General features: G+C 35.5%; 1 protein-coding gene across 1 annotated transcript; it reads right to left on the minus strand.

The window, feature by feature from the left end:
* Positions 1-23847: 23847 nt before the first annotated feature.
* Positions 23848-53033, minus strand: LOC131428801 (uncharacterized). The gene is made up of 3 exons (XM_058592842.1): positions 52850-53033; positions 38190-40965; positions 23848-24034 (listed from the first exon to the last, which is right to left on the minus strand). The coding sequence occupies exons 1-3, from the start codon at positions 53031-53033 to the stop codon at positions 23848-23850; spliced, it is 3147 nt and encodes a 1048-aa protein (XP_058448825.1).
* Positions 53034-72089: the final 19056 nt, after the last annotated feature.

The raw sequence follows: 72089 nt of genomic DNA on the forward strand, positions 1-72089 counted from the left end.
AGTTTCAGTGATCAAGTTTATTTTTCAACTCTTCATTCTGTACAACAGATCGGAAATCTTTCAATATTTTCCCGTGTAAGGTTCGCTTAACGTTGTAGCTTGGTCTGGTCTATACAGGTTCGCCACCGCCACTCTACTGTTTATTATTCAGGACTTCAAGCAAGAAAAGTTCAACAGTTTTTTTTACGATTCACAAGTCGTTTTGCAGTAAGTTCACGGATGTGAAGGAACTGTAGAGAATATAGAACAGCTGAAATGGGCTGATTTAATTTGTGGGCAGTTTCGTTGCGTGTTGAATGCGGTTCGGGATAGCAAAAAGTGCACGTGTCATTGAAACACAATCCAGGACGTACGGTCTATTACGTCTGAACGAAAACAGACGTGTAAATAGTAGGTAGAGTTTCCGTTTTTTTTTTTGCACGAGATCTACAGGAGCACGGCTCAAAGAAGAGGAAAAATTATCACTCCCTAGGTCGAGCTAGTTTTTCCGGAATAATACCGGCGCAGCGCTAGAGTAAAAAGAAAATACTGTTAGCTTATCCGTGGAAGTTTAATAATATTTCCAATTCAGAACAAGTGAACAATGTTGCTATATTCAAAACCAGAAAACTTTATATTAAATAACAATCTTGAAAAGTTTTGGGCTTATGTGAATCAAAAAATTTTATATGGCGAATTGCTTATCAACCATCCTTTAAACTAAGAATTTTAAAAATTTGAACTATTGTTTATGAGATAGTATAATATATGTCCGAAATAAAATTTCCGAAATCGAAAAATTTTGTTTGATGCCAAACGTTGGGATTAAGTAACACCTCGAAAAATATTTTTTGAAAAAATCAACTTGTGATATCTTAGTCCCAGAAAGTCAATATTTTCAAAAAATATTTTTTGAGATAACACTAAATATCGACGTTTCATTGAATTCTAAGATCGAAAATTTTCAATCCTTAACCGCCGGGCAGCATCCCTTACCCATATCCGATATAGCTCAAATTTTACCGCTACCACTTTACGAAATTAGAAAGAGGTGATCCCAAAATATTGGGACCCTTAAATATATTAGAACGGTAAAAAACAACGTGTTTTATCGGTTACGCCACTCATACCATCATATCTCCGGAATCAGAAGTCGCAGTCATTTGATCTTCGATCTTGACCAATGGACCAATAGTAATTTTCAAACGAGCCTAAGCTTGTTAAATTTAGTTAAGCTATCACTGAGAAAAATTGCGCAGTAACCGTATACCAATCGATTCAGCTCGACGAACTGAGTAAATGTCCGTGTGTGTGTGTGTCTGTATGTGTGTTGTCAACAACGAGGTCGAGATCTCAGAGATGGCTGCACCGCCCAAACCAGTCTCAAATGAAGGTCTCCCTGTCACCCTGAACGCTATTGAATAGTTTTAAGATAGGATGTTTACTTTTTGAGTTATACAAAGTTTTATGTCAAAATTTTCAGTTTTTTGACAATATCTGCCACAATTGACCTTGAAAACAGAATATGATTTTGGACATAGATTCCGCAGGGTAATAGCTATCCAACAAGCCATAGATTGTTAAAATCCGTTCTTTTTTAACGGAAATATCGACATTTTGGTGTAAGCAACTTTTCTCCCTATTCCAGCATTAGTAGTTTTGAGCTTTGTATGACAAAGCAATGCTTGGGAGCAACGTGAAACACGATTTTTTATACTGTAACATACAATTGTTTCTAAGTACTAAAAATACTGTGTACAGAATCTTTTTTCATAACTTTTTGCCTCGGACCGATTTTAGCATGGTTTATTTTTTGAAAACATAATCTTTCTAATATGACATGTAAACCAGATAATGGCAGAATTTTCAAGTTGAAAGTAATTCCATATTTATATTTATTTAAACTACTTACAGCAATGAATGCTGGAAGAAAATAACACCCATAAAACATCTTGATTTTTAGTCAGATCCAACTTCTGGTTAAAGGAATACAGGGTGAGTAGTATAAAAATGTCTATTTCACATAAATCAATCAGGTTTATCAGGTTTGCAGATTTTAGATAGTCGACCAAATAAACTTATTTCAATTTTAGTGGTTCAGTTTTCGATTCGGAAGGTATTCAAAAATTTAATTCACGCTACGATTTCTCAAAGATGTCCACAGTGATTTTTAAACATTTTTCGGCGACACCTATTTTCGAATTCCGGTTCAAGTATCGAATCGTTTCTCATCGAATTTCGAAAACAAAAATTCAAATTAAAGAATTTATGGTCCCATACAAAATTAATGAATTTTATCCAATTCTGACTTCCGATTCTGGAATTGCAGGGTGATGAGTTTTTAAAATTCAAATGGATATAGAATATTACGATCCAAAAAAAAACTTCAAAGTTGGACTCAAAAATATTGCAATTCATTCGTCATAATAATTTTTGGCTATACGAATCTTTTTAGGTTATGCTTGTTCCTGAATACCGGCTCCAGAAGTACCGTAAATAACTTTAAACTCTAAAGTGGAACTTACTTCGACATTTCATGGAATGTTTAATCGATTGTCACACGTTCAAATTCAAATTAGATCCGATTTGCATTTTCGACATGGTAATGTCGGAATGACTGAAATCTCTAACTACGTCTTAAAACGACGATCAACAAAATAATGTCATGAGAACTACAACACTGAAAAATATTCATACAAAAAACACATGCGGATTGATAAAAAATGGTGTCATCTCACTGCTAGCTGGATTAAGCACATTTTTTTGTTTCTTTTTATTTGTATTGCATATATGTCAATCTGATATACAAACCATGCCTTTCAGTTCATTGGCGTTTGACGAAAAACCAACCAAAGTCGATACCAAATATGTTTGGTTTCATCAAGCATGATAAACAAAAATTTGCTAATTATTCTGAACATGGAACGATATTTAAAAGATATGTTAGTTTTCAATTATTAGCGTTATATGCAGAATCAAATTTGATCAAACTTTAACACCCTACCTATTGGCTATCAGATGGGATAATACAAATCATTGAACTGCATCTGATTGTACCTATTCTCTCGATTCAAAAGTAAAAGGTCACAAATATAGCTGTCATAAATACGAATGTGATGAAGTAAATCCAGAAATAACAGCAGAAAAGTAAGCAATACCTGGAGTAACTTGCTCCGATTTAGATGTAACTATGCACACTACCTCGGCATGGCAAACCCTACCTTTTGCACAAATGGAAAGACCGATTCGATTCAAGAATGCATTTTCAAAAAGAGTGAATGCGTGTTTGCATGCAATTTCTTCAAATCGTTGTAGCTCTAAACCAGTAATTTGTTCAAAACAGGTGACCAAGAAAAAATTATAGGATATCGTTCAATGCTTTTCCAAGTAAAAAAAAATTATCTGTAGAAATAAAATTAAAAAAAAAACGCATTTCCAGTTTTTTCGAAATATCTTTATTTTAAAATTGTTATTAAAACCAATACCTGACGCTTAGCTTCTTTCTATTGAGCATGCAAAAATACATCCGCCCTTTTCAAGAATTGCCCTTTTCAAGAATTAGTCATGAGTAGACACGATTTCTACAGTCGTGCAAAATACAGTCTGTCAAGTTTAAGTTTAGCGGAATTTTTCGCATCCAGTAAGACATAGGCATTTGTAGACATCAGAGCTGATATAATTGATAATGCATTTGAATCTGAATGATACATGAACAATCAAAAACTATATATATAACGAAACGGAACATGATTCAATCTAGGTAGGCATGAAAATTTGAAAATTTTCTAAACGACGTCTGCGAAGTTGGTATTTCATCGTGTTATTCAATTCGTAAAATGGAAGATTCCGACAGCATTTACCTACCTTTTGTTTTCCGATGTAGGTAATGGTTCTGACATTTACACTGCAATTAGTAAAATTTTCAGTCTCAACTAGCATCGAGAATCACTTGACACTTCGGAGGAGTACTTTTAACTAGATTTTTGAGTAAAATACCTCCAAACTTTCCGAATACTTCGGCTGAACTGATCCAAATTACATGATCGAATATTGCGAAACTTCAGCTTGATGATAGCCCAAACATGTTCGATGAAACTCACATCGGGAGACTGTTATGGTCAATTAAAAAAGACATCGCTTTTTGCTCTTTCCTTTTTCACGACGTGTTTTTCACTCATCAATGGTTCCAACAATGTGCTCCTAATAACCTAGTATTATTTTTGTGAAAATATACGAATAACTTCGTAAGATTGTTTTACACCTTTCATACATTATTTTTCAACCCCTTCATGCAGAGTCAAGGTAGCATTTTTGAAAAAAACAGCGCAAGTGTCATTTAATTTTTAAATATATCGGACACGCGTTACCGTTTGGCGTAAATATAAAACATGTGTTCTTTTTCTGGCTTTTTCATATACAGACGCTTCGAAATCACTGTGAAAACCGACTTTTGAACCGAGTGCCATATACCATTCGATTCAGTTCGTCGAGTACGTAAAATATCTCTCTGTGTGTGAAAGAGATAGAGAGAGAGAGAGAGAGAGAGAGAGAGAGAGAAAATATCACTTACTTCTCTCCGAGATGGCTGAACCGATTTTCACAAACTTAGACTCAAAAGAAAGGTACTATTGTCGCATAGACATTTATAAAGGGTGTAGCCGGGTTTCCATATAAAAACTGCCTCTAAACAGAACGAAAATTGATATACGCTGTTTGAAAGGGTTTATATTGGAGATGATTTTCCCAAAATTTTAACACTTTAACTGCCATTTGGTGGAGTTAGGGTGGTTCTTCTGATTTTCATTTTATTAAAATTTTTCAAAAACCTCTTTAGCAAAAAAATTGAAAAAAATCAGGAATATTGTAGGAGTTTTGGGAAATCTTTCTAAATTTTTTTCAGAACTTTTCAAAATGTATTTCATGTGAAAAAAAAATGCTCAAAATTTTCGAATTGTTTTAATCGCGCTTACAATTTTGGTACTCTAGATTTTACATCAAAAATAAATCATTTATGAGTACATTACGCTGTAATTTTTTAAAAATGTGGGCGGGTATAATATCAGACTTTAAGAAAATAAATCATTCGGATAGGCATGCGTCTCCATCAAATAGTCATCATCCGATGGAGACGCATGGTATTTAGTTCTAAAATCATATATCACATGCCCTTAGAACTAAATACCATGCGTTTACATCTACAACTTGAGCTCAGGGCTTGAGTATTGACCTAATTAATAATGATAAAAGAATTTTATTTCTTATGTTACTTAACACGCCGGCACGCCTGGGTCGATTTACCAAGCAATGAATACATTAGTGAACATGTGGGCCAGCGGACGGTTGTAATTTTTTTTCTAAGTTTCCTTCCATTAGATCGATCCACCTTGCTCGCTATGCTTCTCTTTTTCTTGAGCCTTCCAAATCACATTCAAGAATCAAATGTTTACCGTCTGTTATGCTGATGACATACCCTGCCGATCGTAGCTGTCCAATTTCAACTGTACGTATGATAGGTGCATCTCCAACCAGCTGTGCAAACCTTGGTTTATACGTCATTGATTAATTTATTATGGTGACGTATTACTTTTCTTGTATCCTTATCCACGGTCATAAATGAATGAATACACGAATTCATGAACCACCACGATATCGTCGCCACGCACCATTACTCGAGTGGGAAGATGTTATATTTTAAAGCCTTTCCCTCTCATACATTTTGTTTCGACGGATTTACTGTCAGTCCGATCTCAGGTTGATTAATCCGTCCTTATGAGCTTAAGCCATTTGACTTTAGCTGTGTTGTTGAGCAGTTTCAGGCAACTTGGCTATTCATACCATGTGATACAAAACGTCGACGAACATTTTACCTTAAAACTGATAGTATTTTAAATTTCGTTTGGTTTCGAATTTGTCCCGGGTTGGCGGTTAATGCATAGGGCACTGGTCTTACAAACCAGTTGTCGTATGTTCGAGCCCCGACCTGGAAGGATTCGCAGTGTCAGTAGAAACGTAACACCAGCCATGCAATGGTTCTGCACACTTTGAATCGGCTGCGAAATCTGTTGAAACAGAAGGTCAAATTCCGCTACAGGAATGTAATAATAAAGCTTTGCTTTGCTTTGATTTGGTTTCGAATTTTCCTTGATATTGCGCTTGGTATCTAGGAATACTTTTTTTCGCAAAAGAACTATAATTTAATTGCCCTTTTGAATTTTTACTAAATATAGTTATTATTTGATTTGAATGTAAAATGACTTATCAGTTCATGAATAAAAACTTTAAACCATATATTAAAACCTAAATATTTGTCACTTCATTAGTTCTGATTCATGTTTCTCTCACCGATCCTTTCTTATGAAAATTCTTTCTTAAGCCCTGAACTCAACTTGTAGGTGGAAACGCATGGTTTTTAGTTCTAAGGGAATGTGATATATGATTTTAGAACTAAATACCGTGCGTCTCCATCGGATGATGACAATTTGATGGAGCCACATGTGTTTCCGAATGATTTATTTTTTTAAAGTCTGATATTATATCCGTCTACATTTTTTTAAAAACTTGAAAAAATACAGCGTAATGTACTCATAAATGATTTATTTTTGATGAAAAATCTAGAATGGTACCAAAATTGTAAGTGCGATTAAAAAAAATCGAAAATTTTGAGCATTTTTTTTTTCACATGAAATACATTTTGAAAAATCAGAAAGATTTCCCATAACTCCTAAAATATTCCTGATTTTTTTCTATTTTTTTTTTTTGCTAAAGAGGTTTTTGAACATTTTTAATAAAATGAAAATCAGAAGAACCACCCTAATTCCACCAATATGGCAGTTAAAGGGTTAAAATTTTGGGAAAATCATCTCCAATATAAACCCTGTCAAACAGCGAATATCAATTTTTATTCTGTTTGGGGATAGTTTTTATATGAAAACCCGGCTACACCCTTTCGTATGGATCAGACTTCCGGTTCTGTAATTACAAAGAAAAACATTGCCCGGACATAATTCCGATTCTAGAAATGAGCAGAACGGGTTATGATTTGAGGGAAAATAGTATATGTTCATGTTATGATAATACACCATGATCAAAAGTTCTCGGATCATGATCCATTTGAACTGATTTCACTTAAATTTAAGCGTAACGCACTTGACATAACTTCAGGTGTGTTTCTGCTACGATGGTAATCTTTGCAACATAAATTCAGGCGTTATGTTTTAAAATATGAAGATCTCAAATATGAATTTAATGTAATGGTGTGATAAACGTATTTTGCACGTTATTTTAACTAACACATTTGAATAATAAAACAGTTAAAAGCACGACGAATTTGTTTCAATCTGAATCATTAACAATCAAAATATTATGTTTTTGACAAACGATGACACCTAAAATAAAGTGTTTACTTGCGTTCATTGCACCAGTTTGGATGTTGTGTTTCAGAATTTAAACACTCAAATGAACTGTACGTAAAAACACGTGTGAATCAAACCTCCAAAAAAAACTCTATGTCGAATTCTTGCAAATACCGCGGATTGATTTTTCTTTTTATATTTTCAAACCATCGTTTTCAAAATCTTTTTATTTAAAATAGTTAGGTGAATCAATACAGTTTGTGTTGTTTTATATATGAAACAAATAAATCAGAGTGGTCGAACAAGAAAATTTCTAATTTTCGTTAGTTGGTGTTCCAAATTCATAGTATGTTATAATTTATTTTTCGGTATATGCTAGTTCTTGGAACATATCTAACAACAACAGTAATAGTAATAGTTATGAGGAAATACATTCAGATATACTCATACAAAATGTAACATTTATGTTTGCCAAATAAGAAGCGTAGCCGTGCTTAGTCAATTTTCGGTTCATTATCTCTATATGGTCGATTCTCGGCCAGCCATTGAATGAAACAACACAATTTTGAAATAAATATGCCTCAGGCTAAAGTAAACATTTGCAGTAGTTCTTGTTTTTCAATGTCTGCTTTGTGTCTTACCATTAATCTATTAAGCAATCCATCTCATCACAAATTCAAAATGATATCCGGATAGAAAATTGGAGTTACGAGTTTTGAAAGAAACACATTCCTCACTAATGCATTTCCGGACCATGATTAATTTTCATGGGAGAAGACTTTTTGTTCATGGTTTCATGAGAAGTTAAAATTATTGGTTTAATGTTTTTTTAATCATGACAGCAGTAACGAATTTCTTTCCGTGTGCATAAAATATGCACTCACATTTTTCCGAATTTTAACAAATTTAAGATTTCAACCATTTCAAATGAACTGTACTACTGCCCTATAGACATTTTTCAAATCTCATTTTACTCTGACTTCCAGTTCCGGAATGACAGGATAATGAATCAAATGAAAGGGCTTACGGTCTTTTACAGAATTCCTGAATTCGATCCAGATCTGACTTTTAATTTGATTTCTGGTAAATCTAGTTTTGATAGGTGATAAGAAGTATAATTGGAATATAAAGATATCAATATTCAGATATGTTTCGCCATTTCATTAAGAATTTCAGGTAAAATATTGTATCCGATTGAGCCCCACTTTTTTCTCCGGTTTAGGCTCGAACAGATAATTCATTTTCGAGACACAATAACAATTTTATTTTCCACGTTATCGAAAGCATATCACTGAATCACTGAATTCAGTACGAAATAAACATATCAAAGAACTAACCAGACCGTCACTACAATGCACAAAAATCATATATACCCAAAAAATTTAAATATTTAGCCCCGTGTCTGGACTAACCCCGATATACCCTAAAACAAAATTTTACACCTGTTTTGATGTTGAAATCAACTCAATAAAATTGATACTTAGATAGTAGAATTTTAGCAATACATATATTTTGACAAACCTTACTCAAACAAACCCTAATATAAGTTTGCTATATGCCTTCATGCATTGAATCATATCGAAAAATTGAAACCACACTATAAACATAAATGAAGAGATACAACACAATTTAGGTATCTTCAGATACATCTTTTTTTTTTTTTTTTTCGATTATAGAGGTTTTAACCTTAAGGTCATTCGCCTCTTCGGGCCAGAAAATTTTTCTGACCCTATGTGCGGGGATGGGAATCGAACCCAGGCAGGCTGCGTGAAAGGCATCGACTTACCCATCACGCTGTACCCGTCCCCCAGATACATCTGTAGACTTCATTAAATGACAAACTTGTTCTTCAAAATTCAATCATTTCATTTCTAACGTCACTCCATTGAATAATAATCGTCACATATTTCAACTGTATCTTGAAAAAGCTATCCTACGCACTCGATAGCACTTTGCATATTTGCATTGCTCGGCTCAGATAGCTTATGCCCGTGTTGACCGGATCGGAATCAATTGACCTACATTCAGTGGAAATATTTTAACACCCAGTGGAGCGAGGGTCTTGTGGATAGAGAATCACTCTTACAGGAACGGTTGTTCTGTATTTAATGGAAAATCAATAGCCTATGGATATTGTAACATTCTATTTGCTTCTTAATTCGGATTCGTATCTCTCTACGGTTGAACCAGGCGAACCAAATGGAGGCGCTCTGAAACATTCTGCTCCTCGAATGGTTCGTTTGTTTGCTTTAATATTAATATTTGTGTTGCGGTTTGTTCTTTCGAAGAATATGAGCCACGTTCGCCGTCTTTCCCCAGGAGAAAAGATAGAGAATAGGTCAAACTTATTATTATTTCTTAATAACTTCCTTTGCTTTGAAGCCTTCGTGGGCTTGGGAACACAATTTCATTCGATAAAATCCGATTATGATATCTCTTTACTTTTTGTTTTCGCTAGGAAACAGATTAATGTACGATTTATCTAAAAAATCATTTAGCTTATTATGGTAATGAGTACATAATAGGTTTATAAACAAAAATTGTATGGTTCACAAAAGCAAAAGATTAGAAAGCTATAATACGCCATCACTGTAAAAATTAACCTTACAACCAAGGTACCATTCGATTCAGTTCGTCAAGATCAGAAAATGTTTGTGTGTAAGTATGAACACAGTTGACTTGAGGATTCAACTGACATTGAACTTTGTCCATATCAAATATCCGGCTCGAAAATTACAGCGTGTTGAGTGTTCAAATAATCAATTTGTACATCTACAAGTGTGTGTAAAGAAGGGACTTTCTTTTAAACTGATCAAAAAAACTCTTCTAGTTTGCAAATCTGATTGAAGACCCAACGAGCTCATTTCAACTAAATTGGTTCCTGGTTTCGGATTCCGAAAGTGATGGTCAAAAGTCACCAGTTTACAGCTCTTGTTAGTTGATGATCAAACAAACTTCTTTCGCTATACTGATCCTTGATTTTCAACTCCAGAAGCACCGGTAGTAGTGGTTGAAAGACTCTGGAATGAACCTCATATCGATTTCTCATCTAACCGTTAATGAGAAAGGCATCATTAAACCACTGAGTATATCAAAAGAGGGTTTTCTGTGCATAATATGAACGGTTGAGGTTCACGTTTCATCCCGATAAGAGAAAAACAGTAAATGCATATACGCCCATATTATACCCTGAATTTAATGTGGTATTCTATAGTTAAACTACGAACCAAAATAATTATACTCAATACTAACAATTATTACCCGCATTAGCTACTTGCTCTACCAATACAATAGCACAAACAAATTGAAATATAGGATATAGTGACTAAATTTGAAATATATTTCAATTATCTTTGAGTAAACACGACTGATAATATTGAAAAATATATTTCTTCGGTTGATATATTCCAAACAATTGACACAATTCAATTTTTCCTTGAATTTCTCCAAATGAATCATTGAAATTTTTTAAACTTCTTTAGGAGTTAGCCGTTATGTATGTATGTGCGAAGCCACCATCAGTTCAAGGCATTACCAGTGTAAGTTTACCCTTACAGTAGATCCGAATTAGATTAACAGATAGCTTTCATATAACTGCTGTTAAGAAGACCAAAATGGGTTTTGAGGACCCGGCGCCTTCCAGCAATTTCGCTACACAAGCTTAAATCCTTCTCATGGTTTGTTTGTTAGAAGTGTGCGTCTTACTCATTTCAGACCATCAGGGAAAAACAAAAAGCTTCCCCCACGTGACTCAGGTGGGCAATCCACTCCATGTAAGATACCCTGATGCACTTCATGCCTCTCCCCATTGTCGATATAATTGAGCATAATAACAATATAACATAATATAATCCAATATAACAGAAAATATTATACTATAAAACGATGCAATATAATATCAAATAATATAATATAATACAATAAAATATATTAAAATACAACATAATATAATACAATATGATATCATATAATATAATGCAATACAGTATAATACCATACAACATAATACAACATAACATACAATAATTTAAGATGATTTTTTTTCCATAAATACGTTTATTTCATAGGCAATATACATAAGTTTTTCTTCGCCGCGGCATCCACAATACATAGTACTTTAAACCTAATACATTTCGAATATCATATTAGTATTTTGGTATTCATTAGTTAATCTAAACACTGTTTTTATCAAGCGATTTGCTATTATAAATTACATTAAATAAAATACATACACTCTGTACACGATCTTATAACTATTTCAAGTTTGTTTGTATCAGTTCATCACTTTTATTCAATATCAGCTAGCTGGCTATTGGTTGAACTCATGAAAGAGAAAACAGTGTAACATAAAATAAAATTTAAATTGGAACTCCAATGGACTTAATGAAATGATAAAGAAGTTTCATGAAAGGAAGGTCACGACAAGCAAGAAACCCCGGTGAACGACCAAAATGGTTAAAGCCGGGGTAAATTAAATGATATAAAAAACAAGTAAGAATATCGCGAACTGGGACATTGGATAGTCTACCTTGGGTACGCAGGGTATTTATTAGTTGAGATCTGACATCACGATACTCCCCGCATGTCCAAACGATATCATCAATATCGCAATAACCTTCACCACAAGCACAATGATTAGACTCGGAAAGTCCAATTCGAAGGAGATGTGCATCTAACGTGTAGTGATTGGACATGAGTCTGGACATCACACGAATGAAGTCCCTACTAATATCCAGTCCCCTGAACCATGCCTTGGTCGATATTTTAGGAATAAATGAGTGCATCCACCGACCCAGATCATCTATATCCCAAGAAACTTGCCAGCTGGCAAGTGTTCTTTGTCGAGACGTGCTATAGAATTCGTTGAAAGCAATCGGTCTCTCATAAATTTCACCCTCAATAGCACCACGTTTGGCTAAAATATCGGCTCTTTCATTGCCTGGAATGGAGCAATGATCCGGGACCCAAACTATTGTGATTTGTGATGTCGTTCAGGTTCTGCCTTATTTTGCCCAAGAAAAACGGTTCATTTTTGCCAGAATCGTTTGAGCGAATGGCTTCAATTGCCCTGAGACTACCTGTCCGTGTAAAATATTTTCTCAGAGTCCATATGCCTGAACTTACTTGTAAATATTTTTTGGATTTCCATAGAGCGTAGGTGTTCCGGGATTCCACGCACTTCACGCTGCATGGATGTGTCGAAAAATAGAGTTGTATGTGTCGAATGCATGCAGTCTAAAGCAATTCGCAAACAACGATACTGAATTCGCTCCAGTTTGATCGTATGACAGTTTGCAGCGGAACGAAAGCAATCGCATCCATATTCCATCACTGAAAATATCGTTGTCTGATTCAATTTTATTAGATCTTCCGGATCGCTGGAAGTCCATGTTAATGGAGCTTGTCTGAAAGAACATCAATGGAAACTGAATCAAATGCTCCTTTCATGTCGAAAAATACAGATGCCATTTGTTATTTTTGTGCGAAGACAATTTGGATGTCAGACGAAAGTAATGCAAGGCAATCATTCGTCTCTTTAATTCTACGGAAGCCAAACTGAGTATCTGATAACAAACCGTTCGTCTCGACCCAAGTGTCGAGACGTTGTAGAATAATTGTTTCGAACAATTTTCTGATGCAGGAGAACATTGCAATGGGTCTATATGAGTTGTGATTGGAAGCTGGTTCCCCCGGCTTTTGAATGGCGATAACTTTCAGGTGGAACAATATTTTTCTCAATAAACTTGTTTAACAATTCCAACAAACGTCTTTTTGCAAGGTCGGGCACATTTTTTACCAAGTTGAATTTAATTCTGTCCAACCCAGGATCGTTATTGTTACTAGACATGAGTGCTATAGAAAATGGAAAGAGACTATCAATGGAACCATTATTTGGAGAAGACTACCTAATAATGCTGTAGTGTAGGAACAGAATCTGGACAATCTTTCCTCGCAAAATCAAATATCCATCGGTTCGAGTATTCCTCACTTTCATTTTCTACGTTACGATTCTTCATTAGTCTGGCCGTATTCCAAAGAGTGCTCATTGAGGTTTCTCTTGACAAACCTTTGACAAAATGTCTACATGGCTACATTTCTTGGCCCGAAGTATGATATTGTACTTGGTTTGTAAAATCAAAAATTTTTCAATATTCTGAGGAGTTCCTCCTCCTCGTTTCAAAAACGTCTTGAAAGCATTTTGTTTCGCGTGTTTAGCATCTGAGCACTTTTTGTCCCACCAAGGGTTTAAGGGCTTCTGTTAGACGATGGAATTTTTAAGATACAAGTGGTCTGCAACCAGTTAACAGAAAAAGCTATCTGTCTAGCACGATTATGAAGTTCTGCGTTTGGACATATTCGTCATGGTTATTTCATACGATTTGGAAACCTCAACTAAAAAATAATGTATGAGAAGACGTGCTGGTTGTTTGTATTCGAGGGTATTTGGATTTACAATAGTAAAAGATCGATTGACAATTATAGAATGTGCTTTAAAAGTGAGTTGTTTACTTGGGGAGTAAAGGATGGTTAGTTTGAGGCATGCTACTACTAGAAACCAAGCAATCCTCAGCATATTAGGAAAGGGTAGTTATTATGTACGTTTTACTCTGGGTAGCCGGGCACCGAGACTGCTTTGAAATTTTATCTTGTTATGTTTTAATATACACTCATGGAAGCAGACACCCGGTGGATCTATTCTTATCTATAATTTTTGCTGCCGGAAGTCACACGATTTCTAGGCTGTATGTGTCCAGAGAACTATTAAGATAAAACTTTTAATGATGCTCGAGAAGATAGAAATATACTGAAGCAGCATCAAAAATATGTTATATAAACAGGAATACCAACTTGTTATCGTCACTATATAGACATATTTGTTTTCGAGAGGAGTGGTGTCTCATCTTTAGAGCGAACGATCAAATTCTTCCTCTCATACATTTTGTAATTCGTATTGCTTTTACAGCAGTATTCCATTATATAACAATTCCTTGATTTGAAGTCGAGTTATCCGCAAAATAACATGGTGGCTCTACTAATCAGATAACTATTAATTTAATTAGCCTACTTATTGCCAGTCCAACTATTGCCTAGCATTAATCTTCTGTCCGATGAATATTTATATCATCATCACCAATTATGAGAAACAATTTTCAGCAACTTTGGTAAAATCAAAAACCAGTTTAATTCTCGCTCTTCTAATCACAATCTGCACTGGCTCGAATGCCAGATTTACGAATTCCTCAGTTATTGATTATCGACAACGATTACATAGGATTCGGTAATTCGGATGGGAAGAAAATGGAATATTTTCATCCATCACCCAAATGTATAGGGTATGAACGATTTGTATCTGATCATGTCCTTTCATTCGATATCTCACCGTGCAATTTATGTTAATTTTATCGATTACATGCTACCAAATCCGTTTTATATTCCAGATTATTTGAAAAAAAAATTAATACTTTCAATATATGTGTTTGGTGATAGTAACATTACATACATGTTGCATCACTACCTTAAGTTCTCAAAGTGTGTGTGTGTGTGTGTGTGTGTGTTTTTACGTCTAAAAATATTAATCTTCAAGCAGCCTTATCAATTTACAACAGGACAAACCTAATAGCTCACACAAGTAACGCACACCTTGAAAAAATTGCATGACGTCGGATCCAACGAAAGGTTGTAGCAAAATAACCGTAAAATTGCCCCTTAAAATCTAATTTACCTTTTAATGAGAAATATTTTCTGTGATTTTTTTCGTTCTGAAGTTAGAGGGGATTATAGAGACGGGCTAGACTAGATAGCGACTCTAATTGGATATTTGAAATGAAGGTGGAAAGGTAGCTGAGTTGAAGGTACCTCATCGGATTATTGTTCGCTTTGGACGGCAGTTGTTGATTTTTGCGCGAAATACTTGATAATGCTTCTTCAACTTAAGTATTTTAACGAGATATTTCCGAAACGTGACTGTTAGAATCGACATTAAACTTAGGTTTAATGATTACAGCACTAGAATGTTATGCGACAAATATTCGAGCGAGAAAAATTTATTGAAAAAAGCGGAAATCAATCATTTAGAAAACATCAATAACTTATGCCAAATGTTAATCGAGCTAGACGGAACGCATTTGGGCTGTATTCAGATTAAATTGTCTACTGTAATCGATTGAGAAATGTGCACAATCCAGTTTTTATACCAATTGATTTACTAAAAGCTAATGCTAAGAAGTAAGCAAAAAAATCAAATTAAGTTTCTATTTTGAAACAATGCTACAGTGATGATTAACATGCTATGATCCATGTACCGGTAATATTAGAAAAAATTACTGCTTCATATTTCACATTAAATATTTTCCATTTTCATTCTCTATTGCTCAGCGATAATCGTTTCTTCGTTGATGGTAATCTGTGTAGTATCTCAAGAGGCACTTTTGTTTCTCGTTAGAAACCTTTTACGGGTTAGGTGTTTTACTGTCATTGCTTTCTTGCTTCTGCCTGAAAATGTGCCAAGGGGGACAGGTATTGAAGGCATTACATTACCATTACAATCCGGGCGCTGATGACTTTCTTCCGATTTACCATCAGTAGAACACGGCAAATGGTGTGTGTAAGTGAAATAGCTGTTCCTAATTTTTCTTTAAAATTGGTTTTCCGTTTTTCGAATCTGTATTTATGTATACAGACACGGTAGGTAACAATACAATATATAGGTTCCAATCTCTATTTAAATCTTTTACTCCTTTTTAGTGCTCACTGATAAAGGTATGCGTCTAGTATTCAGTATGTTTCCCAAAATATAACTAAGCAGTGCAGTAGTGGCAGAAAAAAACGTCACATTACTTTTTCGAGAAAATCTGCAACAAATTGCTTGTTGGCTTAATTTTCACAAATTGCACCAAAAACTTCTGTATGAATGCTTCCAACACACCATTATGAAAAAATGAACACTTGGAACTTGGACTTGGAACGCGAAGAAGTGCCGAAAATTTGAAAAAATCGACGACGAAGAGAAAAAAAAATTAAAAAGTTTTGGCATTACATTTCTTTTGTAGAATTGCCTTTCTTTTTCAACTGCCTTCCCGAGTAAAGTCTAACATCAAAATGAGAACAAATTGAAATCTGATTATGATAACAACATCAGATTGAAATCCTAATATGATATCGACTCATCAAACTTTCAATTGATATCACATTATGTTATCACTTTGCTATTCGCTTTAAAAAAAACTTTCAAGGCAAAGATTTGCGATACTCAAAAAACGAAAATATTATAATCAACAACTTAAAGAATCCATTCAAATTGGGCAATTTCAAATGGCGACACAAAAATACAAAGCTAAGTTTCAATGGAAGAATTATTCCTTCAATCCTATGTTGCCTTTAACAAAAATACTTTGACATCCTGCCGAGTAGCCTTGTGGCAGTTGACCGCAACCATAACCGTGAAGCAATTATTTTTTTCAGCTTTTACGCCAATAATGCTCCTTCCTTTTAGCCACGAAAATATTGGTGTAGAACCACACATCTGGGAGGCATTGTATAAATTGGCGATCATCGGTACCATGTTTGTTTGAAGCTAGTCAATCTGAATAGTGGCTTTGGCATTCCCATCTTGCAGATCGTCAGCCGTAGAAGGAGCTTATTTAAAAATTTGTTATGAGAAATATATTTGACGTCTTCGATTTTCTTATAGATACGTTAAGTATTCGGTCCTGTAACAATAGTTCAGCGTTCAGTTTAAAAAATGTTTCGACATTTGTAGTCATACGACGTCGTGAAGTTCAATTCCAAAGTCTTTTGACCATTATTTTCAGTGCATCCAGAAATCGGGGATTTGTATGGCCAAAATAATTTTTGTGCACCAACTAACACTTTAAATTAGATCAATTCACTTTTAAAGAACTCGCTCTTCATTACATCGTAAATTTTAAAATCAAAATTCAATTCATGGAATAATGGATTTTTCAATACGCAAATCATACGTAATTCGGAATTTAAAGTGATTGCATAGTAGTGATGAATTGAATTGAATATCGTTTATTTTAAACCAGCATAGTAGGGTATTGCAATAGACATCTCATCAGTAGAGCCGTCATGTTAATTTACGGACTAGTCGAGTCTCAATCAACGAATTGTGGTAAAATTGAATTCAATGTCTATGCTTCAACTGTAAGAAACAATACCGAAGAAAAATTAGTTCGACAATTGTGCGCTACTGCTGTTATAGCCACGAAAAAACTCGAAGCAAATTTTTATCTACTCGTATGTAGCTCTCGAACAGAGACATCAGATCTCACTCTAACTTATGGTTTTAGTATATGAGATGACTACTGAAGCTGAGATGAGTGGTGGTACCGTCATCGAATTTCTACATGCGGAAAACAAAAATACAAAACACCTACTCGCCAAACCCATTCTGAAAATATCTATAACTATATATCCCACAGTATGGAAAAAAATATTATCTACGAAATTCGAACTATTACTATATTGAATATCTCAGATTTCAGAACCTAGAGCTAATTCTTAATAATATTTTATTTGCTTATAGGTGCCACCAAGAAAATATATGTCTAATTTGTCTATTCCTAAGCAGTCCACAAACTCACTCTTCAAAACAATTCCCATTCCTTATAACTAGGAACTTCATATACTCACTAACGCTAGATACTAAGAGAAGTATTTTATCAATCATTTAATAGATCTATAATACACTTTTCTAAAGAAACCGTCTTCACAATTTTGAGTCACAGGACTAATTGTGCATCAAATGATTGTAAATTATTAGTCTACACAAGAACTAAAAATTTACTGAAGAGATTCTGGTTCTATCTGTGGTCAGAAGCGGACAAAGAGAACATTTTTAAACTGTGCTGAAATAGCCACACTGCTATTCACGATGGATGCGAGATGTCAGTAGAATCCATAGTACTAGCCATGCAATGATTCTGTACACTAAGAATCGGCTGCGAAGTCTGTTGAAACAGAAAAGCCAAATTCCACAAAAGGACTTTGCTTTTTTTTGCGAGATGGAAGCGACGCAACGAGTGTGAATTGACAGAAACTACCTGCATACAACTTTTTTTTTTAAAACTATTTATTGGTGTATGAGTTAAAATTAAATTATTGGGATTTAAATTGGGTGTTCAGCCACAAGTGGTGACTTTGCAGCCCTATTCTATATATATATATATATATATATATATATATATATATATATATATATATATATATATATATATATATATATATATATATATATATATATATATATATATATATATATATATATATATATATATATATATATATATATATGATTTGTTTGTTACCATGAGGACATCATTTGCGGAAGCTTTTTGAGATTTTTGTGTAGGGAAAATTCTAAACCTACAGGGTGATTTTTTAAGAGCTTGAGAACTTTTTTAAACAATAAAACGCATAAAATTTGCAAAATCTCATCGGTTCTTTATTTTAAACGTTAGATTGGTTCATGACATTTACTTTTTGAAGATAATTTCATTTAAATGTTGACCGCGGCTGCGTCTTAGGTGGTCCATTCGGAAAGTCCGCTTTTTTATCGACAAATTTTGTTCAGCGATGAGGCTCATTTCTGGTTGAATGGCTACGTAAATAAGCAAAATTGCCGCATTTGGAGTGAAGAGCAACCAGAAGCCGTTCAAGAACTGCCCATGCATCCCGAAAAATGCACTGTTTGGTGTGGTTTGTACGCTGGTGGAATCATTGGACCGTATTTTTTCAAAGATGCTGTTGGACGCAACGTTACAGTGAATGGCGATCGCTATCGTTCGATGCTAACAAACTTTTTGTTGCCAAAAATGGAAGAACTGAACTTGGTTGACATGTGGTTTCAACAAGATGGCGCTACATGCCACACAGCTCGCGATTCTATGGCCATTTTGAGGGAAAACTTCGGAGAACAATTCATCTCAAGAAATGGACCGGTAAGTTGGCCACCAAGATCATGCGATTTGACGCCTTTAGACTATTTTTTGTGGGGCTACGTCAAGTCTAAAGTCTACAGAAATAAGCCAGTAACTATTCCAGCTTTGGAAGACAACATTTCCGAAGAAATTCGGGCTATTCCGGCCGAAATGCTCGAAAAAGTTGCCCAAAATTGGAATTTCCGAATGGACCACCTAAGACGCAGCCGCGGTCAACATTTAAATGAAATTATCTTCAAAAAGTAAATGTCATGAACCAATCTAACGTTTAAAATAAAGAACCGATGAGATTTTGCAAATTTTATGCGTTTTATTGTTTAAAAAAGTTCTCAAGCTCTTAAAAAATCACCCTGTACTAGTATTGTCTGCATACAACTTTGTGAAACAACACTGCTTGTCATATAACCGAACATTTTCCGTCTCCTTACAGTGCATAGTAATCGCTAAAAGTTCGCAATCCAAATCACCTAAATTCGAAGCCGGATTCTCTCCGTGGTGTGGTGGTAGTGGGTTCATAGTCATTTCAAGAAAATGAACATCATATTAAGTTTTCAATGCGTTTTCACTCAGAGCAACACTAGTTTTCAGTTTGATGTCACACAGCATTTATTTGCTTTCAATTTTGAGCTTTTAACCATTAAAAGCACCAAAACGATAGCAAATTAAGTAATCGATATATACGAACAGCACAACATCAAATTGAGTTTTCTTTTTGATCTCACACTCTACTCGGGTATACTGCCGTAAACTTCACATTCCTTACACACAAGTTTCGCATGACGTACCGAACGAGCAGCGTTCAGTTCTTCATTCGTTTTTCTTTCAGCTGAATCTCAGTTGAACCACCATAAATTGATCTCTTGAAATAAGATATCGGCCTTCAAATGAGGTTCATGTAAACATTCGAATTGGTTCAAGATAATGGATGAAAGAACTACAGAATAAGCATTATCTTTGAATCTTCACACATGTAAAAGTACCACCAGACCTGCCTAAAAACCTATTCCATTATCATCCTAACAATACTCATTAACGTTTAACGATATCATGTGGATTGTTAACACTTATAAACAATTTTTTTGGAACATAAACAAATTATTAAGCAAAAGCTTGTATTCATTCTATGACATGTATAAAATATATGAATGTATGAAATATATGGAAAAGGAATCAGAAAAAGAAAAGGAATGTTTCCCAGTGTTTGTGAAGAAAGAAAAAATATGTTTTCCATTTTTTTTATAAATATAGTTGGTATTTCCTTAGGGTAAGCCTGTTGATATATTTTTCCTGATCTTACAAAAATGTAACTGTTAGTTGTTACAGGTACCCATGTTTGTATATAAAACAATCTGGTACTGCGAATAAACAAGCTGATGAGAAACGAGTGAGCGGCAAATGAAAACAAGAAATAGCTCAGAATGAAGCACAAAATGAATAGCGATTACAGGGATTGCGTAAACGTGTTTTATAACAAGTGTTCCAAAAATTGCCGAAATCTAACGGAAAGCAATATTGCCTAATTAGTTGAACTAAAGGATTTGTTGAAAAACATCTGCTTAGCTAAAAATTAAAAATTTGCGATTCATGTCGTTTGGAGTTGAACAAACGAACTGCTCTATCTAGTAGCGATGAGTATCGAGTAGTGCAGAGAAGATGCTTGTAAGGATGTTCAGAGTCAGGAAACAATACAAGCAACAACAGAAGCACCAATAGAGTCAACAAATTCCAACGTGATTGTTATTGGTCAGGAAACACATCAGCAGCATCAATAGAGACAACGGACTCAAACGTTCCAGAATAAATCCAAAAGTTAATACTGATATTTTCAATGAATCAATTTCGAGTATTGTCGTGGCCCAAATTGACGAAACAAATTAGAAACTAGGCGTAATTTTAGACTCAAAACTTACTTTCGTTGAGCATTATAATACAATAGTATGTTAGGCTTCATTAAACGTTTCAGTCATAAGTCATAGGACCCTTACACAGTAAAATTATTATATACAACTTATATCAGGCCAATTTTGGAATACTGAAGCATAGTATGGAATCCATGTACCTCCGGTCAGGTAGAACACATCGAATCTGTCCAAAAACAATTTCTTCTATATGCGCTTCGTAGACTAAACTGGACTACATTTCCTCTTCCATCATATAAGGCGCGTTATATGCTCATAAACATACTAACACTCGAAGAACGCCGCAAAGCTACAATGCTTTATTTTATCAACGACATTGTTTTTCAACGAGTACAATCTGAATCATTGCTTTCACAACTAAAATTTTGTGCTCCTAGTTGCCATCTCAGAAGTCGTCAAGTATTCTCGGGGAAAAAATAAAACAAATTATGCCAAAAATAATCCTGTTAATAAAATGATGCGCTTTTATAACGAAAACTGCCAAAAAGTCGATCTAACTATGTCCAGGAAACAAATCAAAGAAAAACTTAAACCAAATCGTATAAATAGTGTATAGCATTGTAACTTTTTTTGTCTGTAGTCTACATTTGTTTGACGAATAAATAAATAAACTTCTATTAACAATAAGACATCTTTAATAAATGCAACTCTCGAACATACTATAAGAACATAAAATAAAATTCTTTCGGAAGAGAAGCTTTTTTAAATAATCTCAAATAACCATCCCGATTTTTTTTTTCAAATTGCTGTATCTCGGAGCGGTAGCATATAGCAAAATTTTAAATCAAATTACTTTTATTAGAAATTTAGCGTTCTTTCATAATTTTTTTTTAAATAAATAAAAAATTTTTCATGATTTTCAAAAATTTACGTTATTATGAAAATATGCAATTTTTTCAAATATTATTTCTCTATTCTAGCAATTCGAATGTATTTTTCTTTAGACCAGCTACAACATATCAAGAAATTAAAAAATCGAAAGTACCATTTTTGAGATATTTGAAATTTAAGTGTTCTTTTTAAAATAAAAATCAAACGAAAAACTTTTTCCAACGGTTCTACATTTTGTACATAGTCCTTATAATTACTTAAAACATCGGAGAAGACACCAAATCAATCGGACCCATTATTTCTGATACATATAATCTTCTCAAAAACAAGGGTAGAGTAAAAATGACAAACTTCTGATGCAAATTGTCTCTTTTGGTCATAAAGAATACATATGCAAAATTTGAGCCAAATCAAAAGATACAAGAAAAAATCGACCTTGTATTTCGTATGGAATTGCTCAGAGTTGAAAAAAATAACACCATGTTCAATTAAAAAACTATTTTCATCAACTTAATGGTTGGTTAAAGCCGAGGTAAAATAAATGATATAAAAAAACTTGATAGTGTAATAATTACATCTATTTGCTATATTTGTGAAGTTGGACCCAGAACGGAAGCAGTCAAAATAAGTTTCTATGGCCATCAACATATGGTTTTTTTAATGTTTTTTTTTACATTTCTTGACATCATAATTATTAATTATGGTATGAAATTTTTAACACAGATCACCCGAACCGGAAGTTGGATCCGGATAAAATTTAACAACGTCCAGTGCAGTAAAACTTCATTCAATTCAATTAAAACTGAATGTGGAACACATTGACGATCTCTTCACTGAAGTAAACTTCACTCTCTGACACACACAATGTTTGCTGACGGCCCGAACGGGCAGCATTCAGTTCATCAGTCGTTTCTCTTCAATCGAGGCTCAGTTTAATTACCGTCAGTTGATCTCTTGAAGTAACAAAATATCTCTTTCAATAGTCTGAGAGCGGCCTTCAAATGAGGTTCATGTAAACATTCGAATTGGTTCAAGATAATAGATGAAAGACTAATCAGATAGCTGAAATATCAATCACAGAATACACATAAATTAATTGTTTCCTCCTTCAGTTTTCATTTTTAATACTTTACTCCAATAATAATTCTATTCGTTCGAATCTGCTTACTACCAAGAGCGAAGACAATGAAGCAGCTCTACTACTTGGCACTTGAAACCGAGCAAGCAAAACTTCAAATGAATAGGATTGATTATGCAACTGACGATTAATCCTGGGAGCTTCACTTGAAGATGGCAGCAAAAGTCAAATTAATTAGTAGGGATACGCTGACGGTCAGCGGCCATAAATTTTATTTTCATCTTATATTATTCGATTGAAAATGAAATTTTACCGCACTGACAACGTCTACTAGAAATATAACAACCACCTATGGAAATATAATTACCATTAACTAAGAAGACCTTAAAAAAAGGCATCATTACACCACTAGGTGGATTAAAACAGGTTCTTAGAGTAGTTTCAGGCCTATACCCACATATCAGTCGTATTCGATAGATCGATGTTGAGATTGAGACGATAAAAATTTGATTTACATTTTTTCGTCTTACAAATCGCTAAATATTTATACCATTGCATGAAATATTCGTAGTACATACCAATTTTTTTAATGTTACATTGTTGTTGTTATCTTGGACTAACATACTTTGTACTTTGTGTATGGAACATACAGGAGTTGTATGGAAAGTGTCCGGCTGATAACCCAGGAAACAGCATAATGTTTATCCGTATATTAATTGTAGTCATCAATGTTCAGCTTTCTCTATTTTGCCTATATTGAGAAACTTTTCAGTAAACAGAATGTTGAGATCGATTTTCACAGCAGCTATATCCTGTCGAAACAAGGCCTTTTTAGTATATCGCTCAACTACATCTTCAGGCGATACAGCCAATTTCACAACTTCCGGATTATTGTTAGTGAAATCATCATCTCTTTCGATAGCGGATGTTTGGGTTGAACTTAGGAAACTTATAGTTTCCCTGAGCTGTTGCTTTTCGGTGACTTTACAGATATATATAGTGATAGTATTATTTCGTACTACTTCGAGAGTATCTTATGAAGGCTATCAGTTTACAAAATGATTTTATATCTGAGCAATTCCTCCACTGAACGACCAATTGGAGTAAAACCGGAACTGGAACAAAGTTCAATTGAATTATTCTTCAACGTCAACATTTTTTGCGCTTTCGCCATGCTTCCTTCTTTCAACAAATAGGAACTGGTTAATATTCAAGCAACTGACGTTTTTGACAACAAGCTCTCTAAAGAGAATAGGTGAGATATGAGATATGAGATATGCCTCCCCGTGTGTCTATGATGACATTTGGTCAATAGAACGGCATCGACTGAGTGCTATCGCCTTCTGCGGTAGTAGCAGAATGAGAGGGTGCGAAATGGCTTATAAGTTAAAGCTCATCCTAAAGTGCAATATTTATCATAGTATATTGCAACATATAATTCTGTTGTTTATTACATTATTCATTATATATTCAATTGAATTATATTACATTACATTGTATATAGTAATAATTATTATTTTTTATTATTACTAAAAGAGAAATATTATATTTTTTGCAGTACTGCGACGATAGAAAAGCATAACTTACACTGCGGCATTAACTGTTATGTATTGTATCATAGCATATTATTTCATATATTATCGTCTTATATCGTATTATGTTGTATTATATTATATTATATTATATTCTATTGTATGATATTATATCATATTATATTGTATTGTATTGGGTTGTATTGTATTGTATTGTATTGTATTTTATTATATTATGTTATATTATATTATTTATATTATTATTTTATTGTACTATATTATTTTATATTGAATTATGCCTAATTAAATCGACCACGGGGATGGTCAGGGAGTGCATCAGGGTACTTTACAAGTGAATGACTGGATGATGGAGTGGATTGCCAATCTGAGTCATGTGGGGGAAGCATTGTGTTTCTCCCTAAAGGTCTGAAATGAGTACGACGCACCCTTCTAACAAACAAACCATCAGGCGGGTTTAAGCTGGTAAAACGCTGGAAGGCGCCGGGTCCTCAAAACTGGAAGGCGCCGGGTCCTCAAAACCCATTTTGTCTTCCTAACAGCAGTTATATGAAAGCTATCTGATTATTAAATTCGGATCTACTAACAGATCGGCTGAAAAGTTCGTATCGTTTCTATGAGAGGGCGCCACTAGAATTAAATCCATACCATTTTCAGTTAGTACTAACCTTTAAAGGATACGTGTATAAATTTGACAGCTGTCTGATTATTAGTTTGTGAGATATTGCATTTTGAGTGAAGCTACTTTTGTTATTGTGAAAAAATGGAAAAAAAGGAATTTCGTGTGTTGATGAAACACTACTTTTTGATGAAAAAAAGTGCCGCCGATACCAAAGTTGATGAGTGTTATCCAGACCAGGCGAAGCAACAATTCGTAAGTGGTTTGCAAAATTTCGTACTGGTCATATGAGCACCGAAGACGATGAACGCAGTGGACGTCCAAAAGAGGCTGTTACCGATGAAAACGTGAAACAAATCCACAAAATGATTTTCAATGACCGTAAAGTGAAGTTGATCAAGATAGCTGACACCCTAAAGATATCAAAGGAACGTGTTGGACATATTATTCACGAATATTTGGATATGAGAAAGCTTTGTGCAAAATTGGTGCCGCGTGAGCTCACAATCGATCAAAAACAACAACGAATTGATTATTCTGAGCAGTGTTTGGAGCTGTTATATCGAAATAAAACCGATTTTTTTCGTCGATATATAACAATGGACGAAACATGGCTCCATCACTTCACTCCGGAGTCCAATCGACAGTCAGCTGAGTGGACTGCACGCGATGAACCGAACCCAAAGCGTGGAAAGACTCAACAATCGGCCGGTAAGGTTATGGCGTCTGTATTTTGGGATTCGCATGGTATAATTTTCATCGACTACCTTGAAAAGGGAAAAACCATCAACAGTGACTATTATATAGCGTTATTAGAGCGTTTGAAGGACGAAATTTAAAAAAAAAACGGCCTCATTTGAAGAAGAAAAAAGTTTTGTTTCATCAAGACAATGCACCGGGCCACAAGTCGATGAAAACCATGCTGAAATTGAACGAATTGGGCTTCGAATTGCTCCCTCATCTACCGTATTCTCCAGATTTGGCTCCCAGTGACTTTTTCCAGTTCTCAGACCTCAAGAGAATGCTCGCTGGTAAAAATTTTAGAAGCAATGAAGAGGTAATCGCTGAAACTGAGGCCTACTTTGAGGCAAAGGACAAATCGTACTACAAAAATGGTATCGAAAAGTTGGAAGATCGCTATAATCGCTGTATCGCCTCTGATGGCAATTATGTTGAATAATAAAAAACGAATTTTGGCAAAAAAATGTGTGTTTCTATTAAACGATACGAACTTTTCAGCCGAACAGTTATAAGTCTACACTCGTAATGCCTTGAACTGATGGTGGCTTCGAACATACATACATACATACATACATACATCCATACAAGCTCTCTAAAGAGAATTAGTATGGAGAAAATATAAAATGTGTAATTTGCTGATAATCGCGACCGGTAAGATAATTACAATTATTCAAAATTGATAGAGCCTATTATTTCATAAATTTTTGAACCCAAAATAAAGTGAGAGAAGCTATTTAACATATTATACTGTGAAGTGCTTGATTAGGCGATGGAATTACCGTTAAGACGCACCGTTTGATGAACATTCAAGGGTGAAATAATCAATTTGTCTTTTGCCTTCAGCAGCTTTATAGTAACGGTAGGACTGCTTTAGCTGACGACCGTGTTTTATTGAGGATTTTTCGTGTCTTACTCTATCCAACAGCAGCATATAGCAGCTCGAATCCGTCCAAGTCATCGATTTTCATTTTCGGCCGACCCAAAGCGCTTCCAACGAAAGCTACTCTTTCTACGTGTACCTTTTATGCTTACTTACCTAGTACCTAGTCCGTCCCACAGTTGATCAAAATGGACACACAATACAGAGGGCTCTTCCTTATGCACCACCGAGTCCCTAATGATACCCTTATCAAGCCTTCGCTGATGAACGGCATAAAAGACAGAAAGCAGAGAAAGTAAATCCTGTCATTTATGGTCCACAATCGCTGAAACTTGGTTACAAAATGATTTTGGTTTCGGTTTGCGTTTGCGGCTCCCTTGTTTTACGTCATGTCCCAGGTTTTGCGGTATATTGAAGAGGAACTTTATGGTAAGGGTGGTCACCAATACTGCCCTGGAGGGTAGAGATAAGAAACATTCGGAATGACAAGTTTCTATGTTAGTCAGTGGGTGAGAAGCGTGTTGGCAAGTAAAACAGAACTGTGGAGATTTCTCCCGTTTATTGCCTATAAAACAAGACAGCAAATTTCCTTTTAAATTATACGGCGCCAAATTCTGCGTCTCGCACCACGATATGACTATTTTTATTGATTTTTTGATGTGTAAGAGTAGCGATTTGAAGAAAATCAAGTTGTCAGCACAGAGAATTGGGTTCAATTAAAAGCAGTTTATTTGTACTAATCGTGGAAAATTGCATTCTTACACAATAATCCATCAGGCCAAAAATGATATATCTTCATCCTGACTATTTCCTTCTACGTAGGAAAAGTTCCTTCCGTTTAACCGTTGCAATAGTTTATCTAGTTTACAGTAAGGCATCGAACTCACAAACGGCGATGAACACAAAACGGTGTAACAGATGGCGAAAACTGTTAACATTCCCAGGTAGTTGAAACTTTCAATGACCCTTTTTAACTTTAATTGGATTTATCTGATTAGAACTTTATAATTGCTTTATCGCTCGGTGAATGTTTTACAGCATCCGGGGGGTCGAACAATTCGGTTCTCGGCGGATTGTCAAACATCCAAGTCCGCACAGGATGTGGGATGTGGAATCAATTTAAAGTTTACACTTGCTGTCAGAATTTCAATGATGTTATGAAATTGTATGGCCGGCGGAGTTCTTGTTGACCGTTCTGGATTGTAATTCTATTTTACCAAGGTAAATGAAGTGCAGGTTCCATGTTCATATTGTAGTACTGCTTCGGGTCATCTGATGTTAACACAATTGCTTGAGTATGACTGGACCTGACGTGTACTAGTTCATTGTCTTATTTGTTGCAATGTTGCTGTACGAAGTCAGTCTGTATAAGAGCGCCAATTGATAATATTTTAATCTATACACCGTTCATTAATTCGAAATGATTACAATATATAATTCATTTATCTAGGTCGAATACATGAGATGTTTCTATCAGTTTCTTCCTTTGGATGTCAGTGAAAATACATACAAAAAATGTCAGTGAAAATAAATACAAAAAATCTATAAATACAATTGATTACCTACTACTGAAGAAGCTTCTCACAATTGAATTGTGAAGATAAACTTTTGAGTACTTCTTACATAAAATGCAGCGTTTCAGTACTCGAATAATGATAACGATACCAACAATGAAAACTTATGACCTGAATACGTCTTACTTTACTTTGGGACTTCTAGTTTCAAATTTCACTCTGTACAAGAATGGGCAGAACTTAATCGTAAATATTGCTGGTTGTGTTCAACGCAGCATGATCAGAAATTCATATTAAAATGTTCAGTAGTATGAGATAACCCCATATAACAAAAAATTATAAAATTTATAAAACATTTAATATGAACAAGCATTAAGGTGAAATTCAGTGCCAAAGTAAGACGCGCAAACTCCAACCGTGCAAAACCGACACATATAAATAGGTAATGATTGAGCGCAGTGGGCTTACGACACGTTTTGTTTGCTTGTAAAACAGACACTCACCACGGTCAATTTAGTAATTTAATTAATAACCAAAATGCTATTATAATTGATTTTTTCGCCTATAGTCAAATTGTTTATGCTTTGTTACAGACCAAATCTTTGGCAAATATATAATATATTTATATTTATATACAGCAATTCCATGAGAAACTGAAATACGATCTCTCAGAATTTCGTAATATTTGGAAGAATCGTTTTTCCGGTTCCTGAGATCTAAAGGTAAAAGGGAAGTAACAGACGAAACGCGTTTTTTTATTATCGCTCAAATATAACTAAACTGGTTTAAACAAAAAGTTGGACTCGTTTTGAAACTACTGTTGAGCTGTTGATCAAGTTTGAATGGTAAATGGCTGTCACATCTGTTTCCGGAGATATAAGTGATTAAACCGACAAAACGCGTTTTTTTATTATCGCTCGATTTTCTCAGAGATGGATACACTGATTTCAACAAACTTCGGCTTGTTTAAAAGCTACTATTGGTTCATTGATCAAGGTCAAAGATCAAATAGCTGTGACTTCTGGTTTCGGAAATATAATGATATAAGTGATTAAGTGGATTGAGATGTTAATAACAATCACTCCAATTTTTTGTTGAAAACTAGGCACAAATAAGCGACCGTATGGTTACTTAATTTTTTGAGCAAATTAAGCGTAAAACAAAAAACGTGTTTAATCCACCTAGCAGTGAGATGATACCTTTTTTTATCAATCCGCATGTGTTTTTTTCATGAATATTCTTCGGTGTTTAAGTTTTCATGACATTATTTTTATGACCGTCGTTTTAAGCGACAATTTGAGATTCTAATCACTAATTACTCTGTAATGTTGAAACTGCAAATCGGATCGAATTTGAATCTAAAAGTGTAACAATCGATTAAACAATCCATGAGATGTCGAAGTAAGTTCGAATTTAGAGTTTAGAGTAATTTAAGGTACTTCCAGAACCGGTATTCAGGAACCAGCATAACCCAAAACTATTCGTATGACCATATGACGAATAAATTGCAATAGTTTTGAGTCCAACTTTGAAACTTTTCAGGATTGTCATCTTTTATATCGGTTAAAAAAAAATTCATCATCATGTAATTCGAGAACCGGAAGTCGTAATTGGATAAAATTAATAATTTTTTTGTATGCATGTATAAAATTAATTATTTTGTATATAAGTTTATTTTAATTCCAATTTTTGTTTCTGAAATTTGATTAGACTTTTTATGAGAAAACGATTGAGCTTTGAGAAACGATTTTATACTGGAACCGGAATTCTAAAATCGGTATGGCCGAAGTCAGATAAATTCACCTGAGTAGCTGTATAGTTTACATTTGTTTCAAAATATTAGAAAATCAGTGAAGACATCTTTGAGAAATCATAGCACGAATTAAATTTTTAGGTGCCTTCTGAATCGAAAACTGAATACCACTAAAACTTAAATAAGTAAATACTTTTTATCGACTATCCAAATCTGCTAACCCGAAAAACCTGATTATTATATGTGGAATAGACATTTTTATACTAATCACCCTGTATCTCCGAAACAGGAAGTTGGATCTGACTGAAAAGCAGGATGTTTTATAGAATCTTGAAACTTTTCATTTGAATCTTAGATGATTCTTAGATTTCATTTGAATCTTAGATCGGTTCAGCCATCTACGAGAAAACACAGTTTTAATTTCGTTTCACATATCATCCTGTAGTTCCGGAACCAGAGGTCGGAAACAAACATAATTCAGGAGCTTTTTTTGGGAGCATACGACTTTTCGTATGAATCTGAATTTGATGAAAAGAAATTTTCCGAGAAAATTGAGTGAAATTATTTGTCACACACGCATTTGCTGATCTCGACGAACTGATTCGAATGGTATATGGATGTTATGTTCTTCCAGCATTTATTGCTGTACGTAGTTTAAAACAATATAATTAAAAAAAAATCTGCCATCATCTGGTTTATATATGTCATATTCGAACGATTATGTTGCCAAAAACGAGCTGTGCTAAAATCGGTCCAAGGCAAAATGTCATGAAAAAGGATGCTGTACACAATTTTTTTGTATGTAACAGTGTAAAAAATCGTGTTTTCCGTTGCTCCCAAGCATTTCTTTGTCATACAGCGCTCAAAACTCCTACTGCTGGAATAGGGGGAAAAGTAGTTTACACAAAAAATTTTGATATCTCCGGTAAAAATGGACGGATTTTAACAATCTATGGCTTGCTGAATAGCTATTACCGTGCAGAATCTAAGTTTGAGAACATTTTCTGTTTTCAAGGTCAATTGTGACAGATACTGTCAAAACACTGAAAATTTTGACGTAAAACTTCGTATAACTCAAAAAGTAAGCATCCGATCTCAAAACCATTCAATAGCGTTTTGGGTGACGGAGAGACATTTCATTTGCGACTAGTTTGATCAAAATCGGTTCAGCCATTTCTGAGATCTCGACCTCTTAGTTGACAACACACATACAGACACACACACATACACACACACACGGACATTTGCTCAGTTCGTCGAGCTGAATCGATTGGTATATGTCATTCGGCCCTCCGGGCCTCGGAAAATTTTTCTAAAGTTTGAGCGAATTCTATACCTATTTTTTATATATATAAAAACGTGATTAATCCACCTACCAGTGAGATGATACCTTTTTTATCAATCCGCATGTGTTTTTTTGCATAGATATTCTTAGGTGTTTTAGTTCTCATGACATTATTTTAATTATCGTCGTTTTAAACGGCAAATTGAGATTTTAATCACTCATTACTCTGTAATTTCGAAACTGAAAATCGTATCGAATTTCAATCCAAACGTGTGACAATCGATTGAACATTCCATGAGATGTCGAAGTAAGTTCCACTTTAGAGTTTTTCGTCATTATCTATGGTACTTCCAGAGCCGGTATTCAGGAACTAGCATAACCCAAAATGATTCAAATGGCCATATATTAATACGCCACACAATTAAAATCTTCTATATCGGTATGAATTTTAAAAACTCATCATCTGTAATTCCAGAATCAGATAAAACTCACCAATTTTGTATGGGAGCTTAAGTCCTTTAATTTGAACTTTTGTTTTTGAAGTTCGATTTGGCCTTTTTGAAAAAATGATTGAGCTTTGAGAAACGATTCGATACTGGAACCTGAGTTCTAAAATCGGTGTAGCCGAAATCAGTTAAATTCAACTGAGGAGTGTGTAGACATCTTTAAGAAATTGTAGTGCGAATTAAAATTTGGGGGTACATTCCGAATCGAAAACTGAATACCGCTTAAACTGAAATAAACTTATTTCGTAATCGACTATCCAAATCTTGCTGACCCGATAAACCTGATTAATTTATGTGAAATGGACATTTTTATACTAATCACCCTGTATCTCCTAAACCAGAAATCGGATCTGACTAAATTTTATAGGATTTTAAGACCTCTCATTTGAATCATAGATGATTCTTAGATTTCATTCGAATCTTAGATCGGTTCAGCTATCTCCGAGAAAAATGAATTGCATTATTTTAATTTCGTTTCACATATCATCCTGTGGTTCCGCAATCAGAAGTCGGATCCAAACGTAATTCAGGAACCTTGTTTGGGAGTATACTACTTTTCATATGAATCTGAGTCTGTAGAAAACGGTTTAGTCATCTCCGAGAAAATTGAGTGAAATTATTTATCACACACGCATTTGCTGATCTCGACGAACTGAGTCGTATGGTATATGGAAGTTACGTTCTTCCAGCTTTTATTGCTGTAAGTAGTTTAAATCAATAAAATTATGGAATAGCTTTCAACTCGAAAATGCTGATATCATCTGGTTTACATATGCCATATTCGAACGATTATGTTGCCAAAAACGAACCGTGCTAAAATCGGTCGAAGGCAAATTGTCATGAAATAGAATGCTGTACACAGTCTTTTTGGTACTTAGAAACAATTGTATGTCACAGTATAAAAGATCGTGTTTTCCGTTGCTCCCAAGCATTGCTTTGTCATACAGCGCTCAAAACTTCTACTGCTGGAATAGGGGAAAAGTCGTTTACACACAAATTTCGATATATCCGTTAAAAATGGACGGATTTTAACAATCTATGGCTTCTTGGATAGGTATTACCGTGTGGAATCTAAGTCTGAAAACATATTCTGTTTTCAAGGTAAATTGTGATACTGTCAAAAAACTGAAAATTTTGACATAAAACTTCGTATAACTCAAAAAGTAAACATCCGATCTCAAAACCATTCAATAGCGTTTTGGGTGACGGGAAGACCTATCTTTTGCGACTAGTTTGATCAAAATCGGTCCAGCCATCTCTGAGATCTCGACCTCTTAGTTGACAACACACATACAGACACACACACACATACACACACACAAACATTTGCTCAGTTCGTCGAGCTGAATCGATTGGTATATGTCATTCGGCCCTCCGGGCCTCGGAAAAATTTTCTAAAGTTCGAGCGAATTCCATACCTATTGTGGGGCTCGTTCTTTCTTTAAAAAATACAGTTTAACCTTTGAGTTGCTACTACTATTTTAATTAACAAATTTTGCTTATATACTACAAGTTAGAACAGACTTACGTCTAATGTTAATTCTTAATTTATTCCGCGCTTGCGCATAAGCCTGAATTTCGTGTTTCTTACCTCCCTAGGCTTGTGCGCATGCGTGGTTATGCTATAAGGAAGAGAGAGAACACAGGCATTCAACGACCCCTTATTTCCTTCTTTTCCTTACATTGCCCAGCTTGCGATCCCAACTATGACAAGTTAAATCCAGCTGTTTCTCCTCCCTTCAAGGAGGTCATTCACTTGTCTCGAGGCATGTGTTTTATGCTATTCCTTCCTTCTTCGAGGAGGTCATAGCCCTGCTCGAGATAAGTGCTTACATTATTTTATTTTAGCCCTTTAAACGACGACATCGGTCGTTGCTCTTATTTCTAACGGATTTTATGATTCGATGTCGTAACCCGGGAGCTCGACGATGCGGGAGATTTCATTTCTCGCTAGCTTAAATTTAGAATCCTAGTATGGGATTTAAATCTAGGCACGCTGGTGAAACTGTCAGCCACATTTCCAACCCCCGTAAATCCACCACATCGATTTACAAAATACCGTGGCTGATATTAATCGTTTCTCGTTAATGTAGGATATAATGGTGCAGTTCTTCTTTCCTCTATTTGAACGCTTTCACATTCGCCTGAGTTATTTATTTCGTTCCTATCTGCCTCTTGTTGAGACCTTCGCAACGAGTTTCTATGAGACAAGAAAGTAGTCAGTGAATCCCAAAATGAAGCAATTAACTGCCACCCTAATCCATAAATATCGTACAATATACGCCCATGCATTATTGTGTCTACCACAAACTTCAATATTCTCCCTATCATGTAAATTCCTAAGAATGTAGAAGTTAAATTTCCCAGCCATGTCGTCCAAGATATTAATTTTTCCCAATATCTATTCAGAGCGTTCTCTATCACTCTTTCCGATACTAAGGCGTCAAAATTATATCCTTGTAGGTTTGGTTGTTGACTCGCTAAAATTTTATGAAGTACATTTGAAGCGATTCTTTTTTCTCCTTGATCATAAATCATATTACGCATCTTTTCAATGCTATCGGCATCATAAACTCCGCTTTGCATTAGGCTTGGTAGCGGCGTATACGTCCACGTCGTGACTATGTCAGTAGTTAATTTATTTGGCGACGTCGTTTCTCTCAAACGACCATCTGTAGTATACCATCTTCCGCCAAACATATACTTCGCAGGAAGGATTGGTGTACAATCTATTTCGGTTCCCCTCATTTGAAGGATTCTTGAAACTGGAGCTAAATACATTTCAGTCCCGTTATACTTTACTGGGATTTCCTGATAACATCGCTCCGCTGTTCTATGCGTGACATAGACAGGTTTGCATTCCAGAATGTGTAAAACCTCTCCTGCTACAACAGCTGTGTATCCAGATCGCTTCACTATCCCTGAAACGAACTCCGTTGGATTGAGCCGAGCTAGAGTCAGTTTTGTCTCCATTATTGTCTTGTCAACCTTGCACATTTCTGTCATAATTGTATTATAGATTTCCTCAAACTTTTGCCCAATGTAGCTCTCTACTAGCGTGATTTTTGAGTTAAAGTAAGTAAACAAGTCATAATTTTTTCCATTCGGACGTCTTTTGAATGGCGATTTGAATTCTGTTTCTTCTAGGATCAATATTCTCGGATGATCGGTTTTGTAACCATTGTATCCACATATACGAGTTGGATCTCTGGTTCTGACGGAAAATACATGTGAGTCTGAAATAGCGCTATACACGGCTTGCGTATTTCTTTTCTTACCAGCATCCACAGTTTTATTTACCATTCCTTGATAAATTACTTCGAATTCATCGTCTTCGCAACGTTTATCGCCGTTTATATCCCATGTCATATATCCTTGTTCCCCGTCTAAACATTTCCCTTGGGAGTATGTACAAACTATTCCGTTGCGTAGTGTTATCTGATCATTTTCATAATCCACAGAACTTGTATAGTCGTACAATGAAATTGCATACTCATAGTAAACCAATGCGTCTACCCAGGTGTAAAATGGTGTTCGGTAAATTCCACCCTTACACGAGCTTCCTTGTACATGACCGATTATTAGTACTTCTCCATGAGTCGTTCCGTTTCTCTTGACCTCGTTAATTCTAGTCTCTTGAGTCAAACGTACTGAATTCAGTAAGTGAGTTATTCTGCACTCTTCATTCGTGAATTCCTTAACCGAATGAGAATAGCCATATTGATAGTCCGACGTGTGAGAATGCATCCCACAATGTCGTATAGATCTTTTCAAGATGACTTTACTTTGATACGCATGAGCAGATCCTTTTGCATTTTTTTGTAAAACTTGTATTGGAACTTCTATTGTCGTTAAATTATTTGTCGGTGGAAAACATGGTGCTACGTCCAGCAACGAATATGTAGTTATATTTATCTCCGGATTCGCACAATCGTATGCAATCAATCCAGGAGCAATGGTTCCAAATGCTTGACATATTATCATCATCAAAGCTAAGGCTGCCAAACAAATATTTTTCAATTTTGTATTCTGTCTTCGGGTTGGTCTTTTGTTACTAGACTCGATGGCAATTTTCTGTTGGTTGTTTCCTTCCATTTGTGAGACCTCCACTTCATCTTGAGTGTCGGTACTTATTTTTGGTTCACTAGACTTTACGTCTAGCACCGATAATTTAACTGTAGGTTTTACTACTGTTCCTTTTTGTGTTTTTATGACGGCGGACCTAATTATACCGTCTTTAGCGCGTCGTACTTCAACCACGAGACCCTTATCCATTTTCCTTTTCTCTCTTCATCCGGAAAAATTACTATGTCTCCTAGCTTTAGAGAGGTCGATGACTCTTGCCATTTTGGTCTCCTAGCGAGGTTTGGTAAATATTCTCTTACCCATCGGCACCAATATTCTTTCGTAATTTGCTGCACTCTTTTCCATTGCTGTCGAGTAGCTTCTACCTTTGAGACGTCGTTTAAATTTGGTTCGGCCTCCCCTGAGCATCCCAATAAAAAATGATTTGGCGTCAACGCTTCATCATCTTCTGATTCGATAGGAATATGCGTTAACGGTCGGCTGTTGATGATAAACTCAATTTCTATTAACACACTTCGTAATATATCTTCAGGCATAGTTGTTTGAAGTGAAGGCATTATACTTTTAACTTCTTTTATCATTCTTTCCCATACTCCACCAAAATGCGGAGCGGATGGCGGGTTGAAAAACCATTCTATTCCATCACCTGCCAGCCTTTCTTGAATCTTTTTTAATTCGTTATTTGCACCTATGAAATTGGTACCATTGTCGCTGTAAAGTTGTGAAATTTTTCCTCTTCTGTGTATTACATTTTTCAGACACACAAAAAAGGCGTCAGTGCTTAAGTTATTCGCTACTTCAATATGAACAGCACGTGTTGATAAACAAGTAAACAACGCACCCCATCTTTTTTCCGTTCTTCTTCCAATCGAAACTGTCATTGGACCGAAGTAATCAACTCCGGTGAAGGTAAACGGTTTTACGTTCGCATTCAGCCGACATATTGGTAATGATGCCATTCTGGGTAGATTAGGTCGAGCTCTTTCGTTCCTGCACCTTTGACATGCACCTTTTGTCCTTTTCATCGAGGCTCGAATGTCAACTACCCAGTACCTTTGTCTAACTGCAGCAATTGCTGCGTCCATTTTTTTGTGAAAAAATTTCTCGTGATAAAATTGTAATATCAAATAAGTTGCATGATGCTTCTTCGGTAATATAATAGGATATCTAGTACCGTACGGAAGCATAGTTGCATTTTCGATCCTGCTTTTCGACTTCATTAATCCATCTGTATCTAAGAATGGCGTTAAGTTTATTATTTTACTTGATTTATCTATCGGAAAGTCCGAGTGTAATTTTCTCATTTCATCCGGATACGCTTCCCACTGTGCCTTTCGTAGTATAATATTTTCTGCTCGATCTAAAACTTCTTTTGTAACGATCCGTTCGTAAGATTCATTTTTAATTTTTGATCTCAATATGTCGACATAAATCAGGATTCTTCCTACGGCTCGTTTAGCACGTTTCCAGTTCGAACACCAATCGATGTTTATAAATTCAAATTTCGTGAAATTAGTTTCTTTGACTAAGTTCACTACTTTTATATCTTCCTTGGTATTCAACTTGATCGGTCTAAGAGGCCACAATTTTTCATCTTCTTTCAAAAATGTTGGACCATTCTTCCATATGGATTCTCTTTCTGTTGATTTTGTAGCTTCATCGGCTGGATTATTCTTCGAGTTCACCCATCTCCATTGCGTCATCGATGTGCATTCTAGAATCTCGCTAATTCTTAGGCCGACAAACTGCTTGTATTCTCTGGGATCAGATTGAATCCAGGACAAGACTACCGTCGAGTCTGTCCAATATATTACCTTTTCTACCTTAAGTCGCAGACTCTTTAAAACGGTTTCAGTTAACCTAGTTCCTAAGACCGCGGCCTGTAGTTCCAGTCTGGGAATTGATAAGAGTTTAGTTGGCGCGACTCTGGCCTTCGCAGCTATTATGGTTACGTCGACTCGGTCATCAAATATTGTTCGCATATAAACAACCGCTGCAAATGCTCTATCCGAAGCGTCAACAAACGTATGTATCTCTCTTTTTACTCCTTCTGAGAGATAAGAATAACATCTTGGAAATTTGATTCCTTTTAGACTGTCAATTCGCTTTTCCCATTTGCTCCATTCCATATACATTGGTTCGGGGATTTTATCGTCCCAGCCGATCCCTAATTTCCATAAGTCTTGGATCAATATTCGGCTTTTAATTGTTACATTAGATATCAAACCTAATGGGTCATAAACGCTCATGCTGGCGGATAGTAATTGTCTCTTAGTAGGCCATTCAGGTAAGTCTGACATCTTTACTCGATATCTTATGGTGTCATCGACGACGTTCCAATAGACACCTAAAACCTTTTCATAAGATTGCTCGTCATCGCCTAGCACGATTTCTTCCTTATGCATAATTTTGTCCTCAGACAATGAGTTTTTCAAATCTTTGGAATTTGTTACAAAATTCCTTATATTAAAATGTCCGTGTGCGTGAATCTTTATTACATTTCCCACAGTTTCCTTAGCCTCATCTATTGAATCGAAACTGTCGAGATAATCATCCACATAGTGGTTTTCAATTATCGCAGTTACCGCCTTTGGATAATCGATTTGGAATTTAATGGCATTTTGGTTTTTAACGTATTGTGCACACGACGGTGAGCACGTTGCACCAAAAGTCATTACTTGCATGACGTACACACACATATCCTCTTCTTCTGCCAATCTATACAGAAAACGTTGAGAGTTTTGATCGTCCTTTTTAATTTTAACTTGGTGAAACATTTCCTGAATATCACCAGTGACCGCAAGTTTCCCTTCCCTGAATCTAATTAAAATACTTAATAAAGACGTAGTTGCGTCAGGCCCTGAAAGTAGTTTGGAATTCAAGGATTGTCCTTTTATAATTGCGGCTGCGTCAAACACTAGCCTCGGTTTTCGAGGAATTTTATTTGGATTTGTAACTGAAAAATGCGGTATGTAGAATGTTCGTCTTGAATCTTGCATTAACTCTTCTCGGTTTAATTTTCTTACGTATGCCTTTGATTCATACTCCAATATTTTATCATTATACCACCTTCGCAACTCAGGATTTTCACGCATCCTTTTCTCTTGTCCCTTTAGTCTGCTTAAGGCAACTTGATAACTATCTGGGAGCGACACGTTATCTTCTTTCCATAATAGTCCTATTTCATATTGACCATTTGTATAATTAATCGTGTCTTTCATAATTTGTAAAGCTCTTTCGTCTTGCTTAGACATGAGAGGCTTACTCGGTACCATAACGCCAAATTCTTCAGTCGAGAAATAACTACGCATCATTTCCTTCATGGATTTTTCTTCGGAAGTCTCGTCATTATTAATCATCATTAAAAAGTTATTTTGTTTTCGATCGTCCATTTGTGTCCCGTATATTACCCATCCAATTTTAGTTTTCTGAGCTATCGGCTCATTAAATCTTCCTGAACGAGTATCGATAGCACGCATGATATTAGAATGCGGTAATCCTATCAGAAGTTTTGGTTTCTCGTTTCCGTAATCACTAAATTCAACATCTGAGAGGTAAGGATAACTTTTTACCAGTTGCTTCTTCCGAATGGATTGCGTAGGCAGAGACATTTCCTTTAATGTTCGTACCTTTTCTAACAGATACGTCTTCCCCTTGTAGCCCTTAATTCGAACTGATATTTCCTCGCTACCTTTGTCTACTTGCTCTTCGCCATTTGTCCAAGACAACGTTAACGGTTTCTGTTTTCCGCTTATTCCAAGCTGTCTGGCAACTTCCTCTAAAATTAATGTTGTTGACGAACCTGGGTCTAGAAACGCTAGTACGTCAACCTGTTTATCATTATTTTTCAATGTTACTGGTATAATCTGATACAAAACCTTTCCCTTCTCCTCATGATAATGAACTTTTTCGGCTCCCTTCTCTTTTTTCTCAGAGACCAGGATTGAGTTCTCTGAATTTTGATGTATCAGTGTATGATGTTTACCTGTACATCCCTTTACCTCACACCTTTTCTTGAAAAGGCACGTTTTCAATCGATGATTGGCATAATTGCAGCAATTGAAGCATGCTTTATGCTTTATGAGTATGGCTTTTCTTTCTTCTACATTTGACTTCAAGAACGTAGGGCATTCTGTTGTTTTGTGTTGTTTATTACAGGCAAAACAAGATACCTTTCTTTTGTTAGTATCGAAACTTTGATGCGTATAAACCTTATCTTTAGGTTTCATTTGTTTATCAGTTCTCAATTTCGACTCTGTTAGTTCCTGTGCAATTCTTTGTTGAGGCCTCAACCATTGGAGAAGATCCTCTAGTGTTGGAATTTCATAAGGATGTGCTTCTGATGCAGTATCCTTACGATCAATTTCCTTTCGAGCCCAGTCTTGTCTTAGATTAAATGGCAATTTGTCTAAGATTTCATCTATCAGGGCTTGATCTTGCATATATCCTAAAGAGTTCGTTATCTTTATGTTTGTAACGAGATTATCAATCGTCGTTACAAACTCTATGACACTTTTTGGAACTTCCATTCTAGGATTCTTCAGTTCCTTTACTTCGTTTCTGAAAAGTTTATATATTTTCTGTTGGTTACCAAAGTTTTCCTTTAAGGTAGCCATTATCTTTGGAACATTTTTGCTATCTAGCAATAGAGGTTCCACAATTTTTAATGCATCACCCTTAAGATGCTTCTGGAGACGAGTCAAATTTTCTAAGTTAGAAAACTCGCCTTCTTTTGTTGTCTCCTTAAACGTGTTCTCGAATTTGGACCAAACTTTAAATGATCCATCGAAATAGGGCAACTCCATCAGAGATTGCCTTGCAAACATCCTTACCATTTTTGCGGTCGCGTCTTCGGAACCGCCCTTGGACACACCTGGCTTGGATGATGATGCACCTTTCATGTTATTTGCTAGATCGGCAAAAAACTCTCTTTGGCATCGAAACATCTCTTCTGACTGTCTCAGGAGACCCTTGCTCGATTCTTCTGATGATCGTCTTAAATTGGCGACCTCACTTTCAAGCGCTTTTATTTGCGCCTTTATTATCGTACATTTTGGGCAAGCCCAAAACTCAGCCTTAGTTGGAATATGATCCAACCGCACACAGACGATATGAAACCATCTGTCGCAGTCGTCACAACAGACCATATTGTCTGCTGAGTCGGGGTTATCGCACAGCTGGCAATGTCCCTTTTTATTCTGTTTGTATTTAATCCCTCCCGACGCCATGTTCTCTCTCTTACCTTGTTTTCTTTTAACAATTAAGATGATCTAGTAGTGCGATGGCTTCCGTTTTCCGGCTGCTCGGCGACTGCTTCTGAATCCGGGTGTGCGATTTTAGTGCGCCTGTCTTAGGCCGCACTACACTTTATACGCTAACTTGCGTATTGACTTGGAACAAATGTTCGCCTTTTAGTGCGCCTGACTTAGGCCGCACTACACTTTATACGCTAATTTGCGTATTGACTTGGAACAAATGTTCGATTTTAGTGCGCCTGACTTAGGCCGCACTACACTTTATACGCTAACTTGCGTATTCACTTGGAACAAATGTTCGCTTTTTAGTGCGCCTGGCTTAGGCCGCACTACACTTTATACGCTAACTTGCGTATTCACTTGGAACAAATGTTCGCTTTTTAGTGCGCCTGACTTAGGCCGCACTACACTTTATACGCTAACTTGCGTATTGACTTGGAACAAATGTTCGATTTTAGTGCGCCTGACTTAGGCCGCACTACACTTTATACGCTAACTTGCGTATCACTTAGAACGAATGTTCGCTTTTTAGTGCGCCTGACTTAGGCCGCACTACACTTTATACGCTAACTTGCGTATCACTTAGAACGAATGTTCGATTTTTAGTGCGCCTGACTTAGGCCGCACTACACTTTATACGCTAACTTGCGTATCACTTAGAACGAATGTTCGCTTTTTAGTGCGCCTGACTTAGGCCGCACTACACTTTATACGCTAACTTGCGTATTCACTTGGAACAAATGTTCGCTTTTTAGTGCGCCTGACTTAGGCCGCACTACACTTTATACGCTAACTTGCGTATCACTTAGAACGAATGTTCGATTTTTAGTGCGCCTGACTTAGGCCGCACTACACTTTATACGCTAACTTGCGTATCACTTAGAACAAATGTTCGCTTTTTAGTGCGCCTGACTTAGGCCGCACTACACTTTATACGCTAACTTGCGTATTCACTTGGAACAAATGTTCGCTTTTTAGTGCGCCTGACTTAGGCCGCACTACACTTTATACGCTAACTTGCGTATCACTTAGAACGAATGTTCGCTTTTTAGTGCGCCTGACTTAGGCCGCACTACACTTTATACGCTAACTTGCGTATTGACTTGGAACAAATGTTCGCTTTTTAGTGCGCCTGACTTAGGCCGCACTACACTTTATACGCTAACTTGCGTATCACTTAGAACGAATGTTCGCTTTTTAGTGCGCCTGACTTAGGCCGCACTACACTTTATACGCTAACTTGCGTATCACTTAGAACGAATGTTCGATTTTTAGTGCGCCTGACTTAGGCCGCACTACACTTTATACGCTAACTTGCGTATTCACTTGGAACAAATGTTCGCTTTTTAGTGCGCCTGACTTAGGCCGCACTACACTTTATACGCTAACTTGCGTATTCACTTGGAACAAATGTTCGCTTTTTAGTGCGCCTGACTTAGGCCGCACTACACTTTATACGCTAACTTGCGTATTGACTTGGAACAAATGTTCGCTTTTTAGTGCGCCTGACTTAGGCCGCACTACACTTTATACGCTAACTTGCGTATCACTTAGAACAAATGTTCGCTTTTTAGTGCGCCTGACTTAGGCCGCACTACACTTTATACGCTAACTTGCGTATCACTTAGAACGAATGTTCGATTTTTAGTGCGCCTGACTTAGGCCGCACTACACTTTATACGCTAACTTGCGTATCACTTAGAACAAATGTTCGCTTTTTAGTGCGCCTGACTTAGGCCGCACTACACTTTATACGCTAACTTGCGTATTCACTTGGAACAAATGTTCGCTTTTTTAGTGCGCCTGACTTAGGCCGCACTACACTTTATACGCTAACTTGCGTATCACTTAGAACGAATGTTCGATTTTTAGTGCGCCTGACTTAGGCCGCACTACACTTTATACGCTAACTTGCGTATCACTTAGAACAAATGTTCGTTCACTTTTCAGGTCTTAGAAGACCTGGGTAGCACTTTTACTGGTAAACTCTTTTTTGGCTTGTCCTCTCTGGATGAAGCCACCAAACAATGTGGGGCTCGTTCTTTCTTTAAAAAATACAGTTTAACCTTTGAGTTGCTACTACTATTTTAATTAACAAATTTTGCTTATATACTACAAGTTAGAACAGACTTACGTCTAATGTTAATTCTTAATTTATTCCGCGCTTGCGCATAAGCCTGAATTTCGTGTTTCTTACCTCCCTAGGCTTGTGCGCATGCGTGGTTATGCTATAAGGAAGAGAGAGAACACAGGCATTCAACGACCCCTTATTTCCTTCTTTTCCTTACATTGCCCAGCTTGCGATCCCAACTATGACAAGTTAAATCCAGCTGTTTCTCCTCCCTTCAAGGAGGTCATTCACTTGTCTCGAGGCATGTGTTTTATGCTATTCCTTCCTTCTTCGAGGAGGTCATAGCCCTGCTCGAGATAAGTGCTTACATTATTTTATTTTAGCCCTTTAAACGACGACATCGGTCGTTGCTCTTATTTCTAACGGATTTTATGATTCGATGTCGTAACCCGGGAGCTCGACGATGCGGGAGATTTCATTTCTCGCTAGCTTAAATTTAGAATCCTAGTATGGGATTTAAATCTAGGCACGCTGGTGAAACTGTCAGCCACACCTATTTTTTATATTTATAAAAAAAGGTAAAAAGTGAGGCTTGTTGATTATGTCATTTCTACGATTATATTTCCGGAATCGGAAATATCAGCCATGTGATGTTCGAACTTGATCGACAGCCCTTTTGTTTTTTTTTTTTGCGGTGATGTCCTCATGTCCAGAAATTATGCTTGAAATCCGAGAAAGTGTTGCAACTCCGAATACGACTTGACACAGAATGCATCTATATGGTTGAATCTTGTTTGTAACCAAACGGCAAAAAGACACAAAAACCTCGCATATCATAGTCCAAATTTCCGATTAACGACGAACATGATTTTGAGCCACACTGACCGTGTACAAGCTGAAAATTTACGGAGCTTTGTTCGATCGGGTTGCTTTCTAAGCCATATCCAGAGTAGTTTAATAGACAGAACGATCTCCTGAAAGTATTGGATTCTCTAGATATTATATTTTAGTCAATTTTTATTTTTGTAACGTGGACTACGCCAAATGTCAGTGTGTGCGTATATGTGTCTATGTGAGTGTGTGTATGAAACGTTTTTTTGCACTTACTTTTCTCAGAGATGACTGAACCGATTTTCACGAACTTAGATTCATATAAAAAAATTTGTGGTCCCATGAAAAATTACTTAATTTTAACTTCCGGTCTTGTAATCCCCTACAAAGCTCCTGAATTTTGTTTGGATCTGATATTCGATTCCGGAGTTATGGGGTAAAATGTTGAAAAAAAATGAAAATATGTGTACTAACGTTTCTCGGACGATGGCTGAACTAATTTTCACAAAATTAGATTTAAATGAAAGGATTCTATAGATCTATAGAAAATTCCTGAATTTCATCTTGAGTTGGTTCCGGAATTACAGGTGATTAGTGTAAAAATTCCAATTTCTAAATCTTACTCATAGATAACTTAGAAGATGTGCGCCCGAAAAAAAAAGAAAAAGAAAAGAAAGAAGAAGAAATTCAAAGATTCAAGTTTATTTGAAAGGATATTTCCATCGGAATTGCATGTTTCGCGAAGTTCATATATGAATTTTTTACAGCCGGTAGTACAATAATATATAACCGGTAGTGTAGTGATGTCAATGAAAACTGGTAATAATATTTACATACATGCTGTAACTAAAAATTGATTAAAAATCCAATCACAATCACTCTACTCTGTGATTGAATTTTTAATCAATCGAAACAGAGCATGAGAGGCAAGCCAAACAAATGGCATTAAAAGAAAAACTTTGTCCCTATAATCAATATCAATCGGTCAAATAATCAGTATAATCACTATTTCCGGTGCCTCCGGAATCGGAAAACGGGAATCAAGAAAGCCGGAATCGAATTGTTTTACTGTCTACTGATAATGACTACTGATTTGAGCAGTTTTGAGGCCAATTTAGGAAAACTTTTACCTATTTTGTTTCGCCTCTTTCAGAGACGGTATAGAATTTTAAACACACTTTACCATATAATTCCGGAACCGAAAGTCGGTTCAAAATTAAATTCAGAAGTTTTGTATATGGCTACGAGACTATTAATTTGAATCGAAGTTTGTTAAAATTGCTCAATTCAACTCTGAGAAAAATGAGTAAGAGTAATTTGAATTTGGAATTTTTACACTAATCACCCTGTAATTCCGAAACCGCAAGTCGTATCAAGATGAAATTCAGAAATATTCTATGGGACCATAAGACTTGTCATTTGAATCCGATTTTGTGATACGATTATCGATGCTGTCATCTCCGAGAAAAGTTAGTACTTAATTTTTCATATTTCTACACATTTTATCCCATGACCAGGTGTCGGATCCGAACAAAATTCAGGAATTTTGTATGGGACCGCAAAACCTTTTATTTGAATCTAAATTTGTGAGAATCGGTTCAGCCATCTCCGATAAAAGTTGGTGTACTTTTTTCACATGTTTTCGCACATTTCACCCCATAATTAAATCTAAGTTTGTTAAAATCGATCCAGCCATCTCTGAGGAAAGTAAGTGTAACAAAAACGTTACATTCACACATATGCACATACACACACAGAAATTTTGCGTACTCGACGAACTGAGTCGAATGGTATATGACATTCGGCCCTTCGGCCTCGATTCAAATGTCGGTTTTCATAGTGATTGTATAACCTTTCTCTATGAGAAAGGTAAAAATAGTTGAAATTTATTCAGATCCACTAATATAGCCGACTTCGGTTTCAAAACTAAACAGTTCTTTTCAACTCATAACTCTAAATGTACAGTTATCAATAAATGAGAAGATCAGATTGGAATCGTACATAGTACTTATGTTGAGTCTTAGGATGCGCCAAACTTTGTATTCATAACATTACTGTCTTTAATTGCTTATTAAGGGTCTATCGAGTCATGAACGGTGCCATTAACTTTATCTTTAATTCGAAACCGGAGAAGTCATGACAGCAGAAGCGTTGAGCAAACAGTGTGTATACTGTTACGAAAACTAATTAAAACCGTTGAAAGTTCTATATCGGCACCGCATCCTGCATGTAGAAATGTTAGACAACAACGGTATGGGAGAGGAAAAAACTAATGTCAGTGCAAAGTTTTGTTTGTTTTTCGTCTACTCTCAAGATGTACTCTCTGTTGCTATCAAGAAGCTGCGCAAAGTTATGATCAAAAGAAATGCAGAAAATCGTATTGTTTGTACATTTTAAAGTAGAAGAGGATTAACCTATATTCTGAGTGAATATATAAAGAATGACATGAAATACGAAATGTTCGAAATAATTCGTAGTGTCTTACGAAGCATAGCGAAATTTTTATCGAATGCTGAGGTCATTGCAGAAACGAAAGCCTATTCTGGAAGCGTTGACAAACCTTTTTCTTAAAAGGGCATCAAAATGTTGGAGGACCGATGGGTTAAATGTATCGCTCTAGATGGAGATGGAGGTAAAAAATTTTGCTATGACCTGGGACCTCTCATTCCATTCAGTCAGCGATGCCAGATAGTAGTAGTGTCATTTCCGTAGATTGGAATTTTTCTCGAAAGCTCTCGCAGTGGAAAGCTTTTTTTTGCTCGTTAGGTAAAACTACGTCCAGAACATAAGCTCGTCACGAAAGAGTAGTTTCGCTTCAAAACAATTCAAGACCCCATGTTTCGGAAGAAGTAAAAAGCTATTTGAGAGCACAGAACAGAAAAGTTCGGTCCAGTACGTCATAATCATGGGACATTAATCTATTCGATTACCATTAGTTCCGGCGCATGGCTTATCAAAGCTGCACTTAAAAAAAACTACAGTAACGATACTTTCATTATAAATCATGAAACTCTACTAAAGACGCTACGAGTTAATTAAAACACCTGATGAAAAACAGAAAAACAAAACAGACTAAATACTAACAGCTTGACAAACGTCTTGTCTCGGGTTGGCGGTTCAATGCATAGGGCACTGGTCTTACAAACCAGTTGTAGTATGTTGGAGCCCCGACCTGGAAGGATTCGTAGTGTTAGTAGAACAGATAAACAGATAAACAAATAAACAAATAAACAAATAAACAAATAAACAAATAAACAAATAAACAAATAAACAAATAAACAAATAAACAAATAAACAAATAAACAAATAAACAAATAAACAAATAAACAAATAAACAAATAAACAAATAAACAAATAAACAAATAAACAAATAAACAAATAAACAAATAAACAAATAAACAAATAAACAAATAAACAAATAAACAAATAAACAAATAAACAAATAAACAAATAAACAAATAAACAAATAAACAAATAAACAAATAAACAAATAAACAAATAAACAAATAAACAAATAAACAAATAAACAAATAAACAAATAAACAAATAAACAAATAAACAAATAAACAAATAAACAAATAAACAAATAAACAAATAAACAAATAAACAAATAAACAAATAAACAAATAAACAAATAAACAAATAAACAAATAAACAAATAAACAAATAAACAAATAAACAAATAAACAAATAAACAAATAAACAAATAAACAAATAAACAAATAAACAAATAAACAAATAAACAAATAAACAAATAAACAAATAAACAAATAAACAAATAAACAAATAAACAAATAAACAAATAAATAAATAATATAGTCATATTCAAGGTATGCAAAATGATTCCATGGTCTTCAAAACGAATCGATTCTTGTCATGTTATATGAATAAAAATATCTCAAGAACCATCTCTGAAATTCAAGAAGTACCTTTGTCAAGTTTGGTGGCAATCCGTTCAGTAGTTCCAGAGTTATGGCGTTACAAATATACAAACTTACATCCATTTATATATATATATATATATATATATATATATATATATATATATATATATATATATATATATATATATATATATATATATATATATATATATATATATATATATATATATATATATATATATACATATATATATATATATATATATATATATATATATATATATATATATATATATATATATATATATATATATATATATATATGTATATATATATATATATATATATATATATATATATATATATATATATATATATATATATATACATTTATATATATATATATATATATATATATATATATATATATATATATATATATATATATATATATATATATATATATATATATATATATATATATATATATATATATATAGGTGATTCAATTATATTTCATAATTCAAAAAATACATTTGATTCCAATTATGTGTTAGAACAAAGTTAAAACAACTATAATCAATGAAAGATTCACCTGCATGAAAGACCAACATGCAAAAACACTTGCATTAAAAAACACAGAATTAATAAACATATTTCTATCTACAATCGATTCGAATACTGTTACTGGTACGATATATTTACGGCAGCCATTTCAGCAACTACTAACGAAGTGTTTACTCCAATCGTTACTGTTGTTTTTGAGATGGAGAATTTGCTGGGACGAAAAATCATATACCTTCAACTAACTTTTCCCTTCGGACAATAAGGGATCGTTACAATCGAACGTCATCGTCACTGAACCGTGCGTAAACGGCAAGCAGAGTTCTTGAGTGAGACAAGAAAAAAGGTTTCCGTAATCAGTATGAATGTACCTAAACCAAATTTGCAATCAAAGTCCATTGGAGAAAATCGTGTGCATCTGTGCTGCTAGAAGTGGAACCTTACTGCCAAATATATAGAGAATAGGGAGTAAATAGGTATAATTTGAAGTATACTCTCTGTGTACCATCATCTATTAGGTTGCATAGAAACTGAGTCCATAGAGAGACTGTCGTCATAGTTCTAGGAAAGATAATGCCAGACATGGGCAAAACGTTTGGAAGTAAAAACAAATGCTTACAAGAAAAGGGCATAGATTTCCGGCATGAGAGCTTTCCCTTACACTAGTTGAAGCCCACCAGACCGAACGTATCCGCAGATGCAATAATACTGAAAGATAACATAAACTTATAAAAGTTATGCACAAGATATGCAAATTCTGAACTCACACGAACTACGATAAACCATAAAACTGTTATTACTTTTCTTAGCTTGAATTGTCCTTCGGTTCAGCGTTAGAAACACGGCATCGGAAATATTTTACGCTAGGGTAAAGTTTTTACCTAGTAGCGATACGCGCCGTAATCGATAGACGGAGTTCTGCATGAAGCTAGTAGGAGTAAAGTACGTACAGGATAGCGAATCGTAATCGAACGGTTGGTGTCTGCAAACGATGGGCGAAGTAAGGCAATGTGCTATACCAATACTGTGTACGAAAGTGTTTCACTTAACACTTTGGCACAATTGGTTAGAATGGGAGAAACAGATTCAATTTCATGCTTATTGTGGCATTTTCGATTATCATTGTCGATATATCCATGTGAAAATGGTCCCTATTGCTGATTCAATATATGCAATAGATTTTTAGTTAGAAGAATCATTGGTGCAGTAGCATGTCTACCTTATGTTTTTTATGCAATTCTTAATGCAATGTCAATTATGTAGATTTATTCATGTATGCATTTCCTTTTTTGGTCTTTCGACATAGTTACATAGCTTATGGAATTACTGTGAAACACCGACTAACATATACCAGTCGAATCAATTCGTCGAGATAATAAAATGTATATATGCTTGGAAAGGACCAAAGTGTATGGGTGTGTAGGTGGCAACAATCCTAAACTTTGTTCCGAAAAGACTTCCGGTTCCGGAATTATAGAGTGAAATGCTCATAGAAATGAAAAAAAAGAGACGGTATAGTCGATTTCCGAAAATCATTTGAAAGGTCTCAATATTCCACAAAAAATCTTTTTTTTTTAGAAATGCAGGCAAAAAATTCAATTTCAAAGGTGTATTTCATATCAGACTATGTTGAGCTGAGTTTACTTAAAATTGGCCCATAAATTCATGAGCTTGATAGAACTTGTAAGTTGATGCCCTTATAAACATACTTCAGTAATACCCGCTTTTGGTTTTCGACTCTGGAAGTACCGGAAATAATGATAAACTTGGCTCATTCCGATTTCTCATAGTTGTTATTTACAAATATAGATTCTAATCAAAGGTTCCGTGGGTGACAGTTAAACTTTATTCGAATCCGATTTCCGATTCCAGTATTATAGGAGGATAAAAGTTAAAATTTATAAACCGTCCTAAAATTCGAAATTCGAAAGTGAGCTAAAAGATGTTCCAATCTATACATCGTGTTAATTGATAGCAAAATAAATCGACTTTGATTATACCAGACCCATGTTTCCTGTACCGGAACACCGGAAATGGTGGTCAAATGTTCAAAACCGGAGCTCAATTCGACTTCTCAATTTACTATTTCGTTTCGACTTCTGATTTCGGAGATACGTGTTAAAGATATGAACTTATGTTTCTCGGAAATGACTATTGTCATAACTTTGCGACCATTGAATGTTATTCGGATCCAACCTCCGGTTCCGAAATCAAAGGGTGATATGTTACAAATTTCAAGAATGTAACGAATAATACCGGTATTCGATTTACAATTCTGATAGCTCCGGAAGTGTTTGGTCAAACGAAATGGAACTTACCTTTTTTCTCAGAGATGGGAAAACCGTTTTCCTCTAACTTAGAATCTACTGAAAGGCTCTACAGTCCTTCGGACAGCTATTTTAAACTACTTGATTACTGCGTCCATAATTGAACAGCTCCATTTGCATTCGAATGACGATTCTTTTCAGTACATTTTTATTTGACTGAAATTTTGCATAAGCATTCTTCATTGAGCGTTACGAAAAAATGCCGTATGCGTCACTTATTCCTTTATATCTAAAAAACAGAGGTGACAGCCATTTGATTTTAGGAATAGTAGCTGTCAAAAAAGTTTGAGTTTGATTAAATCAATTGACATAACATTCAAACTGAAATAGATAGATTTGAAACAAGTTTCCTGTGTATCGAAAAATTCCTCGGTGGTTGTCACTTCAAAAATTGAAGCTATCGAAAGTAGTGAAGAGCTGAACATGATTGAAGAAGTGGACAATTTGTTTAGCAAGATGAGTTCGCAGATTGCGCAAAACAGAGACCCTGGCTTAAACTTTAGTAAAGACTGTCCAGAAAGTATGGACGCACTTTAATTTCGTTGTAAATAATTCACAAGTGTTAGATATCAAACTTTATTCGATATACTGAGAATATTAGACTACAACAACAGAATATTATTCTCAACATTTGCTTCTTAGCCATTGTAGACTAGCTGGCGCACCTTTTTGCGAACGTTCCTCATTAAATTCCGTACAGACTTCTTGGTGACAAGTTTTGACACTTTTTTCCTATCTTTTTCGAACTGTTGAACGGTTTCGGCTACCGAGACATGTTTCCTAAGATGTGCCTTCGTTGATGTCCATAATTCCTCAATTGGTCGAAATTGTGGGCAATTTGGTGGATTCATGTCTTTTGGGACGAAGGTGACATTTTTGGTAGTATACCATTCTACCGTTGATTTCGAGTAGTGGCAAGAAGCAAGATCTAGCCAGAAGACAACAGGATCCTTGTAGCTTCGAATCATGGGTAGAAGTAGTTTTTTGAAAACATTCCTTGATGTATATTTCGATGTTCATGGAAGCAGTGGTGATGAAGGGTTTCGCAATCTTACCGCAGCTACAAATTGCTTGCCAGACCATAGCTTTCTTACCAAATTTTTCGACTTCAATCGATGTCTCGGACAAGTTTAACACTTGCCCTTCTCGCACCGTATAAAATTATGGTCCCGGCAAGGATTTGTAATCGAGTTTCACATAGGTTTTGTCGTCCATGATTATGCAGTTCAAACTTTCAGCAAGAATCGTATTGTACAGGTTTCGAACCCTCGGCCTGATCGATGCTTCTTGTTTCAGACTACGTTTTGGTTGTTTCTGCTTCTTATAGGTTCGAAGATTCAAACGTTCTTTAGCACGAAGAACATTTGACTCCGAAGTGCTTACTTTTTTGGCCACATCCCGAACTGAAACCTCCTTCTTTTGCTCGAACGCCTTCAGTATACGTTTATCCAGCTGAGGGTTAGCAGGACCTTTTTTTCGACCCATTTTCGGTGTATCCTTAAAGGTGTTACACGTTTCTTCTGCTTTTCTTAAACATCAAGTATCAAACAAACGTTCCATCCTAGTTTCATATGCTAAAATCTATATCTCATACTAGAAGCTGATTCCGATGAGATCTAATATTCAATACAAACCTAAAAAAGCTTACATTCCGTACAAGTTTCATACTTCCGATTATGATGACTCACAACTTTGATCATATAATTCTGCTTCAAATAACACCAACATCTAGATGGATTATGATGTTGAAAAAATTAAGCTGCTATGACATAAAAGCTAGCAAATGCAGCAAATATTTTTGTGTGAAATTCGTCTTTCGAAATACCGTGACAAATACTCGGAACGAAGCTTCGTAACTTACATCCAGAATGTACCAGTAAGTTCCAAACGTGACATTTCTTTTTCGAGTGGAACAGGAAGTGAGAGATTTTCCACCAACGAATGTTTTGCGGTGGTCCTGGTCTGGTGCGAAGCATTCCACCCAAGCAAGTAACCTCCTGGTGCGTCGTTTCCAGCATCGTCGTCGTCGTCATCATCATCACCATCGTTGACTGCCTTCTTCCGCTTCACCCGTAGCAGTCAGATTTTTTCTTTCTTTCTTGCAACTGCTGCCACTGCCTGAGTGGATTCCAACGAAGGCGAGCTGAACCGAATGGGGTGCCACATTGGCAGGCTACGTGTTACCATGGTTAGGTGATGAATTAGGGTTAAGCTGATGAAGATGAAATTCAGAGCAGAACGGAAACAAGATTGGCAAGCACGTCACGAATCTGCTTCGGAAAGTTGCAGAATAATTTACTTCTTGTTCGGTACCGGTAATGGCGAAAGAGGTCATAATTAAAGTCAGGCCCAAAATGAAGCTTTAAGCGATATCAAACATTAAACGTGTAACGAACTTAGATTCTCACATATTTTAAATTCTTTAAAAATTCATTCGCCATTTGTATCGAGGTTAGTAACGCGGAATATTAGATTAACCTTTTATCTCATCTATCAACACCGTTAGTAAAAGTGAAATCTGCTTTATCTCATAGGATGAAAAGTAATTTTAATTCGTGTTGAATTTTTGTTCCTCTTTAACATTTCAGCACATAAGTAGATTATTGGGTGAGTAGCCATTAAAATAATGTGACAATAAGTAATAACAACCAGTTTTAATCAACCTAGTGGAGTAATTATGCCTTTCTCATATCAATCATACTATCATATATAATATTGTGGTATTCTTCAACATAATAAAGAATAACTGGAATCGCTTTGTTTGGCCGTCTATTGATAACGACTACCGATTGGAGCAGTTTTGATGTTGATTTAGATTTTTTACCTGTTTTGTTTCTCCCCTTTTAGTGATGGTATAAAATTTTAAACACACTTCACCCTATAAATCCGGAGCCGGAAGTCGGATCCGGATAAAATTCAGGAATTCCGTATGGGACCACAGGACTTTTCATTTGAATCCAAGTTTGAAAATCGGTCAAACCATCGCTGAGAAAAGTGAGTGAGATCCATTTGGGAAAATATGACCACTATTTCCGGTGCCTCCGGAATCGGAAATCGGGAACCATGATAGTCGGAATCAGTTTCTTTTTATTGTCTACTGATAATTACTATCAAATGGAGTAGTTTTGAAGCCAGTTTTGAAAAATTTCGTGATTTTTTCGCCCATTTAAGTGGTGGTATATTAAAAAAGCTACACACTCTACTCTGTAATTCCGAAACTGGAAGTCAGATCCTAATAAAATTCAGAAGTTTTGTATATAATCATAAGACCTTTAATTTAAATTTAAATTAATGTATTTGGTCATCAACTAACCAAATCTGTCCAATTCAAGAATTATTCGACTATTTGAAGGTATTTGATTGAATTTTCCGTGTCATGTATAAAAAAACATCGCTGAAAATGAAATTTTTACCTATTAGTCTGTAATTCCGGAACCGGAAGTCGTACCCAGATGAAATTTGGTAGGATTATATGGGGTTGTAAGAACTGTAAGACTTTTTTTTTGAACCTATAAGTTTGTGAAAATCGATTTGGCCATCTTAAAGAAAAGTGAGTGAGATCCTTTTTTGAGGTTTTGCCATTCTCATATAGAAAGGTTATGCAATCACTGTGAAAACCGACTTTTGAACCGAGGCCCGGAGGCCCGAGTGTCATATACCATTCGACTCAGTTCGTCTAGTACGCAAAATGTCTGTGTGTGTATGTGCGTATGTGTGTATGTAACGTTTTTTTGTACTAACTTTTCTCAGAGAAGGCTGAACCGTTTTTCACAAACTTAGATTCAAATGAATAGTCTTGTGGTCCCATACAAAAATCCTAAATATTATTTCGATCTGACTTCCGGTTCCGGAGTTATGGAGTAAAATGTGCAAAACAATGAAAATATGTGTTTTAACTTTTCTCATAGATGGCGCGACCGATTTTTACAAACTTAGGTTTAAATAAAAGGTCATGTGGTCCCATACGTTATTCCTGAATTTCATCTGGATTCGATTTCCGGGCCCGGAAATATAGGGTAAAGTGTGTTAAAAAATTTATACCATCACTGAAAAGGACGAAAAACCGTAAAAAGTTTTCTAAATCGACCTCAAATCTTCTCCAATTGATAGTTTGTATCAGTAGACGGTCAAACAAACCGATTTCGGTTATTCTTTTAAGAATCGAAGAAAATTATTTTGAAGAATACCACAGTATTATATGTGATAGTATGATTGATATGAGAAAGACCAGGTGGATTGAAACAGGTTTTTGATAATCATTTCCTATACTTCCGAAACCGGATTCAGATGACCGAAATAGCCGAAGTTGATTCGTTTGCCAGAATATTTATAATATTTTTTTTTATTTTCGTTTTTTTTTCAATTAATCAAGACAATTTTTACTTTAAAATAACAGCTGTTTGAACTAAGAAATTAAGTATGCCTGATGTGATGTAAAACAACACCGTTAGATTGTAACTCTCGAGATGGAATTCATCGACAAAATGTTAATAGCTTTTGCGCTGTCAGCAAAATTGTACACAGGAGGAGCATAGTATCATTCATTTTATGTATGTTTCTGATGAATCTAATGCTAGTGTGTTGTTGACCACTAAAGTAAGTAGTATACGGGGTAGTTTAATAACTGCTATTGTATTTTATTAAAATCCGACTACGATATCACCACGATGAAAGCTTCTGATCAAAATAGTTGTAATTGTGACACAGTTTTGGATACTGAATGAAAGTCATTCAACCAAAATATTTCTTAGGCAGTTATTAGTAACAGTTTTACAAATTATGCAAATGAGCATTTGTATTTGTAGTATTTTTGAGCATGTTCTAAAATTAACCAGACAACGTATCGTTAGCCGTTTTGAATGTAAACGAAAGACTTTAGTAAATTTCACATTGTTTAACTTGCTCCACGCTTCATGATTTTGTTAATATAACAGTGAGACATTTTGCCGTACCCGCTGTATTCTCCTGACATTGCTCCTTCTGATAACTGATTGTTCCGTCGGATGCAGCTCGATCCGGCCGGTTATCTGCTTAATTCTTTCGCAGTAATCGAAAATTGGCTTCCTACCTGGAGCCAAGGATGGCTTTTATCGTATCAAAGAATGCTCACTCGAAACTCTTCCACGAATAAATCAGTGCCATCAAAGAGAATCAGAAATCATCGCAACAACAAAAAAACCGACATGGTACATTTAACATAGAATAGACACTAGTGCGAGAGCGAATTTCTCTCGGTGAACCGTCTGAGAATCAACGGCTAGCACGCTGCTGTGGGGATTCTCTCTGAAGCAACAAACGGTCGCTTATTCTCGTTTCGCGATCCGATTCTGTATGGGCAGTGGATAATTGCGATAGAATCATTTTACTATTGCCGTTTATTCTAACTATGTGCTTATAACTTTTGTATAATTTGTGTCTATGAAAATGTATGTGAATGCTCCACACAAGGGTTTTTAAATATTGCAACCTAGTATGAGAATCATCAAGTCGAATCATCGATTCGATTTTCTGCGATAATTGTCAACTTGCGATTCTCTCTTGGTAAATTCCACACAGCGGCGATCATTATCAGACTGAAATTTTCTTTAAGGGCCATGAAATACTCAGAGTATGAAGTGGAGCGAAGAAATGTAGGAAAATTCTCTCGAGGTTCATGCATTGAGAGACTCGAATTCTTGTAGCATCTTCTACCGGATTGAAAATGTTGTATACAATATAGATAAAAATCGAGCAGCTTCTGTCAAATTTTCAGCAATCACCAACACTGCCTGGAGCACCACAAAAGACGAGACATTTTTTCGAGATGGAATTTGAAAATTGCCTGAGAGGTGGGAAAAAGTAGTAACTAGCGATGGACGATACTTTAAATAATCTTTAAATTTTTATTTTGAAATAAACGCCTTTTTAACCCCTAAAAAACGGACCAAAATAATTTGTATTTCCAATAAATTATACAATAATAAACACAATAATCATCATTATCAATCGAAATTAATACCCGGCGAACGACAGCAAATTTGGATTCAATTCCAAAATTGTTGAATAAGAATAGCTATATAACTCTATATAGATTTGTTTTCCTTCGGTGACGCATAAATCAATTAGTTTACGGATTACCATAATTAGTTTCTTTCGTAGTATCCCATAAAATATTTTACTTCAAAATTTGTTTCATTTTGCGCAGTTTGGAGAAGCATGACCGTATCCGTAATTATCTCAGTTATACAATTAAACTCATATATGAATGTTGCTTGTGGAAATGATTCAATCTATCCTTGCGTTATTTGAACGCGGGACAGGTAGAGAGGTCATGTGGCCTCTCCATACAGTAGAGACACTTTTCAATGTCTCCACCGCAGGAGTTATCCGCATGACTCCCTCCACACTTGATACAACGAGATTACTTGCAACAACGTGATGCTGTGTGTCCCACTTGTTTGCAATTGGTGCAGTTCATGACCCGCGGCACAAAAAGCGAAATGGTTAACGAACTCGGCCCAGGAGGACATAGTTAGACAAAAACGAACCAGCGAAAGTCACTCGATACGAGTTTGTTTGGAATCCAGTATCTTAACATCCTTGAGTAGGGGGTTTTTAAAACCGCGTCCTCACAAGTCAGACTCGGATCGGTGATCACGTTGTCTATCTCGACTTTGTGAGCTGGAAAGTATACGCGATACTCCCACGTAAAAAGCTAACATTGAACGATCTCATTAGCCTGCTTTGCACTGGTTGACAAGATCCTGAGCTTGTCTGGACGTAGATTTTCAATTTTTTGTATAGTATAATATCGCAAGGTCAGGTCTTTTGATAATCTAAGGAGTGCAAGTCCATCGGGATAATTTTCAGTGCGAGTCTTAGTGCTATCAGAAGCGTTTATTTCTTCATCTGGGGGAAAGTTAGGCAAATTCGAATATTTCATGACACGGAACGGGCAAATGTAGTGATATTGAACGACAGATGGATGTAAAAGAAAAATAGAACAATACTTAGCTTATAGTTCTCGAACGGTGAACGACCGCTAGGGCTAGTCCTGGTCAATTGGTGAATATTCGAACCGATAGAGCGCATAAAACCATTTGAGGAAAGAGCACTATTATTTGCAGTCTCTCACCGCACTGTCTAATAATGTCTTTTCTCGTTATATTGTCACTACAGTTGAGGTCTGAAAAACGCAATCAGCGATAATCGTTTTTATCACGTTCTTTGACCAATCCATAACGTCGCTTCTAGTGCGCATACTAGTGCATCACTACACGAATAAAGCGCGATACTTGTGACATCATATATTCCAATTCGAACGTGATAATAATGATTGTCGCTGGAAATATTTTTCAGTTTTCAAACAATAGCAGCAGCTGAAGTTGGCTAGCGGTACCACAGATAATGCTTGTTGATGTTCTATACTAGTTCACAATCGACCTTGAAAACGGATTAATACGGATTATCACTCGACCTCATCAATGCAAACACAGCTGAAATACAGAATGGCTTTGATAACGGCATTTAGCGCACGATTGACGAAACGCAAATTCACGTCCGATTGCTCCAATCGATAGAGTGGAACTGTTTTAGAATATATGTGATTTTTTCTAATCTTCTAATCTTTTGAAATCTTTTAAACGTGTGCATGACTCGTGATGCATTTTCCATCACTAGCCAAGTTTACATGTTTGAATTCACATTCACACATAGAACGTTCTTCTCTTAATCACTCATTCGCGCTATATGCATATACCAGTTGAAGTTACTCTAAAATGTCGTTGACATTAGAGCAATAAATTTACGTATGCAATCTATATACTGTGACATCGTTGAAATTCGATACGAATTCAAGTGAAATGCATTGTGATAATATCAGGTGTTTTCCATCGTGAACGAATGTATTCCGAATTTCAATAATGTTGAAACCGAAGAATTATTTACTCGATTCTCGAAACAATTCAAACTGCTTTTCTTAAATTTTCTACAACAATGTGTAAATGAAAGATTAAAAGGAGATATACGTACCTCGTCTATTGTTCTTACGAAACAACTACACATCACCTGAATACGGGGTTGTCACATAGGTGAATATTGTCTTTTGAAATTTTAAACTTTTCTAGTACAATGATATGAAACTGCTAGTTGATCGGATTACAGCGCATACGGTAAGTACATTACATATATATAAATCAGCATGACAACGTATAACATATATAACAATACGTATTCCAACATAAAATATAAATATTTTAAACTTTCATATACAGCATGTTCACAATTTATTGATTCATCCGATTTACATCGAGAGCGAGACCCGATAATAGCAACCCTAACCAAAATGGTTTACGGTTGAAAGAGGGCAAAAAGGATGTGCATATCTGTGACAATACACCATGTTGGTACGTGTCTGGGTTGATAACATCGTAACTCTCCTGGAAAATGATAAAAGGTTGCTGATACGTATCACACTGGATAATAAGGTTGTACCTACTGAACCGTGCTGATATATACGGAATTTTGAGCAGATATACACTCATATGTTCACGCATAATATCGTTGTTGAACAAATCCGCCCTAGACTGTATGAGATAGCATTAATTTCGAGTGAGACCGAGATAGAACAACGTACATTCCACTAAATATCTAAACACACAATGGATAACACTTCCAAATCTATGGAATAATATAAAATGTTTTTACCGAAACAATTGGACGGGTAGAAGTCTGGCATGAATCACAATATCGCTAAAATACGGAAACCGAGCGGATGCTCGAAACATATACAAATACGTCTAAGTCTTCGTTGATACCGATTTATGTTTGGCACGCATCACTAAGCCTGAAGAGAGAAGTACTATTGGAAAAAATAATTCAATAACGGAATTGTTATTGTACAGAGATATAAAAACATACGAAAGAATAGAAACATACCAGTTTTACAAAAAGGTTAGGTTCAGCTCAAGTGCTAAATTTAATTATACAAAAACTAGAACTAAATATTGATTTTGTCTGAAAACATTGGTAATCACACAAAAAAAACCTTTCGTTTACGAACTAGCTATAGCAATACCACAAAATTTGGAATTATACCAATCCATTGAATCGTGGTCACCGTAAATGACTGCAGTAAACCTCTTCATATTGCACCTAGGAGTGCGATGATGTCTTTCTCGTGTCGTTCGAAAAGTCTTATTGAACATTTTTTTGGTTAAGCCTATCTTTGACTCAAATTTATGTAGTTTCATTCGACTTCATTCAGTTCGCTTGATTGATAATTCCAAAAGCGTGCTGCTACGCCGCTCATTCGCTAATTATTCCGGAATCTATTTGATATGTCAGTAAAAATACATTTGAACTTGATCATCGATTCCTTTATGAGAAAATGAAGTGAATAGAGAAGAGTTATTTGTCGGTTAAATCACGATTAGATCACCGAAGCCGAAAGTGTTCACCAAGAGCTTCGAAAACATTTTAAAAAATCCCATAGAAATGTCTGAGATTTAAAAAATTGTAAATCTTGAAAACTTTCCGAAAAAAAAATTGGAAAAAACTGCAATTTGTCGGTTACATTACTTATACTGTAAAATTTCAGAAATTGGAAGTGTCATCTATTTGATCTTCAAATTTCAATGACCCTATAGTTAGGGATGTCGGATTTTTTCGAATAACTCGATTATTCAATAATTGAGTATAATTTTTAAACTATTCGATTAAATTTTACTGGATTATCTGGATTATTAAATGAGTACTTAATTAATTATTCGATTATAGTTTTTGGAGTTTTTCAAATTATTCGATTAGCTCAATTTTCGAATATTAGTTTCAAATGAATGAATTAAATATAACTCGATTATTTAGGTTATCAATCGATTACTCGATTAATCGATCGATATCACGACATCCCTACCTACGCTAGCCTTAAAACAAACCAAATACTGATTAAATCCTCATTCTCCATCTCCGAAGAAATTGATCGTATAGACAAAAAGTGTGGTCGACATCCCACTTACGTCACTTATTCCATTTACCTCCGGAACCAAAACTGTCAGCTATATGATCTTCAAACTTGATAAATTAAGCAAAAGTAGCGTTTTAGTGTAATAGGAGCCACAGTACAGTGCAGGGGAGAAAAGTCAATTACACAAAAATATCGATATCTCCTTTAAAAATGGACGGATTTTAACAATATATGGCTTGTTGGATAGCCATTACCGTGCGGAATCTAAGTCTAAAAACATATTCTGTTTGCAAAGTCAATTGTAACAGATGTTGTCAAGAAACTGAAAATTTTGCCATAAAACTTCGTATAGCTTAAAAAGTAAACATTCGATCACAAAAACATTCAATAGCGTTCAGTGTTCAGTAGTTTGATCCAAATCGGTCCAGTCATCTCTGAGATCTTGATCTCTTTGTTAACAACACGCATTCACTCACGGACATTTTCTTAGTTCGTCAAACTGAATCGATTGGTATATGACATTGGAATTGTATTGTTTTATATTTATAGAAACCACCTTGTGGTCGTCGCACAAAGCATAGGGTAATAGAAGTATTTTGGCCCACTTTAGACTTAATTTTATTTTGGTCCACTTTGTAAAAATATCCACCAAAGGTTGTAATATCTTTAAAAACCCTTTCCGCAATAGGTAATTTAATGTGATTAGCTTCAAATTGATGCAACATGGGTTACTTAACATCGGTTAAATCCATGAAGTTTGTTAAGTGGGCCAAAAATATATCTGTTACCCTAATAGGCAAAACCGACACATAGAAACCAGGAATATTCTCAGTCATCGAGCGCAGTGCGCTTACCACATGTGTGGTTGGCTTGTAAAGGAGACTCTTAATGATTCGTAATGAATTTGTGAATATTTCACAATTTGAATATATTCTATTTCAATCTTTATTGTTATTGATTACTACCATATAGTAATTCACCGCATGAGCGATTCTATTTTTATATGTAATTTATTCTCACGAAATAACACCACCGAATCCACTGTGCATTTTTCACACCATCACCATACGAAACAGCAGCAAAAAATAATAAAACGCTTATGAATTTCAATTGAAACTTTTTCTAATTTCGTTTATTTTGACTAAAGTTTTATAATTTTGAGTTGCTTTTTCAGATTCTTTGTGAAATTTTGCATCAAACACTATTTTCCAGTTCTGAAATCATCCCCAGTAACCATTTATACATTTCAAAATCCAACTACGGCTCGGCAAAGCCAAATTTAAAAATTCTCAGAATACGTAGTTATGATAAATTTGATTGTGAAAACTTAAGTGTTTTTGGTTCTGGGCAAAAGGAATTCGACATCGAAGGTCAATTTTCGTGGGTGGCCGAACAACTTAGCATCCACCGAAAAAAAAACTTAATAAATTCATAAGTTGTGACTTCTGAAACAGAACAATTTTGATTTCATTGAATACATATGCATTCAGTAAGCCCACATATGAACTTCATAAGCATGACTTATGAAATTCATATCAATGACATATGCATTCCTTAAAACACAATTTATGATTTTTATAACAGTCTACCTTGTGAAAATGTTACAATTATTCCTTATAAAAACAGCCGAACCATAAAAATGGGAAGACATCGTTCTTTTAAATGAGCACATTTTTCTTCAAAACAATCACAATTAATAGAGTTGATCGCCTGTGGAGATGGTGATATTCCCTTCTTTCAGAAATTGTTTGGAATTGGAGCCCAGATTGAAGGAAAAGAAGTCTTTATTCATCATTTTATTTCATGATAGTAACACCTTGTTTATGCATGACACAGCAATTAGAAAATATTGGGTTTGTGGAGGTAACTAACATCCAGAAATCGGAAGCTCTTGTTAACCCGGAATTTCAATATCATATCCAAATGCACGAACCTCTTAACACTACTCATAAGGTCTTGTATAACGATTAGACCAACATTTTTCCTGCGTGGAAGTCCATTTATTTATCATATCTTCCTCAGGTTTTACTTCCTTAGGATGTTTCCAAAGCGCCTGCTTCATTGTTGCCCAGTAAGTCGCAATTGGCTGCAGTTTCGGTTCCTTCGGCACGGAATTAACCTCAGTAGCCTTGTAAAACTCTAAGACATATTTCGAGTAGTGTCACGAGCCTAAATCAATAATTAGAAGTAGAAGTAGTCGCTAACTTTATCACCTTCTGCTCCCTAATGTCTTCTGATACATCAAACTTATTATGTACAGTGAAAAACAGGAGTCCCGAAAACTACTGGTAGTCTGCTTTCAAATATCCATAACGAGGCATTGCGGTTTTGTCACCATCTGTGTGCAAAGTTTTTTTTTCACTGTACTCTACCGATCATTACAATTCGGTGTCTTTCGAACGTGTCTTCCGCATTGTTTCGCGTGTGTTTTACTCGAATACAATTTTATCGCCACATGCCTTACAGGATTGTTTGGATTCCTCTTGAAAGCTTGAATCACTCGTTTGTGATCCTTTTCACTATCCGGGATCCATTTTGGCAAGTTTATTTCCTTCCCATCAACAGGCAAACTTTCGTTGTACCGACCTAAAACACAAGTTATTAAAGGAAAACCGGCACAATATCTCATTCCTTAATATATCTAGCACCACTGCTGCTAGTAGACGTAATATGATATGCTTGGTAATCTTCGAAGGTTTTCTTTCTCGTTGAATTTCCTACGAAAATCAGATATGCGCTGATTTTAAGGCCGATTTTCTATAGAAAATTTGCTTCCCCATACTAAAATCGAGCTAAAAATTTACATAGGTACTATGGGACCTTGAATGAACACACAAAGTTTGGTGGGGCCGAAATCTAGAATTTGTATCATCCTAATGTTTATTGTTGTCATGAGCGAATGTTTTGTTTCTAGCATTGCAAATTGGTAAGTGTTTTTCACAATCTTTCAAAGAATAAATTGTGCTGTATGTGAGAAGAAACGTTAATCGGAACGTTATCGTAAGTTTAAGATGTAAACTATAACAAAGTTTTTCATTTTTTGTAAATAAAGCATTTGATTGATAAGTTGTTCTGTGTTTGTTCAAATTCGCTGAATTAGGCTAACTTCTCCAAAAAAATATGTAAATGTAACGTGTTTTGATTCGTGTTAATCCAATAATTCGGGCCGAAAATTAAAAAAAACGTGAAAGACCTTAGAATTTCGGAAAATTCATTGTGCGCATAATTATATACCACTGAGCACTTTTTATTTGACCTTACGTACTATTAAGAACAAACATGGCAAAGGGTGTAGCGGGGTTTTCATATAAAAACTGCTCCCAAACAGAAGAAATTGATATACGCTGTTTGAAAGGGTATATATTGGAGATGATTGCCCCAAAATTTTAACCTTAACTGTCATATTAGTGGAGTTAGAGTGGTTCTTCTGATTTTCATTTTATTTGAATTTTTCAAAAAGCTCTTTAGCACAAAAAATGAAAAAAATCAGGAATATTTTAGGAGTTACGGGAAACCATTCTGATTTTTTCAGAACTTTTCAAAATGTATTTCATGTGAAAAAAACTGTTCAAAATTTTTGATTTTTTTTAAATCGCACTTACAATTTTGGTATTACTCTAGATTTTACATCAAAAATAAATCATTTATGAGTACATAAAGCTGTATTCTTTTCAAATTTTTAAAAAGTGTGGACGGGTATGATATCAGGCTTTAAAAAAATAAATCATTCGAAAAAGCATGCGTCTCCATCAAATTGTCATCATCCGATGGAGACGCATGGTTAGTTCTAAAATTCTAAAATCATATATCACATGCCCTTAGAACTAAATACCATGCGCTTCCATCTACAACTTGTATTAACTAAGTATGAATGAGAAACTTAGCCAATGTTGCTCGAATATCAAAAATACAACGAATGCCAATGATCATCGCTCGCTTCTCTTCGCCTTTGTTCGATCATCGTTCTGGTATTCGGACTTGTCCGTATATTCGGGCGCGAACGAAGCCGACGCTGCTTCGTTGCTCGCACAAATATCTACTCCTTGCAGTTGTTATTCGCATTGAACAAACCCCCGAATGACTGCATACAGTAATTCATCGACAAACCTAATTCCCGAGGCTCGTTCGTGATGTCTTTGAAACAAGCAAATTAAGACGTTTCTCCCCGCAGTATTACCATAGGCTTATGTGTATGTGATGAACCATATTCCAGCACTCTCCCATTGCTGCTACCCAACGAGATATGATGAATTTATTAGATGAAGAGTGCTTCGCGAAGAATGGAAACCAATGATCATCGCAGTGACGCTATTCGAACCAATTCGAAGAATAAAACAAATGAACGAATGACAAACGAATGTATAAAACGAACATTCACGATGTATACCAGCAGCGAAGAATGTATTAGTATATTCGGGTTCTCTACGATTATTGCTTATTCATTTTCACCCTTCTCTCTTTCGTGCAGTGAATTGTTCAACGTTGTTCGCTCGTCTCGTAAGTAATAGAAGCATGTTCGCGGCAAAGATCGATGAATGAATTAGTTACACGAAGAATATTTGCAACATTGAACTAAGCTATGTGTAAAAATTGATTTTCAAACGCTTTCGCAAATATGATCCATCGAATTTACTTGTGCTTAGTGGTCTTTTTCTGTTGTTTCGATTAGTACTTTTCTCACGTATCAGCTCAAGCCCGTTTATTATGTATCTAGAAGTCGTCTCTATACAGCTCAGACTATGACCACTCTTTGCCTCCATTTGATCGATCCACCTTGCTCGCTATGCTTCTTTTTTTCTTGAGCCTGCCAAATCACATTCAAGAACCATATGCAAATGATGGCCGTCTGTATCCTGATGACATGCCCTGCCGATCGTCGCTATCCAATTTCATCTCCAAGTAGCTGTTCAAAACCGTGGTTTACACGCCGTTGATTAATTTCTTATGGTGACGTATTACTTCTCTTGTATCCTTATTCGCGGTCATAATTGAATGCATACACGAATTCATGAACCACAACGATATCGTTGCCACGCACCATTATCCGAGTGGGAAGGTGTTATATTTTAATGTCTTTCCCTCTCATACATTTTGTTTCGACAGATTTACTGTCAGTCCGATCCCAGTTTGATTTTTTTGTCGATTCATTAGTTCTGATTCATGTTTCTCTCACCGATCCTTCCTTATGAAAATTCTTTCTTAAGCCCTGAACTCAAGTTGTAGATGGAAACGCATGGTATTTAGTTCTAAGGGCATGTGATATATTATTTGAGAACTAAATACCATGCGTCTCCATCGGATGATGACAATTTGATGGAGACGCATGCTTTTCCCAATGATTTATTTTTTTAAAGCCTTATATTATACCCGTCCACACTTTTTAAAAATCTGAAAAAATACAGTGTAATGTACTCATAAATGATTTTTTTAATGTAAAATCTAGAGTGGTACCAAAATTGTAAGTGCGGTTAAAAAAGTTCGAAAATTTTGAACATTTTTTTTCACATGAAATACATTTTGAAAAATTTTGAAAAAAATCAGAAAGGTTTCCCGTAATTTCTAATATATTCCTGATTTTATTTCAATTTTTTTGTTAAAGTGGTTTTTGAAAAATTTAAATAAAATGAAAATCAGAAGAACCACCCTAACTCCACCAATATGGCAGTTAAGGGGTTAAGATTTTGAGGAAAATCATCTCCAATATAAACCCTTTCGAAAAGCGTTTATCATTTTTTTCTGTTTGGGGGCAGTTTTTATATGAAAACCCGGCTATACCCTTTGTGCTTTCATGTTCGTAAGCATCATGATAATTGTAATCGTTCATTTGAGGTTATTGTAAAGCAAGATTTGAAGTTTCCGAGGGTGTGTTTACGAGCTTGAAAAAGTAATACTTCATTCGTAATACTTAAAACAGCTTAGCTTAGCTCATCGCCACCTTACTCCTAGCTATCAAATGCTCGATATGAAATATAAACTTTCCTGCTATGATGATAAATTAATTAAAATTATTCAAACTCATTTATGAATTACCGTTGAATTTTCTACTGTCCGATGCAGAAATGCTATCATTTATTAGCATAGATCAATAACACATACATTCACGTTCTACTATCCTTCACACTGCTATTTCTGCTGCAAAAATTAATTGCGGCAAATCATGCGAATTTGATTCGGAGGAAAATGTATTAGTGTTTTCATCAGCATCTTCGAAGGTATTCGAGCATGAACCGAATAAATTTACAAATTACATTTGCGGGATATAAACTCGTTCGATTGTTGGAAAGCGAAGGATGGCAAACTAAATTTGTCCGACTTGGAATTTTATCAGCTATCCCTGAAATGGAATGGATCGACCGGTAAGTGTATACCGATGTGCTTCAGTCGAATGAAGGATGGAGAGCTGTTGAACGTGACATTCCTTGGCTTCATCTTTTTGTGAAGTGTATCAGGCAAGCTATGTATGCACCATCTTCAAACTCTTCACTGATACAGCCTCAATTGCGCACTGACCTCATTGTGTGCAAAATTCTTGAATATTGTGAACATTTATTAGTTGTGCAAAGAGTTAGGTTAGAGAGGACAGTGCTATTTCATAATTAAAACAACACTCAATTAATTGAAATAATAAAAAGAAATCATGTGATAGGATCAGAATTGTGTCGAGAAAATCCGACAAAGAATTTTTTCTGCACAAAATAATTCATAAAGTTTTAGAAATCCTGAGAACAGATATGGTTCAATCTACACACTCTGCTTGTCTCAAAGACATTCCCTGCCAGAGAAGCTGCTATATTGCACAATAGTTGCAATGCTATCGAACATGAATGAGTTGACGTTAAATCGTTTTCCCCGGAATAATGTTTGCCGTATCATTGCGCTGTTTGCTTCCATGTTCATAGTGCCTTTCTGTACAATAGGACATAAAGTAGAGCAAATGGTAGCCACGTTAGGAAATCTAATCTCATATGCTTTCATCCTGCACCACGTCGCATGTACGTTGCTATCACCGAATCCTTCCATGAATAGAAACACATTTCGCTGGCATGGAAAATAATCAACGGTCAATTGTTTTATTGCAATTGTGATTCCTTATCGTAGCCCTAAGCTATTATGCTTGCCGACGGGTTTCCCCGTTCCGATGCATGCATTCATCCGGATACACTAGAAACGTGAAAAACCATATCAAAGTTCTTCAGCCGCATCGAATCCTGGAATTACTCTAGTAGGGAATGCTTACTGAACAACGAAACAATGAAATACGTGATTTGGTGAAATCAAAATAATGCTATAAATAGCTGAAAGACCATGGAAAATGCAAATAATTCACGTTAGTCTGATATATATATTGAATATCAAATCAATTTGACAGCTGGTTCGTAAAAATCTCATAAGTCCCAATCGAAAGACTCATGTCGAATAACGCCAAAAGTTACTACCTGGGAAAAGTGTTGAATGTAAATTCAACTGTTGGTGTAATATTATTAAGGCTTTTGATATTACATTCCAGTTGTGGATTTTGACCTTCCGTTTCAACAGACTTCGCCACCGATTCATAGCGTATAGAATCATTGCGTGACCGGAGTTACGATTCTATTGACACTAAGAATCCTTCCAGGTCGAGGTTCGAACATACGGCAATTGGCTTGTAAGACCAGCGCCCAATGCATTGAACCGCCAACCATCTTCGAAAGGTGCACTACAAAAAATATATTTATTTTCCTTGACTAAAATATTTATTTTCCTCATGATTCGAAATTGTACTGAAGACATATTCAATTCAAAGTGGTAAGCGCACATAAGATAGGCAATAGCGCAATTCCAGAAATTAACAGCAGATCTGGATTGCTACGCTATAAATGTACTACTGTTGGCAAAAAATAGTAAGACTTCGCTCATAATTTTAAAATTCTTCATTTATTCATCCATATCTATTTCGTCCCCCTCAAAGTAATCTCCCCGGCCCCAATACAACAACGCCAACGTTGTGTTCACGTTTGATGTCTTCAATTGACTTAAAACGGTTTCCCCGACGCGGTCGTTTGAGTTTGCTGAATAGCCATAAGTCACACGGAGCTAAAGCAGGCAAATACGGTTGTTACGGAACGATATTGGTTGAATTTTTGGCGAACAAGTCCCGAAAAATCAATGCAGTATGCGACGGTGCATTATCGTGGTGCAAAACCCAAGAGTTGTCGGCACAAATGATCTTTCAACATGGTTTTTACTGATCCTTCCGATATTCCAACGATCCCAGTAAGGTCTCTGGCTGTTTATCGTCGATTCTCGAGCACCAACTCCTTGATTTTATGGACGTGTTCATCAGAGCCGTAGATGCGTTAAATTTATTTCGAAATGATTCGAAGTTCAAGAAAGTTTTGAAACCTGCTTTAAGATCTACATGTTTTTTTCTACGACTTGCAGGCTTTTTCACAATTTGCGCGTTCAGTTTTATCGTTAATACATAGATAAAAATAAGAATTATAACTAATAAAAAAAGTTATATTTTTGTGATTTATCGTCATTTCGATATAAATCAGCTACGTTGCGTCAAAATAGTGCAAACGTTCTGAAAGTGAAACATAAAAGTCAATTGTATTACCTCCTTTTTTGTATTCTGAAATTTATTTGATGTCAATAAATGCAACAATAGAACATCAAATGGCGGACAGAAAGTTTTCCTCAAGGGTCAATTTACAATCTCCCTCCACACGTTTGTCTTGATGGGGTAGAATCAACGGGTACATCAGATTCTTGTGAATTGTTCGCTAGATTCTTCGCTTCTGTCTTTGCTGATAGCACCGCATCTGCCAGCCAGGCAGAGATCGCCGCGCTGGATGTTCCTGACAGTTTAGTGGATATAAGTATATTTACAATTACTCCTGATATGATCGTTACCGCCGCAAAAAGGCTAAAAAAGTCATACTCTGTGGAACCTGACGGTATTCCAGCAGTAGTTTATAGCCGTTGCGCCCACGTCCTGAACGATCCTTTATGTGCAATTTTTAATAAATCGTTTGAGCATGGAATATTCCCGATAATCTGGAAACAGTCTTTTATGCTTCCAGTTTTTAAAAGTGGCGATCGCCTGAATGTTCGAAGCTATCGTGGTATAACTAGTTTACCAGCAGCGTCAAAACTATTTGAGCTAGTAGTTAGCGCTTCCATATTATCTCAAACGAAGACATACATATCCACCGACCAGCATGGTTTTATTCCTGGACGATCAGTGAATACGAACCTACTGGATTTTACATCGACATGTATTACGCGGATCGAAGAAAAGTCACAAGTTGATGCAATCTACACCGATCTAAAAGCTGCATTTGATCGAATAGATCATGGAATACTAATAGCAAAATTGTCTCGATTAGGCGCTTCGAGAACGTTTGTAAAATGGTTGAGCTCTTATCTATGCGACAGAGTACTACGTGTGCAGCTTGGCTCTTGTACTTCTTCTCCGTTCACGAATAAATCGGGTGCTCCTCAGGGCAGTAACCTTGGTCCACTACTGTTTGTGCTGTTCTTCAACGATACTGCCTCACTACTTGGCGTCGGATGCAGAATGGTTTACGCTGATGACTTGAAGCTGTACCTGGCAGTCCGTGCTGTTGAAGATTGTGTCCATCTTCAGGAGCTCCTAGATATTTTCGTAGACTGGTGTCGACGAAACTTTTTAATAATCAGTACAGTGAAATGTCAAGTTATAACTTTTCATCGTAAAATAAATCCAGTAGTATTTGACTATCAAATTGATGGACTAACGAATGATAGAGTCGAATAAGTCAATGATCTCGGCGTTTTGTTGGATGCTAAATTCACCTTTAATCTACACCGATCAACTTTAATTTCTAAAGCAACGCGGCAACTCGGATTTATTGCAAAAATTAGTCGGGACTTCAAGGATCCGTATTGTTTGAAAGCGTTGTATTGCTCATCGGTGCGTCCACTAGTTGAAAATGCGTGTTTAATTTGGAGTCCTTATCAACTGGTTTGGAATTTACGGATAGAACATGTACAAAAGAGATTTATTCGATTTGCTTTGCGGGACCTTCCCTGGCGGAACCCACTGGATCTCCCACCGTATCCTGACCGTTGTCGCCTGATTGGACTGGATACACTAGAGCGACGTAAAAAGATACAGCAAGCGTTCCTTGTAGCTAAAGTAATCAACGGCGATATTGACTCTCTCACGATCTTATCTCTTCTCGACTTCCGTGCTTCTCAGCGACCTCGACGCTCGACTAGTCTATTTCAACCCAGGTTCCACATACTACATTCGGACACCATGAACCCATAACAGCATGTATCCAAGCCTTTTCCAAAGTTGAGCATCTATTCGAATTTGGGGAACCATCGCATAAGTTTGCACAAAAGTTATCAAGTGTTCCATTTTTATAAATTGACCGTTTGTACCTTTTTTCCTTCATTCAAACTATTATTTGTCAGATGAATTATTTTAACAAATAAACAAATAAACAAAAACGGATCAAGTGGCAAAACGCAAAAGCCGTTTTCTTCGCTGTAGTTGAATCGAAATTCAAAAGACAAATATTAGTTTGTTTGGAACAGTTTTCTAAACAAACTGATGTTTTTTTCTTGAAGATTTACCAACCATTAACGGAGGAAACTGCTTTTGCGTTTTTCAACAAATATTTCTAATATATATATATATATATATATATATATATATATATATATATATATATATATATATATATATATATATATATATATATATATATATATATATATATATATATATATATATATATATATATATATATATATATACATATATATATATATATATATATATATATATATATATATATATATATATATATATATATATATATATATATATATATATATATATATATATATATATATATATAGTTTCTTCTATTGATACGACCTGACCACTGTTTGCACGTTCATTTTTTTAATATTTTGAATTCGCATTGCTATACAGAATACAAAGAGTAGTCCTACTACAAAACGTTCGATATTAGTGTAGTTAATAGTAGCACAGATATCTACGCACTTGCACATTTAATTAAATTTGGATGTCCCAATAGCCAATCTCTAAGAGGAAGGAAAGGGAACCTTCCCAAATGGCTTTCAGAAAATCAAATTTTTGCTCTTTAAGAGGGTCGCA

Source organism: Malaya genurostris, chromosome 2 (assembly GCF_030247185.1).
Source record: "Malaya genurostris strain Urasoe2022 chromosome 2, Malgen_1.1, whole genome shotgun sequence".
Lineage (NCBI taxonomy): Eukaryota > Metazoa > Arthropoda > Insecta > Diptera > Culicidae > Malaya > Malaya genurostris.

Coding starts and splice junctions, on each gene's coding strand:
- LOC131428801 (XM_058592842.1), bottom strand. CDS start 53,033: ATGGTGATGATGATGACGACGACGACGATGCTGGAAACGACGCACCAG. Junction 40,966..52,849: donor CTTACTGGTACATTCTGGAT/GTAAGTTACGAA, acceptor TTGCCGATCTAG/CAAATAACATGAAAGGTGCA. Junction 24,035..38,189: donor GATAAAATCCCCGAACCAAT/GTATATGGAATG, acceptor CGCTATCGAAAG/AGATGATGATTTCACTAACA.